General features: G+C 46.0%; 2 protein-coding genes and 1 long non-coding RNA gene across 9 annotated transcripts in view; 2 read left to right on the forward strand and 1 right to left on the reverse strand.

Annotated features, from left to right (window-relative positions):
• RBPJ (recombination signal binding protein for immunoglobulin kappa J region) overlaps nt 1-7,052 on the forward strand; it is a 226,064-nt gene extending 219,012 nt beyond the window's left edge. For all 7 annotated transcript variants that reach the window (XM_073891499.1, XM_025887398.2, XM_025887394.2 and 4 more), the window contains 4 exons: nt 639-779; nt 1,831-1,986; nt 2,571-2,674; nt 2,788-7,052. In XM_073891499.1, coding sequence (XP_073747600.1) covers nt 639-779; nt 1,831-1,986; nt 2,571-2,674; nt 2,788-3,103 — 717 coding nt within the window. In that variant the 3' untranslated portion in view covers nt 3,104-7,052. The remainder of the gene's footprint in view (nt 1-638; nt 780-1,830; nt 1,987-2,570; nt 2,675-2,787) is intronic.
• A 40,514-nt stretch (nt 7,053-47,566) lies between these two features.
• Nucleotides 47,567-58,675, reverse strand: CCKAR (cholecystokinin A receptor). Its single transcript, XM_025887579.2, has 5 exons — nt 58,549-58,675; nt 57,591-57,842; nt 54,195-54,456; nt 52,189-52,316; nt 47,567-51,077 (listed from the first exon to the last, which is right to left on the reverse strand). Exons 1-5 carry the CDS (start codon nt 58,658-58,660, stop codon nt 50,545-50,547), a joined length of 1,287 nt encoding a protein of 428 aa, XP_025743364.1. The 5' UTR covers nt 58,661-58,675; the 3' UTR covers nt 47,567-50,544.
• Nucleotides 52,278-55,183, forward strand: LOC112835927 (uncharacterized). The gene is made up of 4 exons (XR_003211337.2): nt 52,278-52,415; nt 52,511-52,614; nt 53,779-53,855; nt 55,116-55,183. It is a non-coding gene; the product is annotated as an uncharacterized lncRNA (long non-coding RNA).
• Nucleotides 58,676-61,233: the final 2,558 nt, after the last annotated feature.

Genomic DNA, 61,233 nt, shown 5'->3' on the forward strand with positions numbered 1-61,233 from the left:
ATTCTCTTTCAGACATCTGTATGTGTTTTGTGAAAGACGAATTATAAAATTACAAAATACAATAGAGTTCAGGCTGGGCAGGCAGCCAGCCAGCCCTGGAATCACACTCTGGTCCTTCAGCTTCTAATCAGGTGATTATGAGTAAGTTACCTGGCTTCTCTGAGCCCATTTCCTAATCTGCAAAATGATACTTACTTTAGGTTTTTAAAACATATGTTAGCTGATGAACTGCACTGACTAGCATACTCACAGTATCTTTAGAGACAGTTTTTCCTTTGATGTCATTGTATATTATTGGAAAAGCCAACTGAATTTGCTGCACGAAATATGGTCCATTGGCCAACAGAATTAACATCAGCTGTCAGTTTGTTAGAAATGCAGACTGTTAGGCCCCCATGAGATCTTTGGGATTAGAACAAGAACCCCAGATGATTTGTATGCACATCAAAGTTTGAAAAGCAGTGATCTGGAAAGCAAGTATCTGCCCGCCCTGTTTTTCAGGTGTTCGTGAAGAAGGTAACAGCTTCCATATTTCTACCATGCTTGTCATCTGAAAGCATTTTTTACACCTCGCCTTATTGCTTATAAATGTTTCTCCATATGTGATGACCTTTTCTTTTCTAATTATTGAAATACAGATAATTAGGAAGGTTGATAAGCAGACCGCTTTACTGGATGCAGATGATCCTGTGTCACAACTCCATAAATGTGCATTTTACCTTAAGGATACTGAAAGAATGTACTTGTGCCTTTCTCAAGAAAGAATAATCCAGTTTCAGGTACGTTTTAAAATTATTGGTAAAAATGTACTGTCTTTCAGTTAGCAGCATACAGAAACCTAAAACTCTCATGTAATGTTAATTGTACCCAAATACATGAAGCTGTTTTCAGATATTTATCTCAAGTCCAAAGGTTCTTTAACCTACATGATCCTGAGACATGGCCATCACCCTACCTCAAGGAAGAACTCAAAACGATAAAAATGTTCTTGGAGAAACAGTTAACGTCTAGTTCTGGGAAATCGAAAAGTTCCGCAGATCTTCCAAAAGTAGATTTTGAGCGTTTGGTGAATCCGCTGAAGCTGTGTGAAGACATTGTAGATAGATACACATATATTTTGGGGGAGAGTTGATAATTATCAGATTTACATTGGGGTCTTCCTAGATGGTCATGACGAGATGTTTTGTAAGCTGATTTTTGACTACATTCATTCAGAAGTCTTTCATGAGTACATCTATGACATGGACAGATGATTTAATAGGATAATTACACTTTCGTGTGAAACTCATTTGTCAACATCTGGAGACCTGTTTCAGAGAGGTGGCCACGTGCAGCCATTCTCCTCAGCCCAGAGCGGATGGACTGGTCTGGGTGTTTCAAGGTAGGGGTAGGGGAATGCCAGTTCACATCTCGGCTCCCTCCTGCTGAAAGTGCATGAGTTTCTAAATGCTCTTTAAGCTTGAGGGGCTCCTAGTTTCTTTCTTAGGGATCCGTAAAGAGTTTTAATTAACTATTTACATCACGAATACCGATCTTTTATTAAAGAAATTATACAGGTACTGGCGTACTCTCAAATGGTTATTATGAAAAGTATTATTTTTAATATGTCACCAAAATATATTATAATAAAAACTGCTGAATGTGAGATTGCCAAATTAAATATTCTGTTTATGTTTATTTAGGGACTGGCAAAGCATCATGTTTGGAAGTTCATAAATTTGTACTGAATTCTCTCCCTGTTAACTCCAGTGTACGAGTACTCCCTTGTTAAAATTGTCTTATACTGCAATGTATATAAAACTCGATTTCTAAACATTCTTTCTTCATAAGGCCACTCCATGCCCAAAAGAACCAAATAAAGAAATGATAAATGATGGAGCTTCCTGGACAATCATTAGTACGGATAAGGCAGAATATACATTTTATGAGGGAATGGGCCCTGTCCTTGCCCCAGTCACCCCTGTGCCTGTCGTAGAAAGTCTTCAGGTAAGACCACTTACTCACAAATTGACTTTTATTTTGGGGGTTTTTGTTGTTGTTGTTGTTTTAAGATTTTATTTATTTATTTGACAGAGAGAGACAGCGAGAGAGGGAACACAAGTAGGGGGAGTGGGAGAGGGAGAAGCAGGCTTCCCGCGGAGCAGGGAGCCCGATATGGGGCTCGATCCCAGGACACCTGAGCTGAAGGCAGATGCTTAACCGACTGAGCCACCCAGGCACCCCTATAATCATGTTATTTAAAAAGAAGAGTTTTGGGCGCCTGGGTGGCTCAGCCGTTAAACGTCTGCCTTCAGCTCAGGTCATGATCCCAGGGTCCTGGGATCGAGTCCCACATCGGGCTGCCTACTCGGCAGGAAGCCTGCTTCTCCCTCTCCCACTCCCCCATTTGTGTTCCCACTCTCGCTGTCTCTCTCTCTGTGTCAAATAAATAAATAAAATCTCTAAAAAAAAAATAAAGAGTTTTATTCATTTTTTTTAACAGATCATAGTCAAATGAAAAACTAATCTGTGTACTTCAATGAAAAATGAAAATTTTTCTCAACATTGTTCTCATTTTCTGTGACTTTCAGTTGAATGGCGGTGGGGACGTAGCAATGCTTGAACTTACAGGACAGAATTTCACTCCAAATTTACGAGTGTGGTTTGGGGATGTAGAAGCTGAAACTATGTACAGGTACTTAATGAAACTTCTTACATCATCTGGAGTTTTTGATGGGGGTGGGTACATGGGATTCATTCCAGTTGTAAAACGTACGTGGCTTCTAAGTTATTTCTATCCCCCCCCAGATGTGGAGAGAGCATGCTGTGTGTTGTCCCAGACATTTCTGCATTCCGAGAAGGCTGGAGATGGGTCCGACAGCCAGTCCAGGTCCCAGTAACTTTGGTCCGTAACGATGGGATCATTTATTCCACCAGCCTTACCTTTACCTACACGCCAGAACCAGGGCCACGGCCACACTGCAGTGCCGCGGGAGCCATCCTTCGAGCCAGTTCAGGCCAAGTGCCCCCTAATGAATCAAACACAAACAGCGAGGGAGGTTATACAAACGTCAGCACAAATTCAACCAGTGTCACATCCTCTGCAGCAACAGTGGTGTCCTAACTACCGTTTTTTTGCTAGGACTTAAACTGACTTGAGTGCGGCAAAATGGTGACAAAAAAAAAGAGAGAAAAAGGAAAAAAATGAACCATCTTTTGTGGTTTCTTGGGAAAACTTTTCATACCAGGTGATACTGTTCCAAAACCCCATTACCTAGAAGTGCTGATTGGACGTGCAGAAGCCACAGTAAAACAGACAAGCAAAACATGGAAATGTACAAACTATTGGAATTCGGTGTTTTTTTCCAGCTGTTCTTTTTGTTTGGTTGGCTTTTGTTTGGTTTTGTTTAAATGGGCAAGAAATAGAGATGTGGCTGGAATAAAAGTTAATCAAGCTAGAAGACACAAATCTAACATAGTTTTTACGGACCAAGGAACTTGCATAAGCTTTAGCAAAAGGTACATTTTCACCATACCTTTTTTTTATATCACAGTATCTAGTACACCTTTGTTACCAAATAGGTTGTTCCCCTCCCCACCCCTCTTTGAGCTTCTGCTCTTCAGTACATTCAAGTTCCAAGCCTGACCATGCTTGTTTAATCTAATTACCATATTCTTCCAGGGTTTTTTGTTTTTATTTAAGGCTGGAACTCTTACTCTTTTTTTTTTTTTTAAGCAGATGTCTTAATGACTTTTCATGAGTCGAAAGTGTTTTGGTTTCAGCAAGTCAAATCTTGTAAAGGCCCGCATATTTTTTTTTAAGATTATATGAAGTCTGTGCAAAAGCTTTAAAAAAAAAAATGCCTCTGCCTTGCCTGCAATACATGCAATGTACGTTAACTTCGTCTCTGTTCTCAGACACTGTCTGTAGTTACTTCCTTGTTTTCCTTTTTTTTTTTTTAAAGTATTTATAGTGGTATTCCAAGAGGTGGAATTAAATGTGGCCATTTAGTCCTTAATGAATTAATGGCTCAGAACATGGTATTTGGAGTGTTCTCTCCCCTTTTCCCATGCGTAAATGTATCTCCATGTTTAAGGATTTGTTCAGGTCCCTTCCCCCACCCCCACCCCGCCCCCCACAACTCCCTGATCTTGTACATAACTTGTATTATGTGTAAGTTAAACGTTTTATTTTGAACTTGGAACGTTCCCAGTGATTTCATTCAGCAGGGTGTTTTCTGCCTTGTCGGCATATGACAAAAAAAATATATATATATATCATGAGAAGTATTTGCTACCAGTTGGTAGATGGTGCCCTTATTGAGGAAAATCTCAGCAAAAGCATGTGTTTACTTTTTTTTTTTTTGGTAGCCTAGGTCAAAACATTGTAACCTTAAAACAAGATGCTTTTATTAGATGACCAACTAAAATAGCTTCGAAGACAGTACTTTAGAACAGATAGTTGTGAGATTATAAAACTGCAAATGTAATTTATCTTTCCATATCTCTCCTGCCTTTCTTTGTCTTCTCTTCCCCAGTACTGAGTGTCTCCACAAATGTCTCCTACTCAGAAAACATTTCTTTTCCATTCAGTTAAGATTTAGTTGCATTCAGGGTTGTGTGTAGGCCTCAGACGCTCAGCTCACCGGTTTCACATTGCTTCCCTTCCCGTACTTTGGTTATACCTTCGTTCGGTTTCTCAGAAATTGCAGCCGACTCACTGGGCTACATTTAGTACAGGAACCCTGTGTGTAACTTATAGGACACAGTCTAGTAATACAATCATCCTTCTTAGAGTTAAAAACTACCTCTAGAATGTGGTAAACTTTTACTGTCCCATAAAACAGGAGCCACAAGTACCTTATGAATGCAAAACTAACTTCCTGCAGTGTTTCCAGACAGAACATTGTCTTTCTGGTGTCCTGGGCAATTTTGAAGACATTGTCATCAGAAGACTTTTTAAACATCTTATTAGTAGCCTTTTTTTTTTTTTTTTTTTTGGTCCCCCAAGCTTTGCTGTCTTCATCACTCATCCTTTTGCTTAGACTATGTCATTGTAAATACAATTGCTAACCTCTCTAAATCACCTTTTCCTCAGTTTTCAAGGGGGAAGTCATTTGTAAAACATGTTAGTGGTTAAGTCAAAGTTATTGTGGCTTTCTCTTACTGCAGGCCTTTTTAAATTACTCACAGGCTGCATTCTTCTCTCTATATAAGCCTTCTCTTCAGATGTGCTCCAGTCACTAGCTTCTCCTGTAAGCCGACCCAGCCTCACACTTTAAATCTGTTCCAGTGATCCAGGGCAGAATTGTGGCCTTATCTGTCTTTGTTTTAACTGTTTACTAGCTGCTTCTTGCAAACTTGCTCATTTCCAAGTAGTATTTCTTCTCTATTGAGTCACTGATGTAGTCTTTATACAGTGCTTTTTGTTCGAAGTGTGGAAATATTTTCAGTGCCGCTGTCCTTTGAATGGGCCACTCCCCAGGTTTGGTGTCTAGTTAGGAAACTGTGTTAAATTAACCGATAACAGATGAGATACTTTCGAAGAACAAACGATTCCTTACCTATCTTCGCAGCTCAAATTAACTTTTCAAGTTGATGGCTTTATTAAAATGAACTTTGCTTTTTTACTATTTAATTATGCCTTATTTTGGCTCTTTGTTTCTTTTAATAAGGTGATTTTGAAATATTAGACTGTAAAGCCTTTTCCTGTTTGTTTTTTTTTTGTTTGAAAAGTCCAAGAATGTACTTATACAGACATTTCCCTTGCTATTTTATGCCATTCTGCATACCACAAACTAAAGACTGAAATGATTTGTCTGTTGTACCTTCTTATTTTAATCAGTAGTTCTTTTGTCAGCTGCTTTTAAAAAAATCTTCATGGATTTGTGAATCATTTTCAGTGTATAATTTATAGGAGCCTTGTCCTCTGGTTATAGAAGAACACAGCCCCTCCTCAGATGGCATTATTAGAGATGCTGGTCCTTTTTCCTCATAACGACTCTCTTAGAATGGTGGCCGCTTCAGTTAGAGAACATTCGAGTTTGGAGTTCTGTTTTTTTTAATTCTGTTTTAGAAGCGTATCTTCTGCTCTCATGAGCTATGCAATCTCTAAAAATATGCTAGAAACTGAGTCTGTGATCCGGTATGTTTTTATTAGTTCCATTGAATTGATCACATAGATTGGGAAGGCAAGTAAAAGACTTTAAATGTAGAATGCCCTTTTGATTTTGAATGATTTCCTGAATTGAACACTAGGATAATATTTAACCTGCTGCTGACTTTTCTTCAACTGTGGCAACTAAGGGCATCCTCATTTATGTGTTAAGGAAGTATTTATCATTCTCTGCACAGACTCACTTGCGATCATAACTGGTTAGTTTGTGTGTGTGTGTGTGTGTGTGTGTGTGTGTGTGTGTGTGTGTGTGTGTTTTAAATGAAACTGGTACCATCTGTGCCCTCACAGAATATTCCCAATGCAATTTTTGAGAACTAAACTCATCATGTTTAACCAGATAATCCACAGGGGGGAGGGGTTCCTTTTTTAAACAAAATGCTATTCAATTATTAACCAGGTTACTTACTTTTGATTTCAAAAGCAGCTGTGTTTTCTGATGAGTACTGAACAAATGTGTGTAATTTCTGTGCCAGACTTTTGACTTTGTTTTCAAGCACTGTAATGTGGGATGAATGATTAGAAACAATAATATATTAGGGTTTCTATTTAACCCTTTCAGGACTGAACTGTATCTCCTTTTATTAATTTTTCCCTGTGTCGTGATAAATGTTTGCCAGCATTCAGTACTGTGTTGGTCCAGATGTAGGTTTATATGCTCATTTTTAGCTTATTTCTTGTACCTTGCAGCATGCTCTACGCATTCAGTCCTTAAGGGGTTTATTTTACAAACTGTGCGCCTGTAAGGTTTATTAGCAATAAGATAGAAAATTGAGCAAGTTTATACCATAATTTTGTAGAAAAAAGAATCTGCTCAGTTCCATATTTCATCCATGAGAAACCTGCAATATGGCAGTTGCAAGGAATAAATAAAAAGGAAATGTAAACCATTGTAAAAGTCTTCTGTCGAATGTGGCTGATGCATGTATGACCTTCTCTTGATTTCAGAATACTTCATAAAGATACAATTAAATGACATATCATAGTTTGCGTATTAAAAATCTTAGCTTGCTATCTGCATCACATCAAAGTGATAGCTATGTGAATTTCTTTTTCAGTGTTTTTAACTATGTCATACTTCAGAGAGAGAGTGTTTTGGGGTCCCCCCCGTAATAAGGGGCTTTGTCACTCAAGGGGCGTATCTCCCAATTCAGGAACATTTCAAGCTACTCTCAACAAGATTAAAGAGTATTATTTAGCAGCAGCTTGCTTTCCAATATAAAGTTGTCATTTGGTTTGCCGTACGGAAGAACATATAATGATGGTTTTATGGTCTTTAATGGGGGCTCCTAATTGGAGAGAGCCTTCTTTGTTTAATAGGGAAACAAAGTAAAAGGGGGGGGGCGTTACATATTTTTTAAATCATAGCAAGGTTTTTTATCTGACTTCTCCCAAAAGAAAGAAATACGTTACCAGAATTTTACTAAAGACCTCTTACTCTAAAAATAGTGATTGTTAAATAAGAAACAATTTAGTTGGAAGCTTTTAAAGGTGGAGATTGATAGTGATTACTTGATGTAGAATTTCGAAGAGCATAATAAGATTGCTTAGTACGTGAGCCCTTTCTAAGCAATCTTATCAAAGATCCATTAAGTCTATTTTCTTCTTCTTGTCACTAAACCCCTAGATGATTGCCATTTATAGAGACGCAGAGGGCAAGCTACATCAGGTTCTAGTGGTAAGTGGTCACAGAAGGGAGTCTTTTCCTTTAAAAAAAAAAAATCTAGAAGGATAGAGTAAAAAGAAACCCTAGAAAAAGTTTAGTGCTGGGAAATCATGAGGGAGATGGATGAAGCCGATGTATGTAAAGAGATGATTCATCTTGACCTAAGGGTTACAGCCTAAACCATAAGGCCAAGTGATAGCGCCTGGGAGAAATGGACAGTCAGTCGTACACATAGTTCTTTGTGTTCAGGATAAAGTCGTTTATGTGCCTGCCACAGAGATAGTAAGTAGTTGAGTTAAAGGTGTTCAGCTCACATATGTAGATATCATGACTTATCTTGGTTCACTGAAAAGGCAGGTAAATATCTTCTAATACAGATAAAGGGGGAAGGTTTTGACTACAAGGACCGTTCATACCAAACATAGATATAACTGTTGGATTTATAGAATGTTTTGCTTTTTGGTACTTTAAACTGGTATTCTATGAAAAATGTTTAAAGGTATCTGTGAAGTTGAGGTGTGTATCAAGTTCTTTCTGGCATAATGATTATAGTCCTTGTTTTTCATCTCTTAAATTCTGCCACCTTACTTACTCATACAAACGTGTAGGTCAGTCATTTCTGGCACCTTTGCTGGTTGATAATTTCTCCTGGTGCTGGACAAAGTAGGGTCACTAGTATTTATTTAAAGCCCGAACTTTCCATCTAGAAGCACCCCCTGCCTTCATCATATAAAGGAGTAAAGAGTGTAAGTAGGTGGTTTCCACAGTGGCCTCTGGGGCAGTCCTTGATAGCTGTTCCTTTCACCTAGAACTAAACTTTTCTCCTTGCAAGCTTCCTCTCTTCTCTGTTCTTCCTCACCACACAACACAAAGTAATGATAACTAAGTTCTTAATATGGCATTCAGATATTTAGATGATATAATGAAAAGTTTTGGGGGAAAATAATTGTGACTTCAAGGACAATGAGTGTTACCTTAATCACCAAATGTCCTAGAGAGTTCATGAGCTTGAGAATTTGCTGGTAGATTCTAAAGGTGCAAATGGTGTGATTTGAGGGAAGAACTTCAGCTGAAGGATAATGGGATATGCGGCTGTTTGCTTAGAAATATGAATGTCCATCCCTAGTTCTGGATAGTGCCAGAAGTTCAACTTTGTTAAGACACAAGTGGGAATTTTTAAATGACCAGTAACAGTCTAGGCTCTGAGCTCTATCAGGGTGTGGCCATTTCTGGAAAATTTCCACTAAGGGCTTGTCTTGGTCTGCTCGGGCTGCCGTAAGAAAATACCACGGACTGGGTGATTTAAACAACAAAAATTTATTTTCTCCCAGTTCTGGAGGCCAGATCAGGGTGCCAGCATGGTCAGGTTCAGGTGACAACTCCTAATGGCTTGCAGCCAGCCACCCTTCCAGTGGCTTCACAGGGCAGAGAGAGACATAGGTCTTTTCTGAAGGCCACAGTCCTATCTGATTAGGGCCTCACCCTGAGGACCTCATTTAACTTTAATTACCTCCCCAGGGCCCTATCTCCAGATGGAGTCATTGGGAGTTAGGGCTTCAACATGAATGGATGGAGTAGGGGCACAGTTCAGTCCATAGCAGGCTCATCCTAAAAACCTGGTTTGCAGTTTAAACCACATACTGGATGTCCATCTAGGTGACGGTATTTGGGTTTACAGCATCTTAAGTCCTGGTTGGGTTTTCTCAGTAGTTAGCTAAGATGATGAATGGACTGGGAGAAGTCACTTTGGCCACTTGTAAATTGTTTGGTGGCCACTATGTAATCCTCACCACAACCCTGTGAGCTTATGCCTGTTTTGAAGAGACAGGCCCAGGATCCTGCTAAGTGCCACACTAGACTTCCCAAGCCCCAGTTCCCAAAGGATCAAGGGACCTGGGTTACTAGGGAGTGGTTCCATGACAAATTCTGTCTTAAGGAACTTTATAGGGAACAGCTATTCTATTTTAGTCCTCAGATTTTGCGGTTGAGAAAAACAGCCCTAAAGAAATTGAAAAATCCAAACGTAGTTCTAGGTTGAAAATGCTTTATAAACTCGAAAGAGCTGTTCAGTTGCTAGGTGTTTATTATTGTTACCATTATTATTCTAATATCTCCTGGCTGACGTCTTGGCTAGTCCCCCTATCCAAGCCTTACTTGTAAATAATGTGCAAATTTCATAACCCTGTACACTTGAAAACATTTTCCATCTTCCAGGTGAAGATAATGGGTCTCATCTCTTAACAGGTTTAGTAGCCAATTCTAACTTCACATGTTCCTGGACCCACTATGTTGGCAGTAGGAAGACCAGAGCTCACAGACCAGGGTATGAATAGTGACCTGAGTGATTGGTGTCAAATCGTAAACACCGTTCTGCCACTGACTTGTCTGGGTGGTTGATTCTGCAGCTCTCCAGTATTTCTTTGGCCCATTTGTAAGTGGGGGGAAATGACACATAGTTATGAGGAGGGGCACAAATGGAAAGCCCTTAGCTGTGGACCTAGCTCTGTTGAGCCTCAAAGTGCAGAACACCTGCTTTGGTTGTCCTCGGTCGGGTTCAGGAGTCCATTTGGCTTGGGTCTTTAGGATCAGTATGAGTTTGGTCCTCAAGCCCGGTTGTTGATTATTCATTCAAGAACACCATGATAGGACTGTTTTGCATTTAATAGCTCAGAGTTTTAAAAATCTACACCTTCACTGTGATGGCCATTGGAGTTAAAATCGTTTTAAAGTCAGAAACCAAGACCAGTTACTAGGGAAAGGGGATTTTTTAAGAAAAGCAGAAGCCCACAGGATTGAAGGGACACCTGAATCATGCCTAGAAATAGAACCCCTGTGGGTTAACCCAGGAGCCTGCTTCGTAAGAGTGGTCTGCTCTGGGAGCCACTGCCCCTGTGCATTCCCTGTCTCATCCCTAAGTCATCTCCAGATGGAGTTTTGCAGATAACAGCAACTGGTCATGTGAGCCTACATCACGGGCACTCACTGTGCATTTAGAGGAAAGGTCAGTTAAAAGGAACCTCTAGGGGCTCTTTGGTTCCCATGTTGAGTCCTAACAATCAGTAGGGAAAGAGATAATTACCCACAAAGGAAATTGAAGTTGCCAGGATGGGGGAACAGACGCTAGGCAATCACTCTAGAGGGCTACAAACAGTATATTCTGTAATAAAGTGTATTAAATGTATTCTCTGTGCTAAAGGCTTTACGTGAAAACATCTCTTACTCCTCAAATTCCTATGAGCCAATTTAATAGGCAGTTTTGAGAAGGATGCTCAGATCATGAGCCACATTAGGAAAAGCCCTCCCATCTCATCTGGCCTTTTAACCTTTTTAAAAAAAGCTCCTTGCACAGGATGGGCTCTTGGGAACTGTGTGCTTTTTTTTTTTTTTTTTTTTTTTTAAACCCCATGGTAGCTGATCGACTCTGGACCACTGAAGGAACTTCCTGTAGGGTTCTGCAGGTGATTGTGCAGGGAGCAGATGGGAGATCACATGGGCCTGACATGGGCCTCACATGGGCCTTCTTTTGACATAGGAACTGACATGCGAAGTGAACTGGTTTATAGGGAGCATGAAGCAGACACCCAAAGAAAACTGCGAGCACTCCCAATTCCACCCCCTTACTAGACTTAACTAGATTCCTGCTCTTGAGTTCCCAGAGGTAACCCATTATCCTTATCATTGCCCTTCAGAGCTTGAGTTAACTTGAATAGGTTTTTATTACTTGTTACTGGTGTCCTGATAGGTAAGTCTTACTGTTGTTACCTTAATTTTACCAATGAAGAAATTAAGAAAAAGGCAAGGGTCATTCGCAGGGTTCCACAGCTTCAAGTGGCAAAGCTGAGATTCAAACCCAGGCCCACTGGACCTGGGTAATTAGTTGATTATTCATTCAAGAAAACCATGATAGGACTGTTTTGCATTTAATAGCTCAGAGTTTGGAGGCTTGGAGGCACTAAGACACTTCCAAAGAGCAGAGAGAAGGTAGCATTTGAACAGTGCCTCAGAGAGTGAGGCATTCAGGATCTCAGCAGGTAAGTGCTGGAGTTCTGACAAATGGAAGGCAAGGAGCTGGGAGCATCTGGGTGTGCATGGTCAAGGGCAAGTTCTTCAGTGTCACGGGACCACGGGGTACTAGTGGGGCATGGGAATTGGTTGTTAATGGTATTGTATAAATATGACAGGTTACCAGGGTCAGATGGGTAGAATCTCCAGCTATGCCTGTTAGGGGAAAAACCGTTCTCTGAGCCTCATCTCTTTCCTTGTGGAATGGAGTGATCCTTCATTAGGACATGTTCGTATTCTTGACCTCTGCCCCTTACTCAGTAACTTTGTGGAATTCGTTAATTTTGCTCTGTTACAACCAGTCCCTGCAGATGCAGCAATAAAAGCTCTGCTTACATGGAGCTTTCCTGCTAGTGGAGAGAGGCTAGGTGTAGATACAAAACTTATTATTTACATGCACACATGTATTTACCTAATAAGAGCTCAGACTGAAAACGTCACTCATCTAGAGGTCAGAGATCATGGAATCTGACCAACAGCCCAGCAGTGTCCCAGGGTGTATATGGGTGAAGATTACTGTTGTATCCTAGGGGTACTGAGTCTGTTATGTTCAGTATGAAGATCTTCCATCAGGAAGCCGGCTGTGACTCCAGGTTTCCCATCGGAGCCCTCTTTCCAGAGAGAGAGCGAGCGAGCCCCTTCTGAGGGAAGAGCCAACCCAGCTGGAGGCAGGGATGGAGGCCGAGGCTGAGGACTGCGTGAGGACCTCGGGGACCCTGGCGCGGCTCGGCACGTGGACCCAGGAAGCCCAAACAGCAGCCGACCTGCCGTCCCTGCTGGTTTGATTTGGGAGTGACCTCTCCCCTACATGGAGTGCAGCCAGGAGAATGGAGATGCCATTTGCAAGATAGGGAAGGCGGGGTGGGGGGGTGGGAGGAGGAGACCCAGAATAAATTTTAGGTATGTTAATTTGAGATGACTATTAGACTTCACATTAAAATGTCAAGTGAGCGGTTAGGTGTCCAGGTCTGGAGTTCAGGGGGGCAGTCTGTGCTAGAGATACACATCTGGGAGCCCCTCCCAGGTGATGGTGTTTAATGCCATAGCCTGATGGGATCACCGAGGGAGGGGTGTAGGTAAGAGGGGTTCCAGTACTGAACCCAGGGCAGCGCTTCTCCAACTTTATAGTAGGTCAGTGGGCGTGGGTCTTGAGATCCTGCATTTCTAACAAACTCCCAGGCAACTCTGGTGCTGCTGTCTGGAGACCCCGCTTTGGGTACCGAGGGCCTCATGTATCCCCAGAGACGATTGGGAGTGATTGACAGAAAGAGTAAAGTGCCTCTTTACTCCATAGAAATGATTATGTTTAACTAACATCAGTGTTTTCCAAGTCACCATTTACTCACCAATAATGGTTTTAGAAGAAGCACTGTTTCTTTCTTTTTTTTTTTTTGTTTTTAATTGAACTCAACCCAAGATCAAAAGTCACATGCTCTACCTACTGAGCCAGCCAGGTGCTCCAAGCCTTACTGGTTTTTAAGCACAGGGTTAAAATTTCTCTTTACACTCGAGAAGGCATTCTATACCAGACCGCAAATGGGCTAGGCAGATGCTTGTTACAGGGCCGATCATGTGGCCTGTCTAAAAAGTGAAATGTTCACATGCAATTATAGTGAGGATGCACAGGAGGCTTCGTGACCTGACAGTGTGTCAGAAACCCCAGAGCCCTATAGCATCCAAGAAGTTGGTGTACCCAGAAGTTAGAGGAATGTTGAACAACTCCTGCGTTTAAAAAAATCCTTGGTTTGAAAAAAACACCAAAACCCCTCATTTTTAAGCTCCCTTACTTATGAGAGCAATTCTGCAAGTTCAGAAAGACTGAATTTTGACAAAAACCTCCATGAGTGGTATCTTCACTCAAACCGGCCAAGCTGCTCTGCAGAAACACTTTTCTGTGGCATGGCTCTCGGAAGGCCACATTTTCATTCCCCTCGCTGTGATCTTAGATCTAAACGACATCAACAATACACAAGTTCTCTCTAGGGAAGAGGATTCTAGATGCAAGGTGAGCAGAGGGGCGAAGTAGGAGAGTCCAGAAACATTTACTAGCCCAAGGGGAGACACACACACATACGCATCATATGCCACTACAATCCTCTGAATATGTGTTAAAAACACCAGGAGTCTCTTTGGAATATGATGATTAACATTTTCTGTCATGTGGTTGGAACCCTGGCTGGGTGTCAAGAGCAGAGCTTCAGGCCCATACCCTGGAGTCTGACTCACCGTGGGCAGCTGGAAAAGACTTGAGCACAGGCACTGGGGCCCAGGGCAAACTGGAACTGCTTTTGTATGTTTCCCTTTCTAACCTGTGTAGCAAAAGTGGAGATATTTAAAAAGATCGAAAGCCGCACATTAAGGCATATGAAGCACTTGGTTTTCTGAGCTGTTGAAAAATACTTGCAAACCCACCTTGTAGGAGCCAGATGGAAGGCGCTTTATTACAGTATTGCTTTAAGGCTTTGGGCATCCTTTTACTCACTTCCTTGCCGCAGGTGATGATTCTCTGTTGCTGAAACCCTCTTTCACTTGGCTTCCGGGACACCAAGCTTTCTGGGAACTCTGTGGGTCTGCGCCGCTAGCCCATTCTCACCTCCCCAGCCTGCAAACGTGGGACGGCACCAGTGCAAAGTCCTGTCCCCTCCTCTTCCCCAGCTACACTCCTCCCACGGTGATCTGTCCCCGTCTCGCGTCTATATGGAGATGACCACCCACATCCTCTTTCCCACCCAAACTTCTCGTCTGCCCTCCAGGATTGTAGATAAAACTGCTTACTCAACATCTGAAGGCTAACCCACGATTTCCTCACTTCACCCCTTCCCCCTTTCTCCAATCCCCACCTCTTCTCCTTTCTCCAGCCCGTCTTCCCCTTTTGGTACACGGGGCCTCCATGCTTCCGGCAGCTTAGGGAGAAAACGAAGTCAGTCTTGATTCATTTCTTTCTCTCACATCCCACATCCAGTCCATCAGTAAAGCTAGCCAACAACTCCTTCAAAATACAATCAAACTCTGACCACGTCTCATCACCTCTACCACCACCACTGTGAGCCTAGCCACCACTGGTTGTCACGTGGGTTATTAGGGTCGCTTTCTGATCACTCCTGCTTCCTCTCAGGCCCTCTTAGAGGGATTCTTTGAAAATGTGTCCCTCTGCTGCTTAAAGCTGTTCATTGACTTCTCATCTTGCTCAGAGTCCAAATCCAAGGACCTCCTCATGACCCTCGTCTGCCTTGCTACTCTTGGTCGTCATCTTTCACCCTCTCCCCGGGCCCACTGTATGCCAGACACGCTGACTCCTTTTGTCTTTCCTAGATTTCACCAGACATGCTCTCAGCTCAGGGCCTTTGCATTGGTGTTTCTGGAAGGTCTGGAAGAGCATCCACTATTTTTGCCATAAGCATCTTTGCCGTGGACATCTTCGCTGTGTAACTAATTGGCTATAAGGCAATTTTGCCATAAGTTAATAAAAAAGAATAATTGGTAGACAATTTGGTTTGACAGTTTGGTTTCATCAACTGGTTGACAGTTTAGTTTCATTTCCCCATTGATGCAACACTCCCATTTTTATATAAATCTTAGCCCTTATAATGGTCTATACAGTGGCACAGAGTTTTGAACTCACATTTCCCATAGAACTTTAGTAGGACATATGACGATATGCCAAGAACAAAACAGTGTAGAGAACTTTCACAAGGCAATACAAAGCTCAGTTACACATGCATCCTAGTATTTAACCACTGATATTTCTCTTAATGAAGGAAGAAATTTTAGCGGAAAAAAAGAGTACAATACTGAACAAGGAGATGAATCACCAAGCAAAAAAATGTAATACTAGGAATGAAAGACTTCGAAGACAAGTGCTTAGATAGAACCCACAAAATAAAATCCGTTGTTTGCACATTGCCATAAATCCACACGCAGTTTATTTCTTTTAACATTTTATTTATTTATTTGACAGCCAGATAGACAAGTAGGGGAAACAGTAGAGGGAGAGGGAGAAGCAGACTCCCCGCTGAGCAAGGAGCCCATGCGGGGCTCGATCCCAGGACCCTGGGATCATGACCTGAGCCGAAGGCAGACGCTTAACCAACTGAACCACCTGGGTGCACCCCCCCGACATTTTATTTTATTTTATTTTAAGATTTTATTTATTTATTTGAGAGAGAGAGACACAGCGAGAGAGGGAACACAAGCAGGGGGAGTGGGAGAGGGAGAAGCAGGCTTCCCGCGGAGCGGGGAGCCCGATGTGGGGTTCAATCCCAGGACCCCGGGATCACGACCCGAGCTGAAGGTAGACGCTCAACGACTGAGCCACCCAGGTGCCCGACATTTTAAATGTACTCAAATATTTTGTATTTTGCAATAAAGTTTTTAACTTTGTTACTCATTTTTCACATTTCATTATGTTCTTTTTAATGAATGTCCCTCTCTGATTTGTCATGGTTTTATCTTTTATGGCAAAATTGCCTTATGGCCAATTAGTTATGTGGCAAAAATGCTTAACAATGAAACTACCGAGAATGGTCTGGAATACTCTTCCTCTGATGTCCCCAAGATCTATGCCCTCACTTCCCGCAGGTTACCATCTTTATACACCTTATGCAAAATTGTACTTCTACTCCTTTTGCTCTCTGTACCCTTGACTTGTTTTTTATTCATGATGCTTATCACCACCTGACACTTAGTGTATTTACTCATCATATTGTTTATTTCTGCCCACCAACCAGCATGAAAATTCCTTGAGACCTGGAGCTTTGTTTTGTTCCTGTGTCCCCAGACCCTGGCAGAGTGCCTGGCCCATAGTAGGTGCTCAGTAAATATTTGCTGAATGGATGACTGTCTCTTAGTCACACCGTCGGGTGGTGTGTCCAATCTACCTTGAAAACCCAGGCTTATGCTTTAATTCAGAAGCCTGATAAAGAATGACTTACTCTGGAAGTCTAGAAGTGACAGGAACTACTCAAGACCAGAGACAATGTAAAGACAAGAATATCAACAGTGGGAATGAAGGGATTCTTGGCAGCCAAGAATATGGAATGGTAAAAAATTGATTTAGTGTCTCAGGGGTTTTTTCTCAATGAAGATTTCTGTTATTAGGTAAAAGGAAGTGGGTAGGACTTAGGAACTTTGGTGCTTTGGTGGAATTTTGTCCAGTGCTTTTTCTTTGAAAGTTTCTTCCTTTCCATTGTCTCTGTTCTCTCTTTCCAGAATTCCTACCACTCAGACGACTCTCCCAACCCCACCACCCCGACCAATTCTTTCATTTTGTCTTTTATTCTTTTTCATTTCTTTGTCTTTCTATTCCATTTTTCAGAGAGATTCCCTCTACTTTTTCTTTTAACCTTCCTCTCCATTTTCTCATTTGGCTCTTTTTTTTTTTTCTTTTTTCGTTTTCTAAAGCTCTTTATTGTTTTTTCATAACATCCTGTTCTTAGTGCATTTGAGGGATACAATATATATTTTTTAATCTCTCTGAAATATTTGTCATAAGATCCATTTTAAGAGAGTTTCTGACTCAAGAAGTCTGGGTTGAGCCCAAGAAATTGCACTTCTAATGGGTTTCTAGGTGATGCTGATACCGATCCAGGGACCGCACATTGGGAACCAAGGGTCAACAACTATCTGCCCACGTGTGTCTTTCCTTTGTAACTTTTCCTCAGTTGCAATTTGTTATCAAGAAATAACGGAAGGAAGAGAGGGAGGGAGGGAAGTTGGGTAAGGAGGGGCCTGGAATGCAGCTGAGAAGCTCAGAGGCCAAGATATAAACATGCCTTTCTTCCAAAAGTCAGCCTTGATGAACTTGAATCTAGTTGAAAGAGCATGAACATGGATTCGGGAGATCTGCGTGTCAGTCCCAGTCTCTCACCAACACATTGCCTGGTCACAGGAAGTTCCCTGAAACTTTGGCCTCTGTCTCCTGGTCTGTAACGTGGGCGATTGTCACAGATGGTCGTCAAGGTGCTTGCAGCTGGAAGATTCCATGGCCTGACTGTCATCCAAAGCTGGAAGGCTATTACCAGGGAACAGGCGGCGGTACCATTTGCTGAGCACTCATGTGCCCAAACTGTGCTAACTGCTTTACCCCCCTGATCTCATGTTTAAAGTGCTCCACAACTCTGGGAAGCAGAACTTCTTATTCCCATTCATGGAGGAGGAGACTGAGGCTCCTCGACTAACTGGTCCAAGAGCGTATCATCAATTACGTCAGAGCTGGGGGAGGCAGCAGGGCTCTGAAAAGGGCATTGTGCCTTTGGGGCAGAGACTTGGGCTCAGGTTCAGGGTCCGCGTCTCTCCTGGCTTGCGGTCTTGGACACCTCACTTTACTTCTGGAAGCCTCAGTGTTCTCTAAAATGAGGGTTACGAAATCTGCCTCACAGAGGTGGATAAACATAAAAATGCAGTCGAATGTGTAAAAGCAGTTGGCATGAAGGAGCCATTCGCGAGATGCTACATTTGATTTGGGAAACGCAGCTAGGCTTTTAGGTGGCAGGCAGCCTGCTCAGAAGAGAAAAGGCAAACGTGCATTATGTTTGAAGCCAAGTGGCTTTTCATCCCAGGGAGATTTACCAGCTGGTGGGGGGGGGGGGGGGGGGGGGGCGGGGGAGAGTTACCTGGGTCTGAACAGCCCTGGGCATTCTCTAGTAAGAAGGGCGAATGCAAGGGGGCACCTGGGTGGCTCAGTTGGTTAAGCAACTGCCTTTGGCTCAGGTCATGATTCTGGAGTCCCAGGATCGAGTCCCACATCGGGCTCCCTGCTCATCAGGGAGTCTGCTTCTCCCTCTGACCCTACCCCCTCTCATGTTCTCTCTCTCTCTCATTCTCTCTCTCAAATAAATAAAATCTTTAAAAAAAAAATTGGTTAAGAAGGGCGAATGCTCCCTGTTCCCAGCCTCCCAGAACCCACCTTTGTCATCTGGAATTAGGCTGCACACCATTCAGGATGCCCCCGGAGTAGCAGAGACTATAAAAGCGAACTGGGATTGGGAAGGAGGCGGATTTCTGCCCGTAGATTTCGGAATTCCTGCAAACAGCGAGGCGTTTCAGCCCACAGATGGTTAGAGAGGGGCTTTTTAAGTGGAGGGGAACGAGCCCTGGAGGGGAAGGGGTGAAGTGGAGCCTCCAAGGACAGGGGGCAGAGCAGGGACAGGCTAAATTAGTGCTGCAGTGTAGCCAGAAGGTCAAGGACGGATACCTTGAAGAGCCTCTGAGCCAATGATGGAAGCGGGAGGTGGAGACTGTGTCGGGGTTCTTGCTCCTCTGCAGGGATGGAGGCTGCTTTCCCGGGGGAGCAGCTCAGCCACCAGCAAGCCGTGTTTCCAAACGGCTGCATTGGCTCTTTAGTCTCTGGGAGTCAGGGTAGCCTAGTCGGGGCGAGGTAAGCCGTCGATCGAGGGTCACACATGTGTGCAGGATCTCACACAACGGGTTAGGGCTCCGGCATCCGGGTGTTCTCACACCGGGCAAGGACAAAGCAGAAGCAAACAATGAAAACACTGCACAACAGAAAAGTTTCACAAGCAAATGTCGACGTTGAACAGAAGACTCCTTTGAACCAACGGGAAGGCATGTGTAGCCAAACACAGGCCAGGCTGTTTGAGTTCCTGTCTCGGCGGGGGAGTCCGAGCAGATTAGCGATAACGACCGTTCCTTTGTTTTCTCGAGATAACGCAATTACAGGTCGATTATAAAACGGCATCTCTGCGGGTCTGTTTGGGGGCGCCCGGCGGGGGGCGCAGGCTGGGCTGGCGGAGGCGGGCGCCGAGGCACACGCATCTCTCTGCCGCTTCGCCGGCCTGCCCGGACTCCCTCCCGAGCCAGGCACGGTGGCGGAAAGAGAAACTGCCAAGTCTGAGCCTGGAGGCTGGCGTCTGAGGAAGCAGGCCCAGGGAAATGAGGCTCGGGCCCGGGGCCCTGCTCAGGCTCTTCCTCTCTAAAAGCCAGTTTCTATAAATGTCCTTGATTCTGGAAGGACAGGGGCCTGGGCGCAGGGGACAGGGTAGGAAGACCAGACCGGAATTTGCCTGAAGCCAGGGCGGAGCAGAAGAGTGGTAAGAGCTGGGGGAGCTTGGGGCCTCCGGGCATGGTCACCCTGAGGTGGACAGAGAGAGGCCACTTCCATTTCTGACGCAGCTCATATGTTGCAAAGTGAAGCAATGACCCTCTGATCCCACACTCAAGGGAATGAAAGCATAGGTCTGTGCAAAGACTTGTGGATGTTTAGAGCAGTTGCATTTATAATGTCCCCAAACTGGAAACAACCCAGATGTCTATCATCCCTTGAAAGAATAAACAAACTGGTCTATCCATATGTACTTGGTTGAATGGTAGCACCCCCCACCCCACCACCACCCCCGCCAAAGTTATATCCACATGTTAATCCCTGGAACCTGTGAATGGGACCTTTTTTTTTGGAGAAAGTGTCCTTGCAGATGTAAAGTTAAGGATCTTCATAGATTTTGGATACTAACCCTTTATCAGATATGTCATTTGCAAATATCTTCTCCCATTCCGTATGCAACTTTTCAGTTTTGTTGATTGTTTCCTTCACTGTGCAAGAGCTTTTTATCTTGATGAAGTCCCAGTAGTTCATTTTTGCTTTTGTTTCTCTTGCCACCGGCAACCTGTCTAGTAAGAAGTTGCTACAGTTGAGGTCAAAAAACCAATAATCCAGTTAATAAATAAGCAGAAGACGTGAATAGACATTTTTCCAAAGAAGACATACAGATGACCAACAGACACATGAAAAGATGCTCAACACTACTCATCATCAGGGAAATGCAAATCAAAACCACCATGACATACCACCTCACACCTGTCAGAATGGCTGAAATTAGCAACACAGGAAACAACAAATGGCCAGGATGCAGAGAAAGGGGAACCCTCTTAATACTGTTGGTGGGAATGCAAGCTGGTGCAGCCACTCTGGAAAAGAGTACGGAGGTTCCTCAACAAGTTAAAAATAGAGCTACTCTATGACCCAGCAATTGTACTACTAGGTATTTACCCAAAGGATACAAAAATACTGATTCAGAGGGGTACATACACCCCGATGTTTATAGCAGCACTATCAACAATAGCCAAACTATGGAAAGAACCCAAATGTCCATCAACTGATGAATTGATGAAGATGTGGTATGTATGTATACAATGGAATATTACTCAGCCATCAAAAAAATGAAATCTTGCCATTTGCAACGATGTGGATGGAGCTAGAGTGTATTATGCTAACCGAAGTAAGTCAGAGAAAGACAAATACCATGTGATTTTACTCATATGTAGAATTTAAGAAAGAAAACAGATGAACATATGGAAAGGGGAAAAGGAGAGAGGCAAACAAACCATAAGTGATTCTAGACAATAGAGAGTGAACTGAGGGTTGATGGAGGGAGGTGGGTGGGGGATGGGCTAGATGGGGGATGGGCATGAAGGAGCGCACCTGTGATGAGCACTGGGCGTTGTCTGTCAGTGATGAATCACTGAATTCTACTCCTGAAACTAATATTACACTATATGTTAACTAACTAGAATTTAAATAAAAATTTGAAGAAAAAAAAATAAAGGACCTTGAGATGAGATCATCCTGGATTATCCAAATTGAGTCCCAAACTCAAAAACAACTGTCCTTGTAAGTGACACACAGAGGTAGAAGAGGAGAAGAAGACCATGTGCGAACCAGGGCAGAGATTGGAGTTATGCAGGTCCCAGCCCTGGAAGGCCTGGAGCCACCAGAAGCTGGAGGCGATAAGAAACGGAATCTCCCAGAGGCCTGTAGACATCTTGATGTTGAACTTCTGGTCTCCAGAATTGTGAAAGAATAAATTCCTGTAAATAAATGTATAAGCAATAAACAAGTTTGTGGTAACACATCATACGATGTCATGCTACTTAGCAACAAAAAAGAATGAATTACTGATTACGTGAAATAATTGGCTTGATCTCAAATGCCCCTTGCTAAGTGAAAGAAGACACTCGCAAAGGCTTCAGACTCTGACTCCTTCACACGACCTAGAAAAGGCAAAACTCTGGGGACAGACATCAAAGCAGTGGTTGCTGGGGGCTGAGGGGGAAGGGAGAGGACTGAATACAAAGGGGTCCAGGGAAGCTTGGGGCATAAGGAAATACTCCATATGTTGATTGTGGTCACAGGGACACAACTATTTGTCAAATCCATATAAAAAGATTGAATTTCATTGGATGTAAATAGTACCACAATACATCTAATCTTTTAAAAAGTGAAGGAATGCTAAACATTGTTCTCAAATTTGTAGTATATTTTGTTTACATTGAACAAATCAACACTTTTGTCATAGCCAGAATAAAAACAATGATATACCGGGACACCTGGGTGCCTCAGTCGGTTAAGGGTCTGCCTTCGGCTCAGGTCGTGATCCCAGGGTCCTAGGATCAAGCCCCACGTCGGGCTTCCTGCTCAGCGGGAGGCCTGCTTCTCCCTCTGCCTCTGCCTCTGCTTGTGTGCTCCTTCCCAAGCAGCTCCTTTATGTCTCAGTTTTGCCCTGGACTCTGGACCTGGCTTGTGTGTGGCCTTTGCTTATGTGTGATAGTATGATTTATAATAAGAAATTTAAGAAATATATATTTGCCTCTCTCTTAAATAAATAAATAAATCCTTAAAGGAGAGCCTGGGTGGCCCAGTCAGTTGAACATCTGACTCTTGGTTTTGGCTCAGGTCGTGATCTCAGGGTCCCGGGATCAAGCTCTGCGTAGGGCTCCAAACTCACTGGGGAGTCTGCTTAAGATTCTCTCTCTCTCCCTCTGTCCCTCCCCCCTGCTCTTGCTCTCTCTCTCACCCTCCCCACCAAAATAAATAAATAAATCTTAAAAAAAAAAAAAAAGAAATACGTATTTGGTCTTTGTCCTCATTTCTGGCACAGAGCTCCTAAAACCCTTGGAATTTCCTATGATAAGAGAGATAAATGTTTCTTTTGTTATGTTAGTGAGACTACTTTTCCAAAAGCACGCAGGGCTGTGGGCTGGTTGCTGTGGAGCCAACTTCAGGATCGTGAACCATCAGGTTGGGCCAACCGCCATCGCCCCGCATCCCCCTGCCTTGAAACTTCAGGGAGGGGAGGGGGCCTAGGGCTTCAGTTCAATCACCAATGGCCCATGATTTAATCAGTCGTGCTTATGTAATGAAGACTCCATAAACACCCCCAAAGGATGGGTCCCGAGAGTTTCTGGGTTGGTGAATACAAGATTTGGGGAGAGTGGCACACTCAGGGGGGAGAGGCGGGGGAGGGGGGCCGTGTGGGCATGGAAGCTCCACACCCTTTACCCACACCTTGCCCTTTGTATCTCTTCCATGTGGCTGTTCCCAGTTTATATCCTTGTATGATAAGCTGGTGATCTAGTAAGTAAAATGTTTCTCTGAGTTCCGTGAGCTGCTCTGGCAAATTAATCAAACCCAAGGAGGGGGTCGTTGGAACCTCCAATCTATAGCCAGTTGGTCGGTCAGAAGTGATGAGGGACAGAAGCAGAAAAATGTTCACCCTTAGCCCAGAAGGCTGACCTAAAGCCTGCTTAGTTCTGATAAGGATCAAATACGTGCTGGTTGCTACGTCCTTAAAGGGTCTCATGACTGCCTGTATATCTCACCGATAGTTAATATCAAACTGAATGATAAACACCAGAGAAGTCTTTCAAAAGTAGGTTTACTAGTAGACTTTTTTTTTAAAGATTTTATTAATAAATATTTCAGAGAGAGATAAGAGAGAGAGTGCACGCTACGGCATGAGCAGGGTGGGAAGGGCAGGGGAGGGGCAGAGGGAAGAAACAGACTTCCTGCCGAGCAGGGAGCCTGATGCAGGGACGCAGGGATGCAGGGATGCAGGGCTCAACGCCAGGGCATGACCTGAGCCAAAGGCAGATGTTTAACCAACTAAGCCACCCAGGCGCCCCCACTAGTAGAAACTTGAAGAAAACATTTATGATCTAACACTCCCTACATGTCCCCTCCACCTTGAGCACTAAAGCATATAGCCACCAGCTCCTTACTGCAAAAGTGCAGTTCTTTCTGCCCATGGGTCCTGTTCCCCGGCTACTTCAATGAACTTACTAAGCTGCACCATATAATGTCTCAAGAATTCTTTCTTGGCCACTGTGCTCACGGAAGCGCAGGTGACAATCTGGATTTGCAACTGACTTCAGAAGAAGTGGGGGGAAGGCAGCGGTGCAGTCTTCTAGGGCTGAGCCCTTAATCTGTGGAATCTGATGTTATCTCCAGGTCAGAATTGAGTTAAATCACAGGACACACAGCTGGTGTCCCAGAATTACTGGGTGGTGGGGGGAACCCCACAGTAGAATTGGGTACAGAATCCTATTATGCCTGTGTCCACTTCCTCTGGGTCTCTGGCTGGTGAGCTCCAGCTCTATGGCCGGTACCCATGACCCACAACTCTTACAGATACTTCCAGGCGATGGCTTCATCTTCATCTTCATCTCTCTCCCTCTTCGTCTCCTGCTGTCTTTTGCCAGCCCTAGATCCACCATCTTTTCAGAAAGACATAAATGGTGGGTTCTCTCAATTTACCAGTGATTGAAACTTTCCAGGTACTGGGCAAAGCCTCAAATTTGAGCAGCAGGAATCAAAATCTGCAAGTGGGTTCCTGGGGGCGGGGCAGGGGTGGAAGGGAAAGGGACAAATTCCACTTCCATCCTTGTTTCCTTGGCCTGAGTATTCTCTCTTGGGAAGAGAGTAGCATATTTTGGTCTGTGATTCAGCGCATATATGACAGGCTTTTTTTTTTTTTTTTTAAGAATTTATTTATGTATTTAGAGAGAGTGTGAGCCGGGGAGGGGGAGGGGGAGGACGAGAGGGAGAGAGAATCTCAAACAGACTCTGCATTGAGTGCAGAGCCCGACGTGGGGCGTGATCCCATGACCCTGAAATCATGATCTGAGCCGAAATCAAGAGTTGGACGCTCAACCGACTGAACCACCCAGGCACCCCTCAGTGCATGTATTTCTTTCTGAAGGACAGAACCCCAACCCCACCAGGTGCTTCTTTGAGCTGACATCTTAGCTGAACCATTAATAGTTCCTTCTATTATTCTGTTAGGTGGCTGCTTCCAGCTGACACCGTGTATGGTAGAACCCGTGGTTCTCAGGGGCATGCACCCACCGCCACACCTCTGTACCATGGATTGCTTGCTTCTGCCGAAGCACCGACATGCTGGATGGCAGTCCCGGCAGGGGTGCTGTGCGCAGGGAAAGCAAACTTCTGTCTGGCCCTGGCATCAATTCCAGAAAGGACAATTCCTGCCCCTTCCAGAGGAAAGGGGACCTGAGGAATTCCATTTGTCACCAGTGTCCCCTAATCTCATGGTAGCATTTACATTTTAGAACCACTTTTGGTACCAATTGTCTTAGCCTAGTTTCCCCCAAAAAACGGAGCCTGAGACAAATAGCTTGCAGGCAGGTAGCTTATTTTGGGAAAGGATCCCAAGAAACAGTGGTGGAGACTGGGAATGGGGGGCTGAGGAAGGGGGAGAGCAGGGTAGACGTGCACTATAAAGTTGGTCACTGTGGCGGGCAAGTGGGGTCCGTCCCGCTGCGCACCATCCTGAAGGCCAAGCAGAAGATGACCAAGATGTTTCCCTTGCTGGGTGGGGAGAGACAGGATGACATTTATCCCTCCCCCGTTGGTCAAGGGGTCAAGGGGTTCCCTTGTAACAACTCCAAACGAGACTCATTGGTGTGTAATTCTAGTTAACTCTTTTGGGCACCTTATGTATGGTGAGTGCTTTTTAAAAAGATGGTCACCTTGGTCCTCTGTAATTCCCTTAGGGAAAGGGGAGGCAGGGAAGGCCCAGGGCAGAGGTGGCTCCCGTTCCAGGTGCCTGTTACCGCCACGGCCAAAGTAAACCAGGGGCTGAGAGCAGATGAGGCGGAGCCAGAGGAGGTGAGGCCGGGCGGGAGGAGCCGGTGCAAAATGGATACAAAACATCACATCCTTAACCTAATGACTTATCCAGCATAACACTCAAATATTTTTTATGTTACTGTATTTTATTTAATGTAGTAAAATATACTGTATAATACATATAACATATAATATGATAAAGTATAAATTTTATTATATTTGGAAATGATTTATGGTTAGATTTTCTCACTTGGCTAGGATTTTGGGGTATGCCTGATGATTGCCAAGAAACTGGCCATTTGCGGATTAAATGTATTAAACATGTAGCTAAATAATTCAATTAGCAATAATCGCACCTCAGATATAAGAATCTTTTCAAAAGAATTTTTTTTTTTTACTATAGAATTATGTGTGTTTAACGTGGGCTGTGGGTGTTTGATATGAATGTGGGGAATGGCTTCCAAGAAGACTGAGGTCCTCGGGCCTGCAAGTCTTACAGTTGTCCCCGGTGGGAGGGGTGGGACTAGAAAGTACATTTCTGAATCTGCTCTGATCACAGAGCCGTCTTGCTGACTTGGGTCCTAAACGTTTCTTCATGCTCTCCTCTTCCAAGGCCATAGCTCTTGTCCAAACCTCTGCCATCTCTTGTATGGAGTTCTCTAGTAGCCTCGAAATGAGTGTCCCCTCAACCACTCCGGTTTTCCACGCAAAAGCCAGCAGGACCTCTCTCGAAATGCATCACATCTCTTTCTCTTAAACCCATTACCCATTACTGGACTGTCAGTGTCCGAGTGTGAACGACAGCATTCCTAACAAATCCTAAAGTCCTCCAGGGGCGGGCCCCTGCTTGTCTCTCAGCCTCATCTCTCCTTCGTCTCCCACTTCTGCGCCACCCACATTACCTCTGCCAACCACTCCTCACCACCTTCGCCCTGTCTCTTCCTTCCGCCTACATGCCCTTTCTCTCAACTCACTGCACCTTGAACTCCGACTTACTCTGCTGAGCTGGGCCCAAAGGATCACTTCCTCTGGGAGCTGTCCACTGTCTCTCCCTCCACCAGCACCCTCGCTGCTCTTGGCTCCCTGACTTTGCAGTTATGAGGATGACTGTTTGGTCCTTCTTTTTTCAGACCTCCAGCACCTGACAGAGTGACTAGCACTTGCTCTGTGCTCACCAGTGGCCGTGAAGTGATGGATAAGGGAATGAGTGAAGGGAAGAATGTTGTATGTATTCCTCTCCCCCTGGTGGTCCAGTTCAGACCCAAGCCCAGCGCTTATTTGGAGGAAAAGCACCAACCAGCAGCGGACTTCCTAATTCCAAGCTTGGGCAATGCCCACCTGGCGCCCAGAGGACACTCTGACCAGGAAGGGGACAAGCTTCAGACCACAGGCTTTCTCTGTCCCTACAGCCCTCAGGGTCCAGGGCCCTGAGCAGCACTCTGTCGAGCAGGTGCCGGCTTGGTTGGATCTGTGAGTCTACAAGACATGGGACCTGGCAGTCCTCATCCACTGTTTGGCGAGTGGCATGGATACGGTCTCTGAAGAAAGCTTTCCCAGAAGAGCAGACACAGGAAATGTTATCAGAATCACCCAGAAAAGTTGTTTCCGGAAATGCTGCTCCTGGGAAAAATTTAAGGTGGATGAAATCTAAGGTGGCGTGGAGAGGGCATTTCTATTCATCATGATCACTTATTCATTTCCCCCTAAAAATAAAAAATTTCAGCACCCGCTACGATCCTTCAGCCTAGGAGGATATGGAAGCAGTATAAAGCATTTTCCCAGAAATCAAGTCACTGGCAGTCAGAGGCTATCAAACGCACGTAGGTGAAACCATTGCACCGTTTATTTATTCCTTTGACAAACAGCGAACCCCTGTTATGCGTCGGGGCTCTGCTTGGCACCAAGTGTCAGCAGCTGCAGGATTACCTGCAGAGGCGTAGTTAGGGGCATGGGCTTTGTAGCTGAATCCCTGGGTCTGATCCTTGGTTTTGCACACACCCCCCCTTTATTTTGGCTGTGTAAACTTGGGCAAGTTACTTGAACCTCTCTATGCGTTTTCTGTGACGTTGGGACTAATGATACTACCTACCCATAAGACTGTTACCAGGCCTGCATCACCATTTGAGAAGTGCCTGGAATGGCACCGGTGGAAATCAGCCTTCTACAAATTATTATGACTGCTGAGAGTACCCTCTCTCCCTGTTTCCCACGGTGCGGATCATTTGTAATTCCTCCCCAGCATCCTCTGCGCCTTCTTGAGACAAGATTTTCAGAAGTGATCCCCTTCGGCTCTCTGCTGCTCCTTGGGGGGTCAGCGCGGGGCTGCATTTAGGAAACCGGGGTGGAGCACATGACCCAGATTTCAGCCAATCAAAACACCGCATTTCCTGGCTCCGGGCTGGGAAAGTGTTGTGCGCTCTTGCAATCCGAGGGACTCCCAGGCCCCTGCTTTCTCTTGTGAGATTGGGTCGCATCTTACTTGCGAATGAAAGCCTGAGCTTTCCTGGGGAACGCGGAGTTCTGGGTTCACCACAGAAGCCCCATGTCCTTTGGGTGAGAAGCCCAATTTAGTTCCCAACCCATTACCAAGGCAAGACATTATCTTTTGGCTTAAACCGGAAATTTTCTGCCTCTTGGGACAGAAGGTCCTTATAGGCCATCGCGAATCCATATGACAAACACCCTTTTGAGTGCCTGCTACCTACCTGCTAGGACCTGTGCTAGGTGTGCGGGGGGGGGGGGGGGGGGGGGGCGGGGTGGCTAGTGTGGGAGAGAGATGATGCTACTGTCCTCCGGAACCTTGAGTTCTAGGGTGAGACGGTGAGACCCAGGCGCTGTCTGCTCGCCCCTCCCCCCAGGACATTTGGGAATGAAAGCCTTCGTCTTACATTTGGGGCCAGCTCAGCTGCAGGCCATGGGCTCTCTGTGTTCATCCTCTGAAACCCCAGAACCACCCTGCCCTTGATCTCTGCTGCCACTTTCTCACCTGCTCAGGGGAAGCACGGCCATCAGGATCCCCATGATAGTGCCCCGTGGCGCTGCCCAAAGCCATCCGACTCTCCAGAGGGACGCGTGGATCTAAGTGGAGAGGAGGGTGGCAGTCCCCACAGTCATACAAGAGAAAACACACAGCGCACTGAGGACCCACACTAGCAAACGCTATGTCTTCATTTTCCCCTCCCTCAACTGATACGCCTTCTTCAAAGTCTCCAAGAGAGGAAGGAAAAGCCACCCTTTATCCACAAAGACTAGTTTGGTCCTGGATCCACCTTCCACTCCTGCTCACTGCCCCCTCCCCCGCCCCCCACCGAGAAAGACACACACAGTTCTTCCAGATAATACATGGTAGTTGTGGCTTCTCAATTAATTTTTTTAAACGCCTGGACTCCACAGCCAGCCTACCTGGGTTCGTGTGCCATTTGCTAGCTGGAGGACCTTGGGTAATTTACTTAACCTTTCTGAGCCTCAGTTTCTTCATCTGTAAAATGGGAATAATAATAATGCTTACTTCTTAGGGTTTTTGTGACAATTTTTTGAGGTTCTGTTTGTGACATTTGTTCCGTTGGTTCCTCAAACACACTGAGAGGCTCCCACCTCTAAGCCTCTGCACCTACTGTTCCTTCTACCTAGTTTGTTCTTCCCAGATCTTGGCGTAGCTGTCTCCCTCATCTTATTCAGGTGTCTGCTCAAATAGCATCGTTCGAAGATGACCGATATAATAAATCTCTCTCCCCCCCAGCCCCCTAGTTCATTCACCTTTATTGCATTCCCCCCCTTTTTTAAAGATTTTATTTATTTGAGAGAGAGACAGAGCACAGGAGCAGGGAGAGGGGCAGAAGGAGAAGGAGAAGCAGACTCCCCAGTGAGCAGGGAGCCCGATGCGGGGCTCGATCCCAGGACCCTGGGATCATGACCTGAACCGAAGGCAGACGCTTAACAGACAGAGCCCCCCAGGCGCCCCTCCATTCTCTGTTTTATTTTTTGTGTAGCACTTACCGCTCCTGCATTTGTGACTTGCGTGTTGCCTTTCCCTCCCACTAGAAGGTGAGATCCTAGAGAGGAGAAACTGTCTCATTCACCCCCGTACTCCCAGGGCCTGTTATGGCTCCATAAATATTTATTGGATGACTTTGTAGAATGAATGAGCTATAGGAGACTACCCAGCAGGTCACTGGGACACGCAGGGGACGGGGGGTGGGGGGCTTTGGCAATCCCTGCCTGCCAGAGAGAAGTTGTCCAGGAGGCAACTCTTAAACATGCACACACAAACACACCTGTCCTCAAGGAAAAACACTTAATTCTCGGAGACTTTAAATCTATTTTCAGGAAGGAGACTCTTTCCTGGACTATAGCATATAGAGTGCCTACCTGCCTCTGGACCAGAGGGGGCTTTTTGTGGTTCTGGGAGGCGATGGTAGCTCTGATCAGTCTGAAGAATCAGTAACCAGATGTTGGGTCTCTCAGTGTATAAAAATCAGGGCCCATTTTAGGACCATCAAATTCTTGGTGGCCGTTCCTGAGCCACCCGACTCTTGGAAGAATCTTCGAAGTTAAGAGTGTGTGTGAGTGTATGTGTCTGTGCCTTTTCTTTCTGGGGCAGTTTTACTTATCGGCGCAGACTTCCCTCTAATATGCGGTGGGAAGTAGTGTGAAGGGATCTGTATTTCCCTGCGAGCATCCCTCCGTGACAGATCAGGTACAAAAGAAGTATAGTAGGGGTGCCTGGGTGGCTCAGTCGTTAGGTGTCTGCCTTCGGCTCAGTTCGTGATCCCGCTTTGGGCTCCCTGTTCAACGGGGAGCCAGGTTCTCCCTCCCTCTCTCTCTCTCTCTCTCTCTACCTGCCACGCCCCTTCTGTGCTCTTTTTCTCTCTGTCAAATAAATAAATAAAATCTTTTAAAAAAGTATAGTAAATATTCTCTCTCTCTCTCTCTCTCACCGTGGGGAGCAGGGAAGATGGACTTCCTGGCATATCCTACTAAGCAGGATGCTGTACCTGCCAGATTTCTGAATCTCTACATTTCTGAGCTTGAGTGTCTTCAGGAGACACATTCAGATCCAAATTGCTTTTTTCCAAACTCACAGACTATGGAGGAGTAGCCATAAAGCCCAGCAGAAACAGCACATCCATCATACAAGGGTATAATACAATTTATTGATTGGAAATGTCATTGAGCTCCAATTTATAATCTAAGCCTTTAAAACACTTAATCCGAGTTTATATTTATTCTTTTGAAAATGGGATTTTACTGCCAAGTCTTTTTTAATCGATCTTGTTTCCCTAATTTTCTGTAAATGTTTTAAATTTCCCAGGGGCTTAGTTAAAATTTAAATGTACTCAGGCAAAGATAGTGTTAAGTTTCGGCCAGTAGATGGCAGCACTTTGAACCTGGCCTGGAAACTAGATTTTCTTGTTGGATCTAGCTGAGGATGTCAGTGAGCCAGAGCACAAGAGGCCTAGGTACAAGCAGGAGCCCCGGGTGGCCTCCAGTCATCATCCTGATGAACATTTTTCTAACGTCCATTTGCATCTCTTTGTTTGATGGCATTTGTCAGGCAGTATAAATCGAACGCCCACGTCGTGCCAGGTGAGGTGGTCGTGGCAGAAAGGATCTCTGCCTTGCTGAAGGTATGTTTCAGCATGAATCCTTAGCTTATCATCCCAATGCAAATGGTCTCTAAGTGATTTTTTTTAAGTAAATGTATTGTTATTTTGTTTATTTATTTTTAAATATTTTATTTATTTGTTTGACAGAGAGAGACACAGCGAGAGAGGGAACACAAGCAGGGGGAGTGGGAGAGGGAGAAGCAGGCTTCCCGCGGAGCAGGGAGCCCGATGCGGGGCTCGGTCCCAGGACCCTGGGATCATGACCTGAGCCGAAGGCAGACACTCAACCGACTGAGCCACCCAGGCGTCCCTTTAAGTGATTTTTATTTTTTATTTTTAAAGATTTTATTTATTTATTTGACAGAGAGAGAGAGAGTGAGAGAGAGAACACAAGCAGGGGGAGAGGGTGAAGGAGAAGCAGGCTTCCCGCTGAGCAGAGAGTCTGATGCAGGGCTTGATCCTGGGACCCTAGGATCATGACCTGAGCCGAAGGCAGACACTTAATGACTGAGCCACCCAGGTGCCCCATCTAAGTGATTTTTAAAAGCAGGTGTCTTGAGGTGCAAAGCGAAGGTACTACAGGGTGGTATGCAAGGCATTCTCATTTCAGCACGCCTCACAGTTCCAAATGGGTACAGTCACCAAGGATGAAAAGCAGATTCCATGTCTCACTAAAGTGAGTTCTGCACCAATTAGGAGAAGAAGACTTCGTTTCTGGAGGGTTCGATCATGTCTTAGAAATGAACAAACAAATTTTTATGACACCCTGGGCTCTGAGTTGATTAATGAGCAGTGAACATGGACGGGCCTGGAAAATGTTTGATGGGATAGTAGGAATTTGTCTTGTCTTAGACATCTATCTTTAGGGTTTGTTTATGTAGTTGGAGATTCAGAAATGAGGCTGCCTTCCCATCAGTCAGCATCGTGTTCTGTTGTGTCTCCTCAGGCCTAGCAGGGGAGCCAGGAGGATTGCAAAGGAGAGAAGGTATTACTCACAGGTCCGTGACACTGGTCGGTGAGCCAGCCAGGCTCGTGCTCCCATTTTGTGTGATGCTACTGGACCATCCTAAGCCCAGCTGATTGGTCCAGCATGGGCATCTAATGGGGGGCTTGTCAATTCACTGGGGGCTCAGTTAGGAATAGCAGGGGTCTGAAGCATGGCAGCCAGAAAATGGGCTAGTGAGGATGTGCAGAGGCCCGGGCAGCAAGCATCAGAGGGAGTGGGCAGGAGTCTGTGTGTTTGGAACAGTATATAAGGAGATGGGAACTTGAACTGGAGCAAGCTCAACCTATTTCAACCTTTCCTTTGATAATAAGAATCACTCAGGATGAGGGGGTGGGGGTGTGCTTATTAAATATACAGATAACCAGGTCTCTCCCCAGAAACTCTGATTCAGTGGGTCTGGGGTATGAGTTTCTTTATTTCTAACAAGCTCCCCCAGGGTACTGATGGGCTAGTCCTTGGACCACACTTCAAATAACAAGGGCTTAAAGCCCTTTCAACTGAAAATTCTACAATGGGTTTATGTCCCTGGAACAACTCTAGTTTGTATGCAGTAAAGAAGACGGACACCACTATTTCCGAAGGGCTGTCCTATGGCAGTCTTGTGCTTGACTCTACAAAATCTATCTCATTTAATGCCCTTGATACCCAACCTTGTGAATGTCTTATAATTTCTACTGTACAGAAAATGAAAGTGAAGTTCAGAGAGGTTAAGTAACTTAACCAAGGTGGAACAGTTAACAGGTGAAGGATTTGGGATTCAAAACAACTTCAGACTGGTCTAACACTCATTAATTTTTTTAAAAGATGTATTTATTTATTTATTTATTTATTTTAGGTGGGGGAGGGGCAGAGGGAGAGAGAGAACATCCAAGCTGACTCCCTGCTGAGCGTGGAGCCCGACTTGGGGTTGAATCTCACGACCCTGAGATCAGGACTTAAGCTGAAACCAGGAGTTGGACGTCTAACCGACTGGGCCACCCAGGTGGCCCCTAGTGCTCATGAATTAATTAGACTAATTCATTAATCCAAAAAGAATTACTAAATACATCTATGAACCTGGTCCTGTACGAGGCATTAGGATCTGAGATGGGTAGAACAAATGAGGCGCTGGTGCTCATGGAGCTTAGAGTTAAGCAGGACAAATGATGTTGAAATGGGAAATGACACCAGGAGTGAAAACAGATCCCCAAACTGCCACTTGTCACTGGGTCCATTGCTGCCACCCTGGTCTCTATCGCCCTCATCTCTTGCCTAGGGGACTGCGATGATCTTATCCCCTCACATGCAACACTCCTCCCCAGATCTTGACGTTCCTTGCTCTTCGGTATCGGTTCCAATGTCACCTGCTCCGGGAGGCAGCATATTGCATAACAGGTAAAAGTGCGGACGGTCGCAACAAGACCAGGCAGGCCTGCATCCCAGCTCCTCTACTTCCCAGCTCTGTGATACGGGGCACGTTACTTGGCTTCCCTGAGCAAGAGTTTCCTCATCTGTAAAAGGGCAGGAATAGTACCTCCCCCAGAGTTGCTGTGAGGATTGAATGAGCGAATATACATGAAATACTCACAGTAGTGTTGGTCATAGGGTAAGCAGCGTGGAAGCTTCCGCTTCTGTTATTCCCTGACCGTCTGACCGAATAGTAACACATCTCCTCTTATCCACATGTACCGTATCGTCCTGTTTTGTTCCCTTCATAGTCCTTTGTACCAAACCACTATGTGTTTACTCATGTATTGTCTGTCTCCACACCTCGGGGATCTAACCAGGGAACCCGAGCATTGTCTGTGTTTCATTTGTCTCCAAGTCCTGGAGTGGGGCTTGGCACATAGCAGGTTCTCAATAACTCTTTACTAAAGGAATGAATGGATGAACATAGAGTTTGGGTCCCATGGCAGAACAGAGCTGTGTTCTCCAGCCCATGCCAGGCAGTTAGGAATGGCTGCCTTCTACGGATACTGATTTTGACCCAACTATGTGCTTTATCTGCGACATGAAAGCTACAGCCTTTGCCATGAAGAATCGAGGATGGAAAGAAATAGATGGGCTTTGTCGGTGTCCATTGACCTCTTCCTTGAGTAGTTTGAGCCTTCCTGGAAAATCTTTAAGGGCTTTAAGCCCAGAAGTCAAAACTCAAAGCACACATAGTTATCAAAGGTTAGGGCCAGCAGTCTGTCTTGGATCATGTTGGTCCATGTCATGCCCTTGACGTTATATTTAAACATAGATTTTTATATTTAATAAACAAAAGGGCCCTGAGAGATTCTCTGGAGCCTTGCGCTAACATTAATCGTCTTTCCAAACACATGCTGCCATTTGGACTGGGGATCTGGCCAAACTTCCTGGGAGGGCTGGGGAGGGGGAGAAGTCCTCATACACCCAGCTAGAATTGCCAACCCATGCTTCTACTTTTTCAGAGCAAATGCTAGAATGAAACAGAAGCATAGATTTTGCCATGCCCTTCTTTCAGTATTTTAAGCCTTCCCCCCAAAACAGCTACATGTTGGGGTCTGCCCCACCCTAAGCTACTAGGACTGTGAAATCAGGAGACCTAAAAAAAAGTGTCCCCCGTTTATAAATGCCTTTCTCACCTGCTAGCTGATTCCTGAAATCCTAATAGCAAAGCCTTTCTTTTCACAAAGAGACAGTCACTTGAAAAGCACATACATTTGGGAGGGGAAAGTCTGTAATTGAAATTCAGTCTAAGAGATGAGAGGTTGACCTCAGACCTTTTAGGCTGAAAGATTTTGATAGGGAGAAGACGGAGGACAAAGGAAGGGAGACACAGAGAGAGAGGTGGTAGGCAACAAGGAAAGGGCCCTGTGTCAGTCAGCTATTGCTACAGTAAAGCTGTGTAACAAATCATTCAAAACTCAGTGACATATGTGAAGCATTGATTTCTTGCTCAAGTGTCTGTTGGTCAGCTTGGGTTCAGCTGATCCATTCTAGGCTCTGCTCATCTCTAGGCTCTGCTCATCTTGGTTCCAGATCTGCCTGTGTATCTGTCATCTTTCTTGGATGAGCTGCAAGCTGAGGAGTAAATGGAAACAATGCTTCTTCAATCTTAGGCTCAAAACTTTCTCACTATCACTGTCCCTCTCCCAAGTTCTTTTGGCCAAAGTAAGTCACACGATCAATCCCAGAATCGAGGGGGTAGAGAAGTACATGCTTCTCATGGAGGAGCTGGTGGTGTCAAGAGAAAAGATATTTGCTGAATGATAATTTAAACTTCCACAGGTAACCTGGGTGTTGAAGCCATCATTGTGCCAACCTCACAATGTGCCTCACTTTGCGGTAATCCCTTTCAGTTTCACTGGGTTCTCACAGAATTAGGACCTTGAGTCCTAAATGGTGCTCAGGGTCTTTGGGTTGTGTTACCCTCTCATGCACCATAATTATAGTCAGCAAAGGACTCCCCATTCCTCACTGTTCCTCCCCTTTCCACCACTCACCCCAAATGCCAGGACTCCAGGTCCCGCTTCTCTATTTCTCTGGGCTAAAATTTATCGGATTCCATTTCCTTCTCTAGGCCTCTCTTTTTTTTTTTTTTTTAAGATTTTAATTTTATTTGAGAGACAGAGAGAGAGCGTGAGCACATGAACGGGGGGAGGAGCAGAGAGACAAGCAATCTCCCTGCTGAGCAAGGAGCCCCATGCGGGGCTCCATCCCAGGACCCCAGGATCATGACCTGAGCCGAAGGCAGATGCTTAACCGAGTCACCCAAGCCCCCTCTCTAGGTGCCCCGGGGGGGGGGGGGGGGTGGGGACAACACCACCACCCTCCCCAATAAAAAACCAGTCATTGTCCAGGATACCTGAATTTCTTAAAATTCCCCTTGTGAACATGAGGGGTAAGAGGGCCAGGAACTGGAGTTTCAGACTCACTCTAACAAGATTATCTTTGCCACAAGAAATTCAATAACGAAGGTTATTTTCATACTTAATGAGTATAATTTGTTATTGCCAAGGTAAAAATAAGAAATTGACAGATCAAAACAGACAGCCAGGGGTGCCTGGGTGGCTCAGTTGGTTAAGCGGCTGCCTTCGGCTCAGGTCATGATCCTGGAGTCCCCGGATCGAGTCCCGCATCGGGCTCCCTGCTCAGCGGGGAGTCTGCTTCTCCCTCTGACCCTACCCCCCTCATATGCTCTCCCTCTCTCTCATTCTTGATCTCTCAAATAAATAAATAAATAAATAAATAAATAAATAAATAAAATCTGTAAAGAAAAAAACAGCCACAGGCCTAAACAGATTCCCATGTGCCCCGAGTGCGCATGCGCGGAGCCTCTCGCCTTCGGCCTCCATCGTCGCTGTGCCTGCGGCTGGGCACCCACTTAGGGAAACAAGATGAATGGCAACCATCAGGGGCTGCAGGACACAGGGGCGGCGTGGTTATTCCTCTGGTGGCCTTGGTTCTTGACTACAGTTGGCGAGACCCGCGCACCTGCCGCCCATCCCAGCCCCTCGTGCACCTGCAGGACCCAGTTCCCACTGTGAACGCTCCCCCAATGGGAGCGACGGGGTGTACGGACGCTCCCTGGCAGGGGCCGCCTGGGGGTGGGGGGAGACAGGAGGGTGAGGTCACTCGTGTTGGCCGGTAAGTTCACTGGGGGTGTGAAGGAGCCTCAGAAAGAAGACATGGAAACACTGGCTTCCCAGTTTTACGGGGAATAAAAGCCTGGTGGGTCCACCTTTAAAAGTATCGGGGGGCGGGGCAGGGAAAATGACATAACTAGCCCATGGGGTCCATTTCCCTCTGGGCTTTTGTTCAAACGGCATGGGGTCTGGTCGGTGTCATTCACGCCTGTCTTGGACACACCCTGAGCAGAGGCCCCTGGAGACATTCAGAGGGCGCCTGGCCTGCCTTGCTCCTGCTTTGGATCGAAGGGTGGAGACAGGAACAGCAAGCAAGCAAGGTTTGCAAATGCGAAGCAATGCCGCACAAAACTCCCTGTGCGGGGTCAGATGGAGCAGGTGGGGTTGGAGTGCGGGGGGGTGTCAGAGGGCGGGGGTCAGATGGCAGGGAGTCCAATGGTGGGTGTCAGATGTCTACAGAAGATTCTTTTCTCTGCCTTTGACCACATTACCTCTTGGTCTGTCCCAGCCTGTGACTCAGCTGCCCCACAGCAGCTCATGGGCAGGAGCCTGTGGTGACGTCTACAGGGAGTCAAACCTAAAGAACAGAAAGCTCCAGAACAGAGATTCTGAAAGTGCATCCTATGAACCATCGCATAAATATTATCGGGGCAGTTGGTTAGTAACGCATATTCCCGAGCCCCACACCAGCCCCCAGGGATGAGGCCCAGGAATCTGAATTTATATCAAACTCGTCCCCATGTTGTCCTACAAACTAATGTTTGCGAACACTTTCTTCCCTTCACTTTTTACCAGGGCATCCCTGCAATATTGCCTTGGGCTGGGAAAGTGGCGCTGCTTGTCCTGTTCCGAGGACGTACATTTTCTGAGGGCAGGGTTGGGTGGCATCTGGGAGCTTAGAATGGCAAATGCCACACTGCTGTGTCTGTGAGTGAGACCTGTGCCTTATTTTCTGTCATAGGCACAGGCGTAGGCTCCTCTGTCCCTGGAAGCTGGCCTGCCCCATACACTCATGCTTCCCATGTACTCGTCCCCTGTGATTTTTGTTCCCTGGCTGGTAGCACTTTTGCACGTTCAAGAATTGGCCTGAGGGGCACCTGGGTGGCTCAGTTGGTTAAGCGACTGCCTTCAGCTCAGGTCATGGTCCTGGAGTCTCGGGATCGAGTCCCGCATCGGGCTCCCTGCTCAGCAGGGAGTCTGCTTCTCCCTCTGACTCTCCCCCCCCTCATGCTCTCTCTCTCTCTCTTTCATTCTCTCTCTCAAATAAATAAATAAATAAAATCTTAAAAAAAAAAAAAAAAGAACTGGCCTGAAAACCTGGGCACCTCTCAGCCCCCTACTGGGGACTCAGTTTCCTATGAGGGACTTCCTTTGATGGGTCCTGGTCCTGCACCTCACTCACTTGTCCCTCTACCGAAGGGGCCAGTGAATGCGTGTGTCTCAGGTGGGACTTCCTGTGTGTCACTGTTCCCCCGCTGGACCAGAAGAGGGAGAAATGAGAGGCGGGGCGGGGGGGACCATGGAAGCCAGAGAGAGGGGGGCGGGGTTTGAAGAAGCTAGGCTGCTGGGGTCTTATACATGGAGGGGTCAAGAGCCAAGGAAGGCAGATGGCCTCGAGAAACTGGAAAAGGTGAGAAATGAGTTCTCCCCTAGAATTTCCAAAAGCAATACGGTTCTACTAATGCCTTGATTTTAGCCCAGTGAGACCCATCTCGGGCTCTGACCTCTGGGGCTGTAAGAGCGTGAACGTATGGTGTCATCCCAAGCCATGACGTCTCTGTGGGAACTGGGTACAGCAGCAACAGGAAGTGAAGACAACACGGCCTCTTTGCCTTGACCCCAGATGAGGGGCTGCAGGGCTAGGACCCGCCAGGGACACATCACCCAGAGGGACCCCCTCCCTTCCTCCCGAACTGGTTCAGCACCTATTATGCGCCAGTGCCTACCTGTCCTCTGGGGGTGCGGTGCCACATCCGGTTTGATTTCTCTTCTCTCATTTTCCGGACCTGCCTTCCCTGCCCCCAGCACCTCCCCAACGCCCCTGTCCCTGGATGCGGTGGCCAGGGGTAGCAAAGAGAAATACGTTACATGGGACATGCTTCTAGGGAAACACTATTCACAGGGAATCTGAAATTCAAATTCAAGTGGCCCCTTGTATTTTCTCTGGCGACCTTACACCTGGAAGGCGCCCAGGAAAACACCTGCTGAAGTAGGTCTTGGGAGCTGTTGGCCCCAGGCCAGGGAATTTTTCCGCTGGGCTGAAAACCCATCACTTGCCCATCTCGTTTATTTATCCCCCGACCAGCTGTTCCCTTATCACAGCTGTGGTTCTGTGCTGGAGGGATGAAATTAGAGCCCAAGTGGGAGAGAGCAGTTGAGCGAAACGAGGTCTGGGAGCAGGTGGAGGGACTTAGCCCAAGCTCCCGGGGGGTTCTGGCTGGTGTCCATGGCAGGGCTTCTGGGAGGCCCCGTCTTCTCTGACCAGCTCGGGCTGGTTCTGGGCCACAGGAAGGAGAGCGGCCCTCTGAGTGCTGCCCCCGTCGGGGAGGGAGATGGGTTAGTCAGCTCGGGCCGCCAGCACAAAATGCCACAGATTGGGGGCCTCAAACAACAGAGATTCATTTTCCCACAGTTCCGGAGGCTGGAAGTCCAAGATCAAGGCGCCGGCAGCACTGGTTTCCTCGGAGGCTTGCACATGGCCGTCTCTTCACCTGGTTGTGTCTCCTGTGTTGCCACATTCCTGGTGTCTCTCTGTGTGTCTCGTCTCCTCTTAGAAGGACACCAGTCAGATTAGATTAGCATCTCCCCAGATGGCCTCATTTTAACGTCATCACTTCTTTAAAGGCCCTCTTTTCTTTCTTTTCTTCCTTCCTTCCTTCCTTTCTTGTCAGAGAGAAAGAGAAAACACAGCAGGGGGGAGCGGCAGGCTGAGGGAGAAGCAGGCTCCCTGCTGAGCAGGGAGCCCGATGCCGGACTCCATCCCAGGACCCTGCGACCATGACCTGAGCAGAAGGCAGACGCTTCACCAACTGAGCCACCCAGGCGCCCCTAAAGGGCTTCTCTTCAAATACAGCTGCATTCTGAGATCCTGGGAGTTAGGGTTTCCACATGTGAATGTTAGAGGGACGCAATGCAGCCCCCAACAGGAGACATGTTGGACACACTGTCCCCAGGGTTTCCTCACAGCTACATGCTGTGACCCACGGGGAGGGCTCGCATATTCCTCACCAGTGGGCCTCCACCAGACCGTGGAGTTGTATACACCAGGGCCGAGGTCCTGGCCGCACAAAACCTGGAAGGGGTACCATGGTTGCTGCGGAAGCGACTGAGTGAACGTCATAAAAAGCCCAGCGGGAGGGGCCTTCGGAAAACTCATCTCAGGACTGAGGAGGGCGAATGGCGGGAGGTCGGGAGAGACCTTTGGTCAGAGGGGGCTGATCCTCCCAGAGGAGATTTGGAAACTATGACATCACAGTCCTCTACTGCAGGGATAGAACCTACTTGGGGCCTTTATTTTTGAGCTGGGAAGATTGGAAAACTCCAGTCATCTCAGCAGGCCTGAGGATCCCCAGGATGGCTGCTTGGACAGGCCAGCCTGGGAAGGGCTGACTCTTACATGGGGTGAGGCGTTGTTCTGATGTAGGAGAGCCAACAAGCCCCAGGCCCCGGCCAGCACAGCCTGGACCAATGCATCTCTGGCAGAAAACCACACAGAGAGAGGCTGGTGGCCTGGGTCTGGTGGCCTGGTGTAGTGCATGTAATGGAGAGCCCCATGGAAAGTGGTCTGCTCACTCAACAGAGCCAAGCGCACGGCAAGTCTGGAAGGTAAGGCCCTGAACTTGTGATGCCAAGCTCTATTCAAATCACTGGCTAATCCTGATATATTGACTGATATATTTACAGGCCCTAGGATCACAGTTTATTAGTCCTAGAATGAAGCTAAATTAGTGGTTTTCAAACCATGTTCTGTGGAACCCAAGGGGTTCCACTAAGATTTCAAGACAGTGTCTCAGAGCCCCATTCCTTCAACTAGAACAACTATACCATTATCTCTTCCCTCTTTGGCCTTCCAAACAGAATTGCTTAGGGGAAAGAACGAGAAGTTTCTCTTTGTTAAAATTTAGAAACCACTAATTTAGTCCAAATATTTTATTTTAGAGGTAAGGGATTCATTCATCAAACATGTTTTGAAAACCTCCATATATGATGCTCTGTGCTAGATTTGGGGGTTGTTTGTTATTGAAGCAAATGCAATAAAAACTGACCAGTAAATCCAGAACCCCCAAGCAGATTTCTCCCTGCATTTCCTTGGTACCTTAGTCCATTTGGCTGCTATAACAAAAGTATCACACCCTGGGTGACTTACACAAACGTTTATTTCTCACAGTTCTGGAGACTGAGAAGTCTAAGATTAAGGTGCTAGTAGATTCAGTGTCTGGTGAGAACTTACCTCCTTGTTCATAAATAGCCAAGTGACCTCAACATGGTGAAAAAGGCAAGGAAGCTCTCTGGGGTCTCTTTTATAAGGGTGCCAATCCCATTCGTCAAGGTGCTGCCCTCATGACCTGATCACCTCCCAAAGACCCCACTTCCAAATACCATCCCATTGAGGGTTAGATTTCAACATAGGAATTTTGAGAGGACACAAACATGTCTATAGCAATTGGCTAGAACCAGTGGTGTGTTAGAATTGGCTTTTATTGGCTTGCAAGAGCCAATTGTTAAATTTTCAGGAAACTTGGTAATAAACACTCAAAATGCCTCACTTCCTAATTATTTTACTACACTTAGCTGTTATCTATGCCCTTGATGTCACTGTGTTGGAAGGGTGGAAATACTATAAAACAGTGTGCTACTGCACATCTCCTCCAAGTTCCGTGTCCAATGATGTCTTACTGGTGACTTGAAACTGGCCTGGTGGGAGTCATGGTACCATGGAAATCAGCAAACTTTTGCTACAAATTAAGGCTTTTTTTTTTTTTTTAACTGGAGGGTACATTGTTAAACGTTACTGGTGAGAACTGAAACCCAAACTTACCCCTAAACTAACAACTAATAAAAGAGAATGAGCTTGTCATGCCTGGTGTAGCTCCACCATGATTTATTCCTCAGAACTGGACTTTTTTCCCCCCTGGACATAATGCCTGTATATAATGCAAACAATGAGGAGCAGGGTGGGGGAAAGAGGTTTTGGTGGACAAAGGCAGTGTTATGGGAGCTCAGAGGAGGGAGAAAGCCTTTCCAATAGAAGATTTTAGAGGTTTTGGACATCTGGGTGGTTCAGCCGTTAGGCGTCTGCCTTCGGCTCAGGTCATGATCCCAGGGTCCTGGGATTGAGCCCTGCATCCGGCTCCCTGCTCCACGGGAAGCCTGCTTCTCCCTCTCCCACTCCCCCTGCTTGTGTTCCCTCTCTTGCTGTGTCTCTATCTGTCAAATAAATAAATAAAATCTTTAAAAAAAAAAGATTTTGGAGGTTTTATGGAGAAGTTAACATGTGAGCTGAGCTATGAAGAGTGATAGGGTTTTATCAGGAAGAGCTAAAGAGAAAAGGAGCACGTTGCAAACTTGGGGAGGCATGAGTGCCAGAAGATGTTTGGGGGAACACCAGATCATTCTGTTCTGAACGAAAGAAGAGCCTGATTGATAAGGAAGGAAGTTGGGAAGGAAGGTTGACTCCCAGTTGCTGGGGACTTTAATACCAGGCTAAGGCAATGGGAGAGTGGGTGAACTGGAGGGGAGAGAATTAGGGGTTGAGAGGCCAGCTGAACAGCTACTGTGGCTTTTTGGATAAGTACAGAGGGAATTCTGATTAGAGTGTTCTCAATAACAACCCAACACACCAGCCAGACTGGGCGCCTAACTGACACAGGTGTGTTAGATATCCCTTATGATGGCTCTCGTTCCCTAAGTGGGTACTCTCTGCCAGATCTCCTTCACGTGTAGCACATGTGTTGAAAGATTTGGCTGAATCATAGGAAACAAACTGAGGGTTGCTGGAGGGGAGGTAGTGGGGAGATGGGGTAACTGGGTGATGGATATTAAGGAGGGCACATGACATAATAAGTGCTGGGTGTTATATAAGACTGATGAATCCAAAAAAATATCTGGATCAATCAGGAAATAGCTTTATTTTTCTGTCTTCAATCCCTATCTGTTAGATTACCCCAGCCCCCACCATAATTATCTCTGGCGGCTCCCAGAGCTTTCCCATCTCTTCCCCATCTCTTTTTTCTCTTCATTAGAACAACTTAATTTTTTAGGTATTAAATATGACATAAATCAAACCTTTTACCTCACATCCAGTTTGCAGCTTCTCCCCTTTCAAACTCTAAGTCAGACTGGTCCCAGGCAAGACATCTACTGGGGAAGAAGAAGCTGATGGCCTTTTTTCCCCCCTTTCTCTCTTCCTTGCTCCATCTCCTCCTCTTGAGGCTATGGGCAGGGGGGTAAGTGGTAAAATGGCAAAAGTGAGGTTGTTTGTGATTCTTCCTCAGTGGACAAATCACCTTCATCCTGCCAGATGTGCAAATGCTGGCTCTTTCCCCTGGGGGGCAGCACTGTAGGTTTTTCAGAGCCTTCTACCAACCCTCTTACCATACCCTGACCCCCCAACCACATACAGTGTTGGGGGGGCACCAATACTGCCTGATTTTCTGAGGTAGGTGATGCATTCTCCAGTCAGCTCCTGTCCCGTTGGCACAGCTCCCATGACCACTTGCTGTTCCAGAATGAGCAAGCCTGGCTATTCTCTTTGATGTCTGCTGTGTCCATGGAACCAGATCCTCTTTCCTCTCTGCTGTGGACTGAATATTTGTGTCCCCTTGAAATTCACATGTTGAACCCCAATCCCCAGCATGAGGGTATTAGGAGGAGGGGCCTTTGGGGCATGAGGGTGGAGCCCTCACGAGTGAGATTAGTGCCCCTGTAAGAAGAGACAGAGGGAGTCTCTCTCCTTCATCTGAAGCAAGAGGGCATCCTTCTGTGAACCACGAAGAGGGTCTCATGATGAACCAAATCAGCCAGCACCTTGATCTTGGGCTTCCCAGCTTTCAGAACTGTGGGGAATACATTTCTGTTGCTTAAGCCCCCCAGTTTAGGGGATTATTGCTATAGCAGCTCAAACCAACTAAGACACTCTCCATCCTTGGGAAGCCAGTGCCAGCCAGGCTCTTCTTGAACCCTTTACAACATGAGATAAAAGAAACAAATCCTGAATCCAGGAGACACAAGTTCCCTTGGAACTTTTCCCCAAACCGAGGTCCCATGAAAAGAAGGACGAGATGTCAGTTTTCCATTCTGGCAAAAATTCCGCTCTCTCCAGATGTTTCTGGAAGTCTCTCTTGCTTGGTTCTATGGTGAGAGGAGTAGACAATGGCACAGAATTCTCCACCCGCTCAATTTACAGCACTCTTCAGAGAAATCCTCTCTCTTTCTCTTTTGTGTTCATACAAGCAGGAGAAAGGTGAAGAAACATGTATTCTAGAACAAGTCTCACTGTCTCTTCGCAAATCAGGGGACTGCAGCGAGTCCCCCTTTTGGAATGTTTGATGACTTGCCACTTCTGTCTATAGCTACAATCTGAGTCCAGAAAGTTTCCTTTAAGATCCTTTGATATTATTTTAAATTCAGTATCCTTAATTTCCTTCACACCCCTGAGGTGAGTACTATGGACAAGGACTGCACGCTTGGCCCCCTGCGTAATGGCCTCCAGTCCTACAGCCGGTGAATGCTGCTGGGTCTGGGTTAGGAATTCAATCTAGGAATGTCAACTTCCTGACATCAAAGTCCACGTTCTCCACTGCTTTCGGATACCACCTTGTAAAAGATGAGTCCAATTTTGAGCCTGAGGATCTGAGAGAGTGAGGGTACCATGGGCAGGTAGAGAGAACCGGGAGAAGTGTTGTGGGATATGACAAATGGCTCCATCTCAGATATGATGAGTTTGGGGCCGGGTGGAAGGGCGCGGGGGGTGGGGGACATCCGGGCATCCTAGTGGTGCCCTGCAGGTAACAATAATCTGCCAATTTCACCAGGAAAGGGGGACTTGCTAAACAGGGATCCGGTGAATGGGCAGAGTGGGGAGCTCTGCACTGCAGGCTGCTGGGTAAATTGGCCCTGTGTTTGTCTCCTCTCCGATGATTCTGAGAGAATAGATTTGCCTTAATAATGTCAATGATCCACGAAGGGGTGAAAGCTTGTTTACTGACATTATCTCTCGGCTTCCCTGTGAGGTGGCAATGTGTGTTATCTTTCTTCTAAAAATAAACACAGGGCTAGCAACATCCAGGTCACTGTGAGCAAAGCCAGCTTTCAAATCCTCCACGTCCAGGGAGCTCAGAGAGAGGACCACCGTCAGCGGAGGGAGGGAGGGGAGGGGGACACAGACGGGACCTCTCTTCCTTGGGAACGTCATAGCACAAGGACTAGGAACTGGAAAGCATCACTGGAAACAGAACAGCCGGCCTGCCTTCTTGAAGCGCTAGCTGTCACCTCATCTCCACAGCAGCCTGGCGACATTAGAATGGGCCCCCATCCTGTCATTTACCAGCTGCGGGACCTCGGACACATTACCACGCCCTCGGAGCCTCAGTTTCCTTACCGGTGAGATGTGGACCATGATGCCTCCCACACCTTGCTTTGAGAAGTAAATGCATAGCAAACATTGGTTCCTCCTTTTAGGAGTATTTCTTGTCACCTGCTGTCACCTGCAGTGACTTGCCACAGTGCATAAAATAGGCTTTAATCAGTGTTGGTCCCCTCTTACCTAGGCTAAATTTATCTCAGGAGTGGCTTTTTATGCAGGCATTCCAAGGGCAACGGGGGCTGGTGTTGCAGGGACTGGCTTCCCACAGATGGCTCTGGGCAGCTGGGGCCTAGAAGGGGCTGAGGGCTGGCAGAGTCCTCTCTGGGCCCTGCGCTTTCTCGCCCTGGCAGGCTTCTCACAGAGGTGTTCCAGAGGTCAAGGCTTCCTCAGAGGTGGTTCTGTGCTTGGGTGTCAAGGAGATTCCTCCGATTGCAAAGTCAACGGAAGCCAATGAAATTAAAGAGCAGGTGTGGGTCAAGAAGAGGACACAGCAAATTCTGAGCCACCAAGTCACAGAGTATCAGAGAGGGATCGGACAACGTCTCATTTCTCACAGGAAGGAACTGATACCCAGAGAGGGCGTGTGACTTGCCTGGAGCCACACAGCGACCTAGCAAGAGGGCTACAGTTGGGACACAGGCTTCCGGACTTGTGGTCCAGAGTGCATCTGCTTTGCCCACAGAGGAGGTGTTTATGTCAGGGAACTTGAATGCCGGGTCAGCTGGATTTCATGTACATTGTGGAGGACGAGAAACAGTGTGGCTGCCCATCAGCATTGTCCTTTGTCAAGCACCACTGCATACTCTGTGCAAGATGCTCGCCCTGCCCCCAAGTGGCCAGGAGAGAACTAGCATTGAGGAACAACTCCATTCAGATGTATTCATTCGTTCACTCATTCATTCACCCCCCCCCCCCCCCCCCCCCCCGCCCCCGGCCCCAAACACTTACGAGCACCTCTATGTGCTATGGGTGCTGGATAATTCATGCTTGTCTGACCTCTCTTCCTGGGCAAGAAGGAGGAGCTAGGAATCCTCACAGGCTGGGCTTTAAGAGAAGCCGTGTGGGGCGCAGCTGGCCCTTCGCTACAGGAGCTGGTCTAGGAAATTTGCAATCGATATTCCATTTGAGGGTGGCTAGGACTCCAGGGAGGCCAGACACATCCAAATCAAGGAAGCAGAGGGATGGAGCACCTTGGTTGGAGCAGAAATGCTGTCAGAGGGGTCATACAGGAGAACAATGGATGGGAGAGAAAAGCTAAGGGCACCAAGTGGGCTTCGATAGTATTTACAGCCCTAAGGAGTCAGTTGGGTACTTTAGATGGATTAGGATCGTTGTGATGGTTCTTTGCTATTCTCCTTAAAGAGAATGAGGGCAGGGAAGAGCAAAATCGAAGGATATGGTAGACCAACCCCTCCCCCACTTTTCTATCTTGCTAAAAAAATACAATGTTAAATTTACCACCTTCACCATTTTTAGGTGTACAGTTCAGTACTGTTAAGTATTTTCACATTGTTGTACAACAGATCTCCAGAACTTTTCATCTTGCAACATGAAAACTCTATACTTGCTAAACACGAACTCCTCCTCCTCGCTTGCTCCCCCAGCCCTCGGTAACCGCTCTTCTACTTTCTGTTTCTATGACTTTTGACCACTTTAGATGTCCTTTGCCTGGTCCTTTTAAAAAAATCTGTGTCTAGCACTGTTCACAGACGCAATATCCTCCCATTAGTAACATCTCCAGTTGCACATGCACACCCCCACACCCCCACGCACACGCACGCACACACCCACGCACACACATGCATGCGCACACACACACACACACCCAGGAAGAGAGCAAAGGAAAGGGAGAGATGACAGCAGATACTCACATAGCCAGCTCTTGGGTGTTGGGAAAAGCCTTCCAGAAATTCTGGATACTCCCCCAAGAGTATGCCCCCTTGTTGAGAATTGCTACTGTGGATGGAAAGAGCGCTTTCAAAGCATAGGGGGCAGAGCAGAGGTCAGTCACAATATTTATTGAGCAATCCCAGTGTGCAGAGTGCTGGGCAAAACACTGGAAGGAATTACAGTGGAGGTTGGAGGTTCAACAGCTATTGTCACGTGTCTCATGATTACATTTTAACCGAATGGAGGAGATACATGTTAAGCATACGCAAACATGTGTGACCAACATATAGATACATGCATTGCTCATTCACCACTACAAGTTTATCATGAGAAATTACCACAGTAACGGGGGCACCAGAAACCATTGGGACATATCGGTTAAGTAAAGATCAAAGACACAAGTTGTAATTCACTGCACTGGTGATGTGTGGAAGCTACCTGAAAACACTAGAAAATCCCAGGAACTTTGTGAATCTGTTTTCTTAACTGTATGGGCCGCTTTTGTTCCAATTCAAATTAGTAATCCACTGCAGCATGAAATAAAGGCAGCTGATTCCACAAAGTACTTGAATAGCTTTATGTTAATAAAAATGTTTCCTAAGTAAAATCAGCCTGTTGACGATACCGTTCCCAAAGGTCAGACACAGATTCTGAAAGTTAATAGCATTTTTCTTCTTTTTTAAAAAAGCTTCCATTATATGAAAGACCATCCAATGAATTTTAGTGAACAGAGGCATATTACTGTCCTATATCTGGGAAATCTTATTTATATATTTGTGTAGTTTTTAAATTATTTTAAAGTAGGGCTGCCAGATAAAATGCAGGATGTACGTTAGTGCAAGGGGCATACTCATGCTAAAAAAATATTATTTGTTACTTATTTGAAATTAGAATTTAACTGGACATCCCGTATTTTTATTTGCTAAATCTGGCAGCCCTATGCAGATGTTAACACACCTTTGGAACTTCCAGACTTTCCCAGTAATGGGGGGAGGGCCTAATTTATCTTTATTTATAGGCTAACACTGTCAAAGGGGAAGGCTTTTTCTTCTGGAAGGAAAATTGTAGGTTTTGTAGAATTTACTTAAATAATGGAGACAATTTCACATCTTATTCCTTTTATCATTTAGCAGTACGTGCTTTAGTCCATTGAATTTTTTTATCTTGAAATATTTGAGATGACTGGTTATAAATACTGACATGACACGGCAGCCTGAGAAATAGAAAAACTAACATCTGGCTTGAAAAGTCCCCTATAATAAATGGTCATGTTCTCATTAATGTTTCGTCTGTTAGCACACAGCCATCCCACCCAAAAAATTAAATGGTGACACATCTTAAATTACACAATATCCCTTCCCCTATTCATGACCCCTTCTTGCCACTGTCTTCCCTTTCTCCTTTTCACACGGATTTTTTTTTTCCATGATTGAAATCACTGACCTTTGTGCATCCTGAAGAATGTCAGGTCTGGAACAATGGATGGTCATGGTCCCATGAAAGCCCGGAAAAGAAAAGCTCACTTGTCAGACGCTTGGAGGCATGGACACTATGAACTAACTTCCTTCCTTCCTTCCTTCCTTCCTTCCTTCCTTCCTTCCTTCCTTCCTTCCTTCCTTCCTTCCTTCCTTCCTTCCTTCCTTCCCTCCTTCCCTCTCTCCTTCCTTCCCTCCTTCTTTCCTTTTTTATTCCTACACTAGCATGTGCACTTGTTTCTGTCAAAAATGCCTGTGTTAATTTATTTAAATAGTCAAGACAATATTACCCTGAAAAAAAAAAAAAGAAAGAAAAAGAAGGGCTGGCGGAGCGGATTGATACATTCTATTCTAGAAATGTACTCCCTACTATCTAAATTTATAGCTCATGTCTTATTTTAATTGAGATTTCTGAATTGGAGGAGAGAGATTTCAACCCTAGTTTTGCAAGGAAAAGTTCACATGGAACTCTAGCTGTTGTGAAGGAATGTAAAATGATAACAATTACTGAATTCCAACATCCATTCACTATTTTTTTTCTTTTTTAAACACACTGGAGAATATACTTATATGTAAAGAACATACTTATATGTTTGGTTTGTACATATATACCAACTTAATACAATTACTGACCAATACATAGGTTATATTCAATGGGACAGACAGCTTTGACCTTCAAAGCTATTTGCGAGTGGAGTCCGAGTGTGCCAGTTTTTCTTCTGGGACTGACTATACATGTTTCTGCTTCCACCCTTGGACAGGTACACATAGGTTACAACTCTCCTTTGTACCTGGAGTCCTTCTGGGAAAGAGGCAGTGCCAGATGAGTCTGAGAAATTGAGGCAAAGAAGCCATGGGGTTCCATATCGCCATATAAAGTTGGAGTTAAGCGATATATATCATTAAAGTAGAAAAAATTTTCTGCGTGCCTTCTGGCTCTTAATGTAATGATGGGAAGATGGCATTCCACTCAGCTATTTGCCGCAAATCTCTTTTCTTTTTAGAAACATAAATTCCCAATTCAATCTCTTTAGATAACATTCCTTATGCTCTCTTGATGACACCATAAAATTATGTCTCTGAATGGCCCTGGCCAACCTCAAAAAGAAAAAGTCAGGCTGTTGTCTTACTTCAGAAAAATGGCCAGAAGAGGGTTTGCTTCATGTCCCCTTTTTGTGGTCATGATGAGGGTGGTGGCTACACTATGTGCATGATAGACTCTCCAGAGGCAAAGCAGCCTCCACACTTCTGCATCAGCAGATGAAGCAGAGCCCAGAACTGTGTCACCAGGGGGAATGAGAGCCCACCTTGGATGTTCTAGAAACTTCTAAAGCTTAAGTAGGGTTCACATCTCCATTTGGACCACGTGTTTGGCCTCGCATTTGTAGTATGAGCCCTGTTGGACTCCTGTGACTGGCCTGTTGAGGTGTTTCTGATGGTGAATGTTACTGAACCCTTCCTGCCTGAATTGCCCAGAAACCAAGTCACAGCCCCGCTCTGCGGGAGTTTCTCCCGGAACCCGGATGAAGGATGAAAAGCAGACAATGAACAGTTCCCACGGGCAATGGAATCTTCCTTCGGGTCTCCCCCCTCCGCCCCTCCTTCCTGCGGCGCTGGAGGCGGGCCCAGCTCAGGGGGGCGGCGCCGAGGCGCTCATGTGGCTGTAGGAATACCTGGACAGAGAGGCGCCCGTGGTCCTACCTTCTTCCTCCTCTCCCACCTCTCCTCTCGCTCCTGGGGGACCGGGGTTGGGGCAGCAGGGGAAGGTGGCCATGAAGCCGAGGCGGAACCGTTTGTTCATGAAGCAGTAGATGATGGGGTTGACGCAGGAGGAGGTGTAGGACAGCAGGAGGATGAAGGAAATGGGGGTCCCTGAGAGGCGGCGCTCGGCCGAGGCCGTGTCATAGGCCCGCCAGGCGTTGGCGCTGAAGATGGGCATCCAGCACAGGAAGAAGAGGACCACGATGACCATGAGCATGCGGATCACGCGCTTCTTGGCCATGAGGTTGGCGGTGGAGCTGCTACTCCTGATGCGGTTGACCCCGCCGCTGCTGGGGGTGGACAGCTGCTGAAGCTCCAGCTTCCTGCGGGGCTTGGCCTTCTGCAGGTAACACCCATCGCTGTCCTCATACCGGCCGCTGCTGCCGGTGCTTGGTTTCCTGTCTGGATGGGCAAGTGACATGGCTTATTGTTGGGGATGGGTCACGCGGGGCAGACGCCCCCTCCATCGAGGGGATCAAACCAAACTGGAACTGAAGCAGGGGGCAGGCATCCTTGGGCCTGTGCTGGTATGGGTAAGTACTGATCTACAGTAGTCCTTTCCTTCAAATGGAAAGCTACTTTAATAAAATAATGTGGGGTGCCTGGGTGGCTCAGTTGGTTGAGCCTCCAACTCTTGGTTTCCGCTCAGGTCTTGATCTCCGGGTCTTGAGATCCAGCCCCGCACTGGGCTCTGCACTGAGCCCACCAGAGTCTGCTTGAGATTCTCTCCTCTCCCTGTGCCCCTCCCCTCACTCTCTCTTGTCTCTCTCAAATAAAGAAGTAAAATCTTAAAAACAACAACAATAATAAATAGTCTATCATATACATAGTATATAATAAAAAATATTTTATGGATGTCAATTATAAGGATAAGAATTACTAAAGAATGAATATTCACACTCTTTCTTTTCCCAGATCCTCAGGGAAAAGGTCCCTGCTTGCTTTGTAAGCTTCCAGAATGCTTTTACTGGGAAACCTGGATAATGAGCAAAAATCAACCAAAACCAAAGAAGCCCTGGAGACATATAAGTTGCCGTAAAAGAGCTGAATGAAGGGGTGGAATGAGAAGGGCAAAAAGTTATATCGACAAAGGTGTCGGGGTAAATTGTAGTGGCTAGCGGATTACAATGAGTGGGAAGAAGTTAGGTTTTGGGCAACTGCAGGGTGACAAGGAAAGGAACGACAGAGGATGGGGGGTTGGAGTTACAATTCCCTGCAGTTGTGGAAGGAGGGGTCTGTTGGAATGCAGCACTGCAGACAGCGAGGGACACACGGGCCCTGAGCTGATAACTGGGTATATGCGTGTTAGGTCCGCTTTGAGAGGGACAATTTCTCCATTTTACAGATGAGGGAATAGGGACACTAGGTCTCTTGACTGTGCCTTACGACACAGAGTCTCTCCCAAGGATACTTCCAAAAATCTCCAACACACACTCTGGGTATAACTATTTCTGTTATAGGAACCAAGCTTTTGGATATTTTGGCATAAACCATACAGCAAAGAGGTAGTTACCCCTAGCAGACTTCTTCTGGAGAGCATCAAACTTTATTCCTTGGTAAAGTTCCAGAGAGATCAATCCATATGCCACCATCATCACGATCCCGGGAATAAGAAAAAGAATCAGTAACAGGAACGTGTGCCTAATAAAATAAGAAGAAATTCAATAACCATCAACTCTAGTATTTCAAACTCAGACAGGATGGAAAAGATAGGATTCATCTCCATTTCAACTGGTCTGGGTAAAGATATTAATTACTAGTATTTAATAGCCTTGGAAATACTATATCTGGAGGTTCGGTTATTCGAAGTTGCTTATTTCTCTTCTTTTTTTCAGATAAAGTCTATTATGAAGGACTAGTTAAGTTGGAAAAGGCTGGTGTGTTCTGTGCCTGAAACAAGCCTTCATGTGAAACCAATGAGAACTTAAGAACAGCAAAGGCATGTGAATAATCTCAATAAAGCTCTTACCAAAAACATAAATACTGATAAGAGCTTACATTCATCGAGGACTTACTGCATGACACACTAGGCTAAGCATTGTATATATAATAATATTTCATATATATATATATATATGCAACACTAGATTTAATTCCCATAGTAACCTTTGAGGTAGGTACTGTTATCATAATGCCTATTTTATACGTGAGGAAACAGATTTATAGAGACTAAATCATTCGTCCAGAGTCACACACCGAGTGGCAAAGGTGGGATTTGAACCCAAGGAATACATGATTCTAGAACCCATGCTCTTAAGCATCACAACACACTATTTGTTGACTTTACAAAACAGAACCATCAAGCGCATAGGTAGGGATGATGGATGGCCTCCGTGGTTTTGCAAAATAGGGTGTTCTGGCTGTTTCTGCCCCATTGTCACAGTGGTGGGCTCCTTCTAGTGCCTGGTGGGGCAGAGCTATGCTTTCTCTAAACATGTTTGATTCCTGAAGCCCCACAGCCTCCTTCATGAGTCTGGCCCCTAAATCATTTTTGCAGTCTGGCATGTGTAAGGTTACAGGATTAGGCCATAAAATTGTCAGAGACTCACAGTGGCTGGCCATTTCTCATTTCAATTGGACATGTTTTGATAAGATTCCTTTTCAAGTCTTGGAAATGTTTCTCTCATTTGCAACATAACCGTGTGTGTGTGTGTGTGTGTGTGTGTGTGTGTGTGTGTACTTGGTTGAAATAAAAAAAAAAGGAAGGCAAAGAAAGCAGAGATTATCTCAGTTTTGAGCCGTTTTTGAATATCTAGTTCCCTGATTCTAAAATATGCCTGGAATTAGTAAACGTAATACCCTGCATTTGTATTTTTTTAGAATATTTAATGACATTTTCATACACAGGCTCTCCTTTGACTCTTATAGTCACCAATGAGGTAGATTAAAAAAAAAAAAACTCTATTATATCATTGCATAAAGAACCTGACCCTCGGAGAGGTTATTTGCACTTGTCCAATGTCAGTCGGCTAGTAAGCAAAGAAAGTCTTAGAATCTCGCGTGTTTATTTCTAGTGAAGTGTTCTGTGCCAGTACTGTAGCTGCAGCTCTAAAAAAAGAAAAACCACACAGGATTTGGGACTCATTCTCTGCTTTATCTGCAGTTCTTAGAAAAATCATAGCCCTCCAGATGCTGTAGCCAACCCCCTGCTAGACCATCCGGAGGCATTCGGCATAGCGGGTAAGCAGAGAGGCTCTCTCTCTTCTAGTTCTGTGACCTTGAGCAACTCACTTACCTTCTCCAAGTCTCAGTTTCATCATCTGCAAAACAGGAACAATAACCGTACCTACCCTATCGGGTTTTAAGAGGATTGATTGAAGTCATGTGTGTATGGCATTTAAAACAGAACACTTAAGTGTCTGCTATCACTATTATCCTAAAAAGAAGTTAGAATAATCCTCCTCAAAGTCTCCTGGACACGGACCTCCCCCAGCCGCTCTGGACAATACATTCCCGTTTTTATAAAAACTGCACACTGTGACAAGTTGTGTTACTCAAGTAAACACCACGCCACCTTACCAGGACTGCTGCATGACATCATTTGGCAGTAGAAAGCGGCACATATTGGCGGTCTGGTTGTTATGTTTGGTAAAAGGCACCAGGTTGCTATAAATTGGGTACGGAGTCATAATAGTGAAGGAGAGGCACCAGGTCATGGCAATCACCTTCAAAGCATGGGATTTGGTCTGCCAGACCCGGGACTGCAGGGGTTTGCAAATCGCACCGTATCTTTCCAGAGATATGGCTACCAGATTAAAGGTGGATACACTCACAGAGGTGCCTGGGAAAGGAATAAAGAAGTTGGTTATGACGGCTCTGAAATCCCAAGTTTATTTGCACATTAGCTTAAGCATATCTGCTCTGCACAGGTTTGATATTGAGGGACAACACTCAGAGGGGAAAGAAATATCATGTACCTGTATTTTTTTTTAAATGATTGATTCCCAGCTTCGCTTCAAAAAGGATTTAAGGCAGTTAAAGAAATGTATTTATGAGTATGTCTGATTGCCCACTTTTAGATACGTTTATTGAACTTTGATTACAACTGAACTCCTTCTCAGACTGAAGTTGCTCATTAATTAATAACCAAGGGGTTGAGATACGTTCCTCTCCCACAGAAGAAGTTTTTGAGTCGCCTAGAGAGAAGCTCTCATTTTGAGCATAACCTGGAGTTAAGTTGACCTAATAACCCAGATTCTTAAGGACTGTGACCCTGAAAGGTCACTGGGGTCTGAGCTGGAGGCATTAAAACTTTCCGAGATTTTCTAGTACAGGCTGTTTTTAAGAATGAAACATTATAAATTTGAAAAAGCATTTTGTTGAAAAAACACATAGTAAAGGAAGGATAAAGGGAGGACATGCTATACTGTAACTAAAGGTTGCTCCTGGCCGGAGGACTAGAACTTTCCTTCTTATTGTTTGCTTTTCTGTATTTTGTAGAACGAGCATGCATCATCGGCGAGGAAGACATCACAAAACCTCATTTACAATGATGTGCTTAGGCAGAGTCAAAAAAACTTAATTTTCTTTAACTTTTGAATTGTCTGTGTGTATACTTATTATCACATCTTATCCCCTAAAAATTCTTTACCTAGTCACCCATGGATTCTGTCAGTTTTTCTGATTATCTTTAGCATGATTTCTTAAACCTTAGAATGAATCTAAGTTGGGGAGAAGAAGCTCTTAGCCTGGGGCCTTTTATGGGTATAAATAAATTCTCTGAAACTGTGTATAAAAATGTTCTCTTTTCTAGGGTGAAATACTTACAGTATTCCTTAGAGACTTGAAGGAATCTACAACCCCAAAACCATTAAATAAAAACTCATGTTCTGAGACAGGATGGCTGTGTTTTCCTGCACTTTACCCCAAGGAACTGATGACATTGAGATTACAGGGAGTTTAACCTGGGCATCTTCAGAGTCAAATCTGTATAATGGGCTCATTGTTATTATAAACCCACCATCAGGCAAGAACTCTTTCTTTTCTTTCTTTCTTTCTTTCTTTCTTTCTTTCTTTCTTTCTTTCTTTCTTTCTTTCTTTCTTTCTTTCTTTCTTTCTTTTTCTTTCTTTCTTTCTTTCTTTCCTTTTCTTTTCTTTTTTCTCTTCCTTCCTTCCTTCTTTCCTTTTTTTTCATTTTTTTTTTTTTCCTGGCTGCATATAAGGAGTTTAATGAATGTTAACTGTTAGGAATAGTATTGAGGAGAACACAAAATCAAGGGCAGAATCAAAATCCCCGGATTTAGAAATCCAACAAAACCATTACGGTATTGCAAACAGCTTCAGAATTTTCTTGCTTTTCATTTTAGCTATTTTTAAAAACTTTTTTTTTAGGTGAAACATCACAAAAAATTAACCATTTTCAAGCGGCAATTCTGTGGCCTTCGGCACATTTACAGAGTTGTGCAATCACACAAGCACTTGTTTTAAATCTCCTTTCACGGACCCTACTTAAGATTCTTGAATAATATTATCACAAGATACATATGGGTGGGCCATGAAAGCCGAAAGCGTGAGGAGATGCTAGTTAACTGTTATTGCTTCATTGTTTAATCATGATCCCTTTCATTTGTAAGTCCGTTTTTATTTTCAGAGCTCTTGGACAAGGACGGACACTTTCTTGGTTGGTTGTCCGTCGCACACGGATCAGTAATTCATCATCGTTTTGTGAGGGCTGGATCCCCCTGCCTCGATGGGGAGAAATCAAGGCTTTGAAAGCTTTCCCGTCACTGAGGACGGCCCCAGGCCAACGCAGCCCTGCCCATGTTGCAAGGCTGAGGTTAGAACAAAAAACAACCCTCCCTCATTTCCCGCCTCTCCTCCTCCCCGCAGCTAGTACTCAGAAGGGGTAAGGCCCAGGGCAGTCTGGCAGACAGAGGGCCAAGAAACATCTTTGTTCGGCTTCAGGGGAACCCCAGCAGCTGGCAAACTGGGGCAGCGTCCTCACCCACCACTGTGGTGGCTCCCGATCTAGGTTCAAATCTCAGCTCTGTGGCTTATCACCTGTGTGTCCCCGGGGCACACGATTAACCTCTCTGTGCCTCTGTTCGCTCCTCGGTGAGACGGGAAAGAACAACTGTATTTTATTTCGCAGGGTTGGGTTGGGAGATGAGATCGTGGGAGTAAAACACTTTGTACCACATCTGGTGCATAAAAAGTACTCAAAAATCTCGGCTCTTGGGATTTGTATTTATCATCATCATTTTGTTTGGCAGATTGATCTGCATGTCTCAGCCAGTCAGGGGGAGCTTAATGACCCAGAGGCTCTGGGAGCAAAATCAGCTCCTCAGTTAGTGTCAGAGGACTCTCTCTCTCTCTCTCTCTCTCTCTCTCTCTGCCTGAGAGGGTCCCAGCCCCTGGGGATCAGGCTGGGAAGTGAACCCTGAGACAGGAATCTAGAGCTGGGATGAAACTCATTTTCACATAGCCCCTGTTCCCTAGGAGAGCAGGAGCAACAACAGAAAGAACCCTCCTCCACCACCCCCACCATCCCCAAAAGCCATGGCTCAGCTTGGGCAGAGCTCAGACTACGACCAGTGGCTTCCAGGAAGGGACAGAGTCGCTTGAATCATTCTTTCTTTCTAGCAGAAGCAAGCAAAACCAACCTCTTCTGTGGTTGCTTAACAACTTATTCCACTCTGAGAAACTGACCTCTGAAACAGATGACACACAGGGGACTGACTTCTGGCGACACGTGAGGACCGACCTACCTTAAAGTCAGCACCTGCTTCCTTGCACACAGCCCCAAGAAGCCAGATGTTTTTTTGTGTTTTTTTGGTGGGTGTTTTGTTTTTTTGTTTGTTTGTTTTTTTCTCACTAAGCAGGACGCCTCTGCTGAGGCTGTCAGGGGTTGGGAAGGTCTGGGGCCGAGTGGGGTCTGGGGCGAGCTCCAGAAATAGTCGCCAGCAGCAAACTCACCCATGAAGTAGGTGGTGGTCTTGCAAACAGCACTCCCGAAGATGAAATCCTTGAGCAGGTTGGGGATGAGGTTGAAGGGCATGCAGAAGAGGCAGAGCATGAGGTCGCTGACCGCCAGCGAGAGCAGGAAGATGTTGGTGACAGTTCTCATTCTCTTATTCCGAATCAGCACGGTGATGACCAGCGTATTCCCCAGCATGCTGAGCAGGAAAATCACGGAGTACAGGAGAATCTGCACGGCCGGCTGCCACTCTGCAAAGAGTAATGGGGACGAGACAGGGGGACGGAGGTTATGGGAACAGAATGTTAAAACCTTAGCACACGAAATGAACGGTGATTCCTGCAGTTTTTTTTTTTTTTTTTTTTTTTTGCAAGGGTCTACAATCACTGAACCCGACTATTGCTCTATCGACAATATTTTGCAGAAACAAACTGAGGAGCGCACGGAGTGACTCCGTTGCTTCCGAGAGGTTAATTTGTTAAAGAATCACGCAGGGAACCACTTTTTCTTAAGAACAAAGCTTCTCCAGTGACTAGTGATTGCTTTCTTTTCCCAGCTGCTAAGCATGATTTCACTTTAATCACTTTTTCACGCTGGATTTCCCCCAAGAAAAGGTGACAGCTCGATTGTGACAACACCTTTTCTGTGATGCTGGTAAGTTCCACCTTTGACACTTGTACCCCCTTCTTATGACACTTCAGCTCCTCCTCCCTTGGCTTTTGTCCCCCCCCTCGCCCCCATGTCCTATACACCCATCTCAACTCTCCTGTGGGCAACAATCAGGGTATTTGACTCAGTTCTGCTTTTTGATCTGTTATCCAAACTTGTGAACGTATGACTTTATCCAGCCTGGTCTCAAGAGGACTTTGTTATATTTTCTCTATCAGCCTCGTCTTAGCTGATTTCTCCCTCCCCTCGATCATTCTCTGAATTAAAATAACAGCGTCTGACACCTACCTTTGGAAGGTTGGGGCTGATCCAAGCAGAAAAGCGTCTCATTTTTGATTCCCAGCTCACAGGGAGGGGTGATGTCGCTTCCATTCACGAGAAGGCTGTCGACCACATCCATCCTCACCTGCTGTTCTCCAAGTGCTGGCGAGCTGGTGAATTGCTCACCCTCAGCTCATTCCTCTAATGACCGGAGAGCCTCCCAGATGCAACCTGCCGTGCAGGGACAGGGAGGGAGGGATTTCCAGGTGTGGGCTTCTGCAGCCATTCCTAAAGGCGACGTGAGTTCACCCCGCTCGGTCCAGCTGGGCAAGCATTTGCTCTCCTGTCTTGGAAAAGGCAGCTCAGGCAAGCCAAGCCTGCTCCACCTTCCGAGCCCACCCCTCCCATTCCTGGGCCAGTCTTAGGGCCCTGAGCACAGAGAGCTGGACTGCGAGTTAACCCTTCCCGGAGTGTCACTGCTCTTATACACACTTGTACACACACGGATACACATGCACGAACACAACACGCACGCTTCCCTGGTACCTCTCTACTCTGTATAGGAACCTGTCACCAACCCAGACACATGCAGAATAGAGCCCAGGCTGCCTGTGTGAGACAGGAACAATTAACATGGTAACAGATACCATAATGCAGACCATCAGGACTGAAGGGCACGGAGGGACTGCATTTCTACCTCCTTATATAAAAGCAATTAGTGCCTTTTTAGCTTTGGAAGCATGCCCAGCAATGTGTGTAGATATAACTGCCCTCTGGTTGTTACGTTGTTACCAACCACAGTGTTATTTCTCGTGGTCTCTGCCCTTGTTAACTGACAGGGGAGGGGGTGCTTTTGGATATAGGGTTCTGTATCCTTATTACCAGAAAAGTTAGTAAGATCTCCCATTCATTCATTTATTCATTTGTCCATTCATTCAGTGCATATTCATTGAGAGTCAACCATTTGCCAAGTGCTCTCTGAACACAGAAGCAAATAATGAACAAGATCCTTTCAGATAGTGTCAAGCACCACGAAGGAAGGGAAGCCAGATGATGCAATGGAGAGGAATGGACTGGGGGCACTAATTTAGGTGAGGTGGTCAGGAAAGGCCTTCCGAAGGAGGGGACCATGATCTGACATCTGGAAGACAAGGAGGAGGAAGCCTAGGGAAGATCTGGGGAAAGCTTCTTCTAGGCAGGAAGAACGGTGTTTTCAGCAGAGGTCACAGCAAGTGCAAAGGCCCTGAGGTGGAAATGAGCGTGGCCTCTTTGGGGAACAGGTAACAGTAGAAGTGAGTGAGGGGCAAACAGTGAGAGGTAAGATTAGAGAGGAAGACCAGCCTTGGGGTGGGGTGGGGTCTGGGTTTTCTGAGAAGCTCTGTTGCCCTCCCAAGCCCCTCAGTGTCTGTCATACAGATGGTCTCCTCAGGTCAGACCTTTGGCGAAGCAGATGGCAGCTGCGGGACCTGTGTTTCTGACATGCCACGTGACTGGCAGACAGTGGGTCTATTTCCTAGGTATCTCTGGGGCCCTTGTGTACTGACAGCTCTCTCAGTTGGCAGAGCTACGCACTGCATCTTTGCTGAATGCAGATGAACTAACTGGTATTTTTGCTGTGGAGGCTGAGGATGTGGGCTGGGAAGATAGAGTGGCACCTAGAGTGACAAATCTCCCTCTCCCTCTGCCTGCCTCTCCCCCGGTTGTGTGCGCTCACTCTCTCCCCCTGACAGATAAATTTTTTACTTATTTACTTATTTATCTGTTCGGGAGAGCGTGCACACACAAGCAGGCGGACTGGGAGAGGGAGAAGCAGGCTCCTCACTGAGCAGGGAGCCCGATGCGGGACTCGATCCCGGGACTCCAGGATCACGACCTGAGCCGAAGGCAGTCGCTTAACCCACAGAGCTACCCAGGTGTTCTAAGAAATAAAATCTTAAAAAAAATAAATAAATAAACGTGTTCACCCAATCACAGATCACAATATCAATAGCCATCAAATAATAGTTATTATTTTCCTTCTATGCAGGAGGAAACTGAGACTCAGAGTGGCTCCATGATTTGCTGGTGAGAACCAGCGCTGCATACCCCTTGGTAGCTCTGGCCTACGCATCCTCGCTCCACTTCCTGCGGCTTGGAACCTTCTTTGTTGATCATGTAGCCCATTTGTTGCCAGGGCCCTCCTGTCTGCTTATCCTTCCTGCCACGTGTCCTGTTGGCTGGATCTTTCCAGCCTGCAGACCGATGTGACCCTGCCCACTAGGAGCGGACCCAGTGCTGTGCTGGCCTGATCTGGGGAGGGATAAACATTCAGGTTTTGAGCCCAGGGAGTGGCTAAATTTCACCCTCCTGCTCTTCCCAGCAGCTGGCTGCTGAGTTGCTCCAATCGGGCTGACGTCCCTCTAGCCGCTGAGGCTCCTCACACCCATCAGTAGCTGCTTTAGCAGGTGGAGAAGTGTGCTGCTACAGGTCCAAGGGCAGGAGGGTAGGGGGCTCCGCCGACCTGCCCTGCAGTTCCGTCCCTTTCCTCCCTCCCTCCCTCCCTCCCTCCCTCCCTCCCTCCCTTCCTTCCTTCCTTCCTTCCTTCCTTCCTTCCTTCCTTCCTTCCTCATCCCCTCCTTTCCTCTCTATTCCACTTGTGTCCAGCGGATGGCAGAAAGTGAGGGTAAAGTATAGTAGGTTGGGGACTGGAGATATCCTAAACTCCCAAGGAGT

Source organism: Callorhinus ursinus, unplaced genomic scaffold (assembly GCF_003265705.2).
Source record: "Callorhinus ursinus isolate GAN/ISIS: 27379988/994484 unplaced genomic scaffold, GSC_fseal_2.0 scaffold4, whole genome shotgun sequence".
In the NCBI taxonomy this organism is placed as follows: domain Eukaryota; kingdom Metazoa; phylum Chordata; class Mammalia; order Carnivora; family Otariidae; genus Callorhinus; species Callorhinus ursinus.

What these genes read in the sequence shown, in the direction of transcription:
- CCKAR (XM_025887579.2), bottom strand. Translation starts at nt 58,660, where the DNA reads ATGGATGTGGTCGACAGCCTTCTCGTGAATGGAAGCGACATCACCCCT. An exon ending in GACCACCACCTACTTCATGG is followed by an intron (nt 54,457 to 57,590) that starts GTGAGTTTGCTG and finishes TTCCTTTCCCAG; the next exon opens with GCACCTCTGTGAGTGTATCC. An exon ending in CCAGAAGAAGTCTGCTAGGG is followed by an intron (nt 51,078 to 52,188) that starts GTAACTACCTCT and finishes TTGCCCATCCAG; the next exon opens with ACAGGAAACCAAGCACCGGC.